Here is a 72089-nt window from a genome sequence, read left to right on the forward strand (position 1 = left end):
GTTTATTTGGTACAGCTGTTTATTATATTTTTAATATTCAAAAAAGCTTCATAAACTTTGGTAGATTATATATTAAGTTATTAACCATAAATGCTAACCTAATAGACATTTTGGCTGTTTAGAAAACTGGTTTTTTATTACAAAACATTTGTGTCCATCCATCATGTGCGTTTCGTGATACTTTCAAGTTGTTTCCCTGTTTTTAAGACATCTAATTTGCAAGTTTCACTCTCTTACGTATCTGCTGACGTAATGTTCTAGAACTACATAGTTCACTTCTATGTTACTGGACGTTTAAAAAGTGGAAAGCTTGTAAAAGCCCCCAAGGACTATATAGTAATTTACCACGTTCACCACGTTTTATTCCATATATAGTTAATTAATTAAAAGGTCGAGATACTGTACAATAATGTCTTAATGTACGATAGGTACGCGAGACGCTTAAAGGCAAAAAAACAAAGACAAAAATACTAAAACGCTCAGCCGAAAACTAATATGCTCAAAAACGAGTTTCGTGAAAAAGTAAAAAAGTGATCGATTAACGATCCAAATATGTTTTTTCGGTGAATCGATGATTAATTGGGTATGTGTTGATTATTCCGAGATGTTAAGATGTGATTTTATGAATCAGTTTTATGAATATAGGTATTCTTGTACGTTAAGTACTATTGTATTGCATCTTTTCTCTATTATTTAAATATATGTGTTGCAAGTGATTCCATTTATTCATTCACATTGAGAAATAAACAATCGTCAATTGTATATTTTTATTATCATTATATTGTTAATTATTATTATTATTATTATTATTATTATATTAATATTATTAGTATTACTACTACTATAATCTACTATGACATGGAGACTTATCATACATAGATTAAAAATGTAGGGAAGAAACTATCAAAAGATATATTTAAGGCATACTTTATTGTTTTATAATTTTTTTTATCTGTATCATAGAGTTATACTATATAAAATAATATATCACAATATACACAATTAGAAAATGAAACAATATTCATGCAAACATTTATAATAACTTTAACCTTACCCAGAAATGCAAAATATAGGTAAATAAAAGAAAGTAAAAAATTTGTTTTAAGTTATTGTTAAAGAAAGGACGAGCCGGTAGGTCCGAGTATTGGACCACTTGCACGATCGATACACATTGATTAGTATTAAATGGTTTGATGAGCTACAACCGAATTGGAAAATCAGTTCAATAATAAGTCTGGTTTTAACGTTTCTATAACTTTTTCTTATAAAAATAATATTTAAAAAGATAAGATTTTTAACTTTGAACCTTTTATATCAATAAGTGACTTTTTCCCATTTTTGGATATCAGTTTAAATACATTAACTACCAAAGAAAATGTTTAGTTACATTTTCGAATAAATAAATTAAATATTATTTGCTTTAAAAAAACTATTTAATAAATTTATGTAATATTATAAAATCACCATTACCATTTTATTATTTTCGTAATTTTATTTATTCCGTCACAAATGTACACTTATATTTGTATTTTATTCATTCGTTTTTTCTTACCTATCAAACAACAACAAATATTACTTATTACAATTTTATAATTCTATAAATTAACCAAACATGAAGAAAATAAACAGGAAGGTCAACTGTCTATTCAGCACATCAAAGTTGACCCAATATATTATTAAATACATATCTTAAAACAGAGAATATTACCCCATGCATTACACACTTGTACACCCCGTATCAAAACTTGTACATTACAATATACCAACCCGGTCCCACACTCTCACTTATAAATATAAAACCACCATTCCTCTTTATACTTCATGTAAAGAGTATACACACATTAAACCCGAGTGATGGAGGAAAAGCTGAGTATAAGTCAGAGTTTAGGCCGCAGCATAAGCCGCGGCCTCAGCCGTGCCGCCGGGAGCTGGCGTATGGAAGACGCGTTTGCTCCCGGCGTTGGGGGAAGCCACGACGGCCGAAGCAGTCGTCACTCGATGGAGGACGAGGAGGCGCTGCGATGGGCCGCGTTGGAAAAACTACCGACGTATAATCGGTTACGTACGACTATATTTAAGTCGTATATACCCGCGGATCAGCAGCAAATGCCTAATGAACAAATGTTGTTGGATGTTAGAGATCTTGATCCTCAAGCTAGACAAAGCTTTATTGATAAGATATTTAAGGTTGCTGAAGAAGATAATGAGATTTTTTTGAGGAAGTTTAGAGATCGGGTTGATAAGTAAGTAATCAGTATTGTAGCACTCGTTAGGAACATTAAAAAATATTTTTTTTCTATATTTTTATGCATGACAACTTTTATTATGGGTGTAACTGGCGTTTACATTACGTAAATATTTGCAAAATATTGATATTTACGCCGTAACGTAAACATTTGTTACGCCTATCTTAAAAGTACAAAAGTTGATGGAGTAAATTATTTTTTTAGATTTAACTTAATTGTAAAATATATGAGAAAAAAAATTAAATTTGAGAAAAAAGAATTAAAACAAAAAAAAAATATTAAGTGGAGTTCTTGCGAGTTTACATATGACGTTAATTTATTTGGGGTCATATAAAAATTTAATATATAATTTTTCAAAATAAGTGTATTTTTTTAAAAAAAAATTAAAGATTTGGAACAATTTTGACTGATTTTGACCAATTCTGATCAAATTTTTGTTCGATTTTGACAGGTTTATATATTTATAAAATTTTATGTATAGTTTTTTAAAAATGTGTAATTTTTTTAAATACTTTAAGATTTGGACCAATTTTGACCGATTTTGATCAAATTTGTCAGGTTTATATATATATATATATATAATTTTTTCAAAATAAGTATAACTTTTAAACACTTCAAAGATTTTGACCAGTTTTGACTGATCTTGACCAAAGTTTGACCGATTTTAGGGGACGATTAGGTGAAATAAAATCGGTATCATGTAATATCCTAATAATCGCGCCTAGTCTTGATTTTTACAACACTGTTTATACCGTAGATTCATCATTAATTGACATTATATAAAATTTTAAACTTCATTATTACTTTTTATATTGCAATTATTGATTGAACTGTTTAGGCTGCAATTATTGATAGAGTTGAGTAAATTATGTTTATGCATAGTTACTAACTAGCATGTTTATTTTAATGTATGATTTAAGGGTTGGAATCTCGCTTCCAACTGTAGAAGTTCGGTTTCAAAATTTGTCGGTTGAAGCGAATTGTCACGTAGGAGATAGAGCACTTCCAACGCTGCCGAACACTGCTAGGAATATTGTCGAAGGGCTGCTAGCTTCCATTGGTATTAGTTTCTCAGAGAAAGCTAAGCTTCGGATTCTTAAAGATACATCCGGTATTATCAGGCCCGGAAGGTATATAAATATATAATAATATAAATATATACACATGCGCGCACACGCACATATTTTAAAATAAATATGTTCTGCTGATAAACTTATTAAATGATGTTTGCAGGATGGCATTACTGTTGGGACCGCCATCTTCGGGTAAGACAACGCTTTTGTTAGCTTTGGCGGGAAGGCTGGACCCGAGCTTAAGAGTTGAAGGTGAGATAACGTACAACGGTCATAAACTTAATGAGTTTGAGCCACGAAGGACTGCGGCTTACATTAGCCAGAACGATATTCATGCTGGAGAAATGACGGTTAAAGAAACGCTAGATTTCTCAGCTCGGTGCCAAGGAGTCGGATCTCGTTTAGGTAACTTAACTTCAGTTTTTTGTTATAAAAAAAAAAACACTTGTTTATTATTAACTATGAATAATGAAACACAGAAATGTTAACCGAGCTTGCAAGAAGAGAAAAAGAAGCCGGGATCTTCCCAGAAGCGGAAGTTGATCTTTTTATGAAGGCGACTGCTATTGAAGGAGATGATAGTAGTTTGATTACTTACTACACTCTCAGAGTAAGTATTACTTAAATACATACTCTTCTTTCGAGTTTCAATATTTTTAGTTGATAATATTTACATGTTTGTTACACTAAACATCAGATATTGGGCCTTGATGTGTGTCGTGACACGTTTGTCGGGGACCAAATGAGAAGAGGTATATCGGGAGGACAAAAGAAGCGTGTAACGACTGGAGAAATGCTTGTGGGCCCCGCAAAAACGTTGTTTATGGATGAAATATCGACGGGTCTTGACAGCTCAACTACTTTTCAGATAGTGAAATGTTTGCAACAAGTAGCACATCTCACTGAGTCCACAGTTTTTATGTCCTTACTACAACCTGCCCCCGAGACGTTTGATCTTTTTGATGACATTGTCTTATTATCCGAGGGCCAGATTGTGTACCAGGGCCCACGAGAGCACGTTGTTGAGTTTTTTGAGAGTTGCGGGTTCAAATGCCCTGAAAGAAAGGGTACTGCTGACTACTTGCAAGAGGTAAAACTAAAATGAAATGTATGGGGTGGCAAATTGGTTGGGTCGAACGGGTCATAGGGAGAAACGGGTCAATTAAAAAAAGGGTTGTTTTAGTTTGGGTCGGAAGAGGTTAGGGTCGGAAAGGGTTTCCGGTTTTTTTCTAATGATACGGAGGAAAAATTTTAGTTTTTTTTTTGTTTTTGATTTATATTTTGAGTTATGATTTTATTATTATTATTATTATAATTTTTTTAGGGGTTTTCTAATAAGATAAAAAATCCCCTAAAAAAATTTAAAAAAATCATAAATCAAACTATAAATAAAATACATAAAAAGTGAAAAAAAATCAAAAATGTTTCATCCGTTGTCCTCGTTTAAAAAAAAGAAAAAAAAACGAGAAATGAACAGAAACCGAAACAAAGAAACAAACCCGAACAGAACCCATCCCGTGCAAAACTCGTGTCGGCTCGAAGCCTGAACCGAACTCGTTCTAATCCAAAACCCGTTTTACTAACTTTTTGAATGTGTTGATAGGTGACATCTAAAAAGGATCAAGAACAATACTGGGCAGATAGAAACAGAGCATACAGATACATCCCAGTTAGCGAATTCAGTCAACGGTTCAAAAGTTTCCATGTAGGAGTAAAGCTGCAACAGGAGTTATCCGTCCCATATGACAAAAGACAAAGCCACAAAGCCGCTTTAGTCTACAAAAAATACTTAGTACCCAAAACCGAACTCCTTAAAGCCTCATGGGACAAAGAAGTGTTACTTATGAAACGAAACGCACCTGTTTTCGTTTTCAAAACCATACAAATCCTGTTTATGTCGTTTATTTGCACGACTTTGTATCTAAGGACCACAATGCACCACAGGAATGAAATAGACGGGGCACTCTATGTCGGTGCACTTTTGAATAGTATGCTTATTAATATGTTTAACGGGCTTGCTGACTTGTCACTCATTGTGATGAGACTTCCCGTTGTTTACAAACAAAGGGATCTTATGTTTCATCCTTCATGGGCTTTCACACTTCCGGCTTTCTTGCTTCGTATACCGATATCCATGATTGAAAGTATTATGTGGACTAGTATGCTCTACTGGGGTGTCGGTCTTGCCCCTGACGCCAGCAGGTATTACAGTTTTGAACTAGAGTAATTATGTTATAAAAAATAATATGGTGTAATAATAATTACACCAGTGTTAACATAATTACTCTGGTTATTTATACACTTCTCACGATAAACATTTTTAGCATATTATGCTAATGGAATATGTATGGTGTGATGTAAAACAGGTTCTTCAAGCATCTTCTGTTGGTGTTTTTGATACAAAACGTTGCAGCGGGACTGTTTAGGCTGATTGCTGGAGTTTGTAAAACAATGAATATTGCAAACACGGGTGGATCGGTTGTGCTTCTGCTTATATTTCTGTTGGGTGGTTTTATTCTACCTAAAACTCAAATTCCAAACTGGTGGGAATGGGCTTATTGGCTATCACCTTTGTCGTATATCTTCAAAGCCATTTGCATCAATGAGTTCCTCGATCCTAGGTGGACCGATCAAAGAGTATGTCATTAGTTTTGAAAATATTTTTAATAATTTTACATAAAAGGAAGAAAGTTTATTAATTTTGTATCTTTTTTATTTCGCAGAGTTCTGATAATTCAACGAGTTTAGGTTTTGCTGTCTTGAAGAACTTGGACATCCCGACTTCAGAAAGCTCGTACTGGATTGGTGCCGGTGCTCTTCTCGGTTTTGTTTTTCTGTTTAATATCCTCTTCACTTTTGCTCTCATGTATTTAGAAGGTAAGTTAGTTAAGACTGTTTATAAGTTTTTAGAGACTTATAGTTTTAATAATTAATAACTAATAACTAACCTTGTTTAATTATTTGTTTACTTACTAAACAGCCCCTGGAAAACCGCAAGCAATCATTTCCAAGGAAGAAGCTGCAGCCATGGATGGTCATGCGACCGAAGGAGTCAGTTCAAGTATGAAATAAATTTTATATACTAAGTTTCATAATAAGTTTAATATACTTGACACATTTCTAACTAATGTTAAATTTTGTAGAAGGGAAAAAGGAATTGCGCCAGATTAGTTCTGCCGTTTCTGATCCCAACGGTGCGTCTAAGAAAGGGATGGTTCTTCCGTTTACTCCACTCGCAATGTCATTCGACGACATGAATTATTATGTCGATATGCCTGGTGTAAGCTTCTTATTCTAAAATGTTATTTGAATAAATTTATATATGATCATAGCCTTATAGGCTAAATCTTATGATTATCTATTGAAATAGGAAATGAGAGAACAAGGTGTGACAGAAACTAGGTTGCAATTACTTCGTGATGTTACGGGTGCTTTTAGACCGGGAGTGTTGACTGCGTTGATGGGAGTCAGTGGGGCGGGAAAAACTACTTTGATGGATGTTTTAGCAGGAAGAAAAACCGGTGGTTATATTGAAGGAGATATTAGAATATCAGGATTCCCGAAAAAACAAGAAACGTTCGCTAGAATTTCAGGGTATTGTGAACAAACCGATATCCATTCTCCTACTATCACTGTTCACGAGTCTTTGATCTACTCAGCTTTCCTTCGTCTCGCCAAAGAAGTCAGCAAGGAAGACAAAATGGTACATACCAATATACCATTAATCTTATTAATATTAATATTAGAGTATATTGCGGTTTTCATCCCTGTGTTTTGTCCAAATCTGCGGTTTTAGTCCAATAGTTTCAAATTTGCGATTTTCATCCCTGTGGTTTCATTTCACTTGCAACTGAACCCGAATTCAGTAACCCCATTAAGTCTGGTCGATAAACCCATCAGGGTGCTCTTCACATGAGGGGCAGTTTGGTCCTTTATTTCTCCAAATACACCCCCCAGCCCCCCACGTGAGGGGCTTGCGAATTATGACTAGGGTTTATTTAGGGAGAAAAAGGACACAACTGCCCCTCACGTAAGGGGCACGCTGATGGGTTTAACGAACAAACTTAACGGGGTTAATGAATTCGGGTTCAATTGCAAGTGAAATGAAACCACAGTGAGTCAGTGATGAAAATCGCAAATTTGAAACTATTAGACTAAAACCGTAGATTTTGACAAACACAGAGACAAAAACCGTAGTTCACTCTACTAATAACTTGAAATATTATTAATCAAGTTAAAACATACTATTAACTTATTAAGTCTCAATACTAATAATAATAATATTTGACTTTATGTTTTTAGCTATTTGTGGATGAAGTAATGGAGCTAGTTGAACTAGACACCATCAAGGATGCAATAGTGGGACTTCCAGGAGTTAGCGGTTTATCAACCGAACAAAGAAAGCGGTTAACAATAGCAGTTGAGCTTGTTGCTAATCCTTCTATCATTTTCATGGACGAACCAACTTCCGGGCTTGATGCAAGAGCTGCAGCCATTGTTATGAGAGCGGTAAGAAACACTGTTGATACCGGAAGAACAGTCGTTTGCACCATTCATCAACCTAGCATTGATATCTTTGAATCCTTTGATGAGTTGTTGTTATTAAAAAGAGGAGGCCAAGTTATTTACTCGGGTCCCCTTGGTCGACATTCTCAACAAATCATCGACTACTTTGAGGTGCATATTCGATATTTTAAAAAATAAAAATTATTTCCATAAATTAAAAAAAAATGAGTTGAAAGTAATGTTTTTTTTAAATATTTTTAGGCGATTAACGGAGTTCCAAAGATTCCTGAAAAATACAATCCCGCAACATGGATGTTGGAAGTGAGCTCAGGAGCTGCAGAGATGCGGCTCGGTATTGATTTTGCTGAACATTTTAGTGCATCATCTTTGCATCAGTAAGCCTGCACTTCACATTTCAACGAATAAACGACTAAAGCTAATGTTACGTCTTTATATAAATATAACTAATAACTAAATATGATAATTATAGGAGGAACAAGGCTTTGGTGAAGGAGTTAAGTGTACCACCTCCCGGAGCCACTGATCTTCACTTTGAAACACAATACGCTCAAACGTCGTGGGGCCAATTCAAATCGTGTATATGGAAGATGTGGTGGAGTTACTGGAGAAATCCCGATTATAACCTTGTTCGTTTCTTCTTCACCTTACTTTGTGCAATCATGGTTGGGACCGTCTTTTGGAAAATTGGCAACAAAAAGTAAGTCTTGCATTCTTGCCTCTAAAAAAATTTATAAAAATAATTTTTTTTATAAACTTAGTTTTCTAAGCATTGATTTAACTATTTCAGGTCGAGCAACAACGATCTGAGCACGGTTATTGGAGCAATGTACGCTGCTGTATTTTTCGTTGGTATTAACAACTCACAAACTGTTCAACCGGTCGTGGCAACAGAAAGAACTGTTTTTTATCGTGAAAGAGCAGCCGGGATGTACTCTTCGTTACCATACGCCATGGCGCAGGTAAATACTTATTATACATTTTCTACAAAGTTTTAGTGAAACTTATTATGAAACATGTTTTAGGTGTTTGTGGAGATACCGTATGTATTACTTCAAACGATATATTACACTGCGATCGTGTACACTATGGTGTCGTTTGAATGGAAAGCGGATAAATTCTTCTGGTCGTTCTTCATCAACTTCTTTTCGTTTCTATACTTCACGTATTATGGAATGATGACGGTTTCCATCACACCGAACGAGCAAGTGGCTGCTATATTCGCTGCTGGTTTTTACCTGTTGTTTAATATCTTCTCGGGCTTTTATATCCCACGACCCGTAAGTACTTCAATCTTGATTACTTCTTGTTGTACTACGTTTATAGAATAGAAAACTAAAGTTTTCTTTTTGTTCTAATCCTGGATATTTTACCTGGATAGAAGGTCATGTATGTTTTTCTTATTTTTAAATAGTTTGACATTGCAAAACATTTTTTAAAAATTGAGAAAAATAAATTTTAAATTGTAAAAAATTGCAAATAATAATAATAACAATAATCTGGAAAATTGCAACAAAAAATACAAAAAAAAAAACTGAAAACGTTGCGAAAAACAAGATATACGGAAAAAAAATTTTAAAAAAATCTTAATTTTTTTTAATAAAAATTGCAAAAAAATAATAATAATCTGGAAAATTGCAACAAAAAAAACCAGAAAATTAAAAAAAAAATATTTGTTTTGCATTTTTCACAATTAATTTTTTTTTCTCAATTTTTACTAATTTTGTCACTTTTAAAAAAATATTTTGCAATCTTAAACTATTTAAAAATAAAAAACCCCTACAAAACCTGTTATCCATGTAAAATATATAAGATTAGAACAAAAAAAGAAACTTTATTGACCTGATTGGACAATTTCAAAACTTGGTTACTATTCTATAAAGTAATCCCTTAATTTTACATTTTTAAATTGACTAACATTGACTTTTTTTTTTTGAAATGTAGAAAATTCCTGGATGGTGGATTTGGTACTACTGGATCTGCCCAATGGCGTGGACAGTGTACGGGTGCATTGTTTCGCAATACCATGACGCGAATCATGAAATCAATGTGCCCGGGATGTCACCTAACCCGACTATGGCGGGTTATATTAAAGACTACTATGGTTTTGAGTTGGATTTCATGGGTCCCGTTGCTGCGGTTCTTGTTGGTTTTTGTGTGTTCTTCGCGTTGCTTTACGCGACTTTCCTTAGGACTTTGAACTTCCAAATGAGATAGAATGTTGTTGATACATTTTTGTGGTTTTGAAAAAATGTTTTGTTTGTCTGTTTTTTTTTTCTTTTGTGTTATTGTTTATAACATTTGTGTTGTAGTGAGCCTGCATTTTAGTTTCATTGTTTATTGTATCTGTTTTGCTTGTTAAGGCACGCTAAATACATAGTTGGAAAATATATGGATTATGAGCTAAATATACACAAATGGTTCACAAATATTATATGGGAAAATAACCAAAATGTCCATTTTACTGGTTAAAAGTAAACAAAATGTTCATTTGACCAGCTTTTCCAGTCAGCCCGCATATACATAATAATCATCACCCGACGAAATATTCAACCAATAAGATTCTGTCATGCGTCAAAAAAAGATCTTAGCGGAAGCCAAAAAGATATCGGTGAAAGTCAAATAATCTTAGCAGAAAACGAGATTAGTTGCGTCGGAAGATGAAAAAAAACTCGTTGGAAACCAAAAACCCCCCGTCGGAAGACGAGATAAATCTCTCCGGACGCCCAAATAAATCTATTCGGAATGCCTTTACAATCCCGAAAAGTCAACGGCTATTTTTCCAAAAAAATTCTTGGTGTCTTCACGGGATATTGACTTGTGGCGTGACCTGGTTGGTCGAAAAATCTAGTCGTGTGATGATTATTAACTAGGCAATAGTCGTGTGATGATTATTAACTAGGCAGATCGCTTGAATAGATAGATGTTTTAAGAAGACCCCGTTCAAATGAACTAAATATTTATTTAGACCGGTCAATAGTCATTTTTATCATTTTCCTATATTTTATTACGGGACAATACCATTAAAAATCAACATACTTTCTGTTTTTTCTCATAAAAGTCCCTCAACATTTTTTTGTACGGTAAAGTCCCTTTATATGTTAAATTTGAACAAAATAGTGACGTAACTTATAAAAACTAATGAAACTTATTTTTTTTCTTATGTGTTTGTTTTTTAAAACTTAAATTCAAAAATTATATAGAGTTTCTCCATGATCGCATACCATCACGATTCATGTTTCTTCATTCATTGCTTCTTGTAAATCCAGACAAATGTTTCTTTCTTTTAAGCCTATTATATAATATATTGTTCCCGGTGGATGGAACTGTTTTCATAAATGAACCAATAATAAATGATGATTACTTTCCACATTGCTATGAAGGATCGATCAGAGATTAAATAAGGGAATCGATCATGATTATGTATTTACCCAATTAAACGTAACGTCATGCTTTTACCATATAATATTTTGTGATTTTACCTAATAATAAATGATAATATTTTTGTGATTTTACCTAACGTCATGATTCTGTACTAACTAAATTTTGTTTTTTACCTAGTTAATATTATTTACCTACCCAACTAACATTATTATTTTCATTTATGCATGCATTATTATCAGCTTTATTATACAGCCTTATTAAAGACCTGGAGAGCCAACATTATTGTTTTCACCTCTCCTGCCAAAGACCTATAGAGCCAAACAAAAATAAATAATGCCTTCACATCCTTACAGCCTTATCAAAGCTTTCAGATTTCACATCTCATTTATTATAGCTTTTGCAAGTTTGCATGCATGCTGCCATGTTCTTCAAGACCCGTGAACCACCATGGCAGGTTTAAATTGAACCAGCTGGAGGAAGAAGATGAAACCAAAAAAAAAAAAAAAATTTTCCTAATCCGCTCCTGCCAATGACGGATTACGTTTTTCACCAAAAGAAAGTTCCTAATTCGCTCCTGCCAATGGCGGATTAGGTTTTTAAAAAAATAAAGTTTTCTCCTAATCCGCTCCTGCCAATGGCGGATTAGGAATATTTTGTTTTCCCCCCTTTTCCTTTACAATATATTTAAAGTACACACGCCCTGCTTGCGGTGCGCACATATAATGTATATATGTGTGAACCCTTGGGTGGGCAAAAGTAAAATTGCACTAATTTTGACGTTATTTTACTAATCACGTGAAAATAACGTTAAAAGTGGCGGAAGGTTAATCAGGCATCATGTGGTGGCGTTGATAGCCGAAAGACAAGGGCACATGCACCAATCAGCCGGTGTCCCGATGATTGAGTGTTATGTGTCTTATGTCCAAGGCTTGATTCAAAACTACTATCGAGCCGGGGGTCTCACCGGAAGCAGCCTCTCTATCCCTATGGGATAGAGGTAAGGCTGTCTACATCTTACCCTCCTCAGACCCTACCATAGCATTGCTATTGGTGGGATATACTGAGTACGATGATGATGATGATGATGATGATATTTAAAGTACACAATCCATATTCTAACTTGTGTAGCTGGTAGCCCAACTGGTTAAGGACATTTGTTATGGATGGGAGGTCGGGGGTTCAAACCCCTCCCAACCCGTTTTTTTGTAACTTTTTTTAATCTATACGTTTAGATCATTTTAGTGTAAATATAGTAATACAACCCGTTTTTTTGTATCTTTTTTTAAATTTATACATTTAAATCATTTTAGTAAATCGTTTTATACGTTTAAATTTTTAAATCATTATAGTAAAACCGACCTACAATATGGGTGTTTCCCGCATTCCAATTGTCTATGTATGTACGTATAAGCACGCATATATGATATAAAAGTATTTTATATAATGTGTTTTACTTTTATGTAATAAAGTAATTTATATACTAAAATGATTGCAATTTATTAAATATAATATGTATTTAAAAAAGCTTCACTTATACGAGTCGTATTCAGACACCCTTAAACATGATAACATGATATAAATTGAAGATTAATATTACAAGTAACCAAGGCAAATGACACGACTTACAACTAATTTTTGATAACATAAAATAAATAGAGGTAGAATATGATGACAATAAAACAAACGCTAAACAAGATCGGGTTCCACGCGCCACTTATATAATTCATGAGCCATCTTACGTCGGTAGTTAGCACATACCTCATAAACGTCATTTTCAATCACTAAGGGGTTCTTTTTAACCAACATTTTCATCATCATACAAACTAGAACCCCCTGAATTAAAAGTGTTACCATTGTCTTGAGGCACGTTTACTTCACTTAAACCGATAACCATTCCTTTTTTCCATAGTTGTCAATAGCGAATAGCGGTAAATAGCGACGGGTCACCTATATGCTACATAGCGAATAGCGGTAAATAGCGACCGCTATTTCATATTTAGCAATAAAGGAGTAGAAAATTTTTAAGCAAATAATTAGGCTTTATTTTCACAAAATAAGCTTTTACGGTGGAACTTGTGGAAGGTGCAGCTGTTTGGTCGATAAACAAGCCTTAAAAATAGGTTTCTACAATTTTGTATATTAAAAAATAAAAAAAACCCTAAATACCGCTATAATCACGCTAAATGACCGATATTTTGTATATAGCGGACAATAGCCGCATTGCTACATAGCGCGCTATAGCGCCCGCTATCACCGCTATTGACAACTATGTTTTTTTCTCGTATGAAATATTCGAGTTTCTCCAGTAACGTCGATCAAGAAACCATGGGAAAAACAATGATAACAACTCCATTTTAGTGCTTTGAAGTTTTTCATTTCTCCACCTTTTATCTGTCCGGTATCGGGTAATTTCCATCGTTTCGCATATCTATACGGACGAGTAACCAATCACCACTAGAATGTAATGAAAACAGAATATACACTTGGTCAACCTCCCAAAATCGTGGATATGGGTCTTTTGTTCTGGCTAGCTCTATGGCAACTATAGAGTCTTCGTTTTTCATTTCGTCATAAAAACACAGGGGCAACACCGTCCAACGGAGTCTTAAATCTGGATTAGTTCTTAATTTTGCGTATCGAACAATCATCAATCTTGTTGTCCACGCTTCGATGTGCTACAAACATATTTATCAAAGATATTAGTTAGTCATTTAATGAAGCATATATCTAAAAGTATATAAAACTTTATATAAAAGTATAAAAAACTTTAGAATTTTACCGTTTCAGAAAGGGAACCATTTGACTCGTACAGTAACAAAGTACCCTATAAACTTCGATTGAGTTTTTTCATGGGTAAAAACTTTGAATAGCAAAATGGGGCGTCTCCGTTAATATAAAACTCAACTACATCACTTGACCAACTTTTTTCGTTGGATTCGAAAGTGCAAAATTATTTTTTCGTGGGAGTTTTCAGGAACATATGAAGAAGTTGCCGAAGTTATTGCACGAGGCCTCGTTAAACGCCTCTAAACATCATCAGTCCATCTTGCCGATTTGAAAACTGGTTGTGAGGAAAAAAATTCTTCATTTTCTTCTTTGTCTGTTCGGTGCGCCATTTGGAAGAAAATTAAGGGTTTGGAAGATGGAGTATATATCAATGGTATGGTTGATGTAAAGATGTTAAATATGAAGTATGTATTTATTGTTGAAAGTGGGTCATGCAAAGATGTATTTTTCTCGTACAAATTAATACCACTTATCTACAAATTTATCTCGTATAGTTTGTGTAACTCGTATTGGACACTTAACCAAACAAACGAAAAAATTAACCACACTAACGAAACTACTAGTTATGTTTTCTACCAACTTAATACTATCTGCCAAAGGCCCAACTAACCAATTTAATGTCCATTGCATGCATTGCTGCAAAAGATTAAAAGCAAACATTGATTGCTTTACATGTGAAATGTTGAAGAAGATTCCTTCAAATAATAAAAGCAAACATTGATTCAAAGTAGATTCCTTCAAAGCTGCAGAAGATTAAAAGTTGTCATTGCCATTGCATGCAAAACATGTATCTCTTCATATGTGAAATGTTGTTCAAACATGGACCAGTGACCTAATATGGGCGATGAAGATGAACGACAAAAGAAATGTTTTCTCTTAATCCGCTACTAGCAATGGCGGATTATGTTTTGGAGGGACCCGCCCCATAGTCGGTTGATGCCCTTCCGAAATTCGACGGACCCTCCCCCTGATCATCATCATTAATAGGGTTTGCCCTAGGTCTTGGTCGACCACGACGGCCCCGAGGACGCGAAGCATGTTGGGGGAGTGTGCTATCGTGTCTCAAATGTGGTTCATTAGTCAGTATATAGGATGGCTGATTAACAGATTGAATTAGTTGAGAAGCCATGTTTTGGATCCTTCCAAAATTTTCAAAGTAACGTGCAGGGCCCATGTTCTGCATTCTAATGGCTTCTTGACTAATGTGGCCTAATCCATCCACCTACAAAACCAAAAATTAATTAAAACCCAAATGCATTACTTATTTATTAAATTTAATTTTACAGTAGTAATTATACTAACCAAGTATCTTGACATTCCACCGTGATCATCGAATCCACTATGTACAAAACCGGGGGCGTGCCTCGGGTCCTTTATGTATAACACAGTATGCCGATGGAACCAGTCATTGTAAGTATGGAGTGTCATAGGCGTGTTGGTCTGCATACCTTGCACCTCATTTTCGCGTCTATGGTTCCAATTTTGGACATACTGGGCATGAACCGAAGACCAGTCTGTGCCCAACCTCCCTTTCCGTGCTGTCTTACGGAGTGTCCAGAGCACTTCACGTGATAAAGGGATAGGGTCAGGGACCTCCTGAAGAAATCCAAACTGTCTCATCACCCGTTCCACCGGATGATACTCAACGACATTCCAATAAATTAGACAACATGATGACCTCCAACTGTATAAGCCTGTTAGACACATTTGCGGGAGTCTATTCATCACGTCCCGATAAGGCATCCAATCAAACTGTTAAAACAAAAATATTGTTAATATTTAGTATTTACAATCTCTATAAAAAAACATTTATGGTTAACGAAAAAAATACTTCAGCCTCTCGTAGATTCTGTAGTGTTGTCCGGTGGGCCTTCAACACGTGTGAAGGAGTCTCCCTGTGACTAATGTCATGCTCCGCCCACCTTCAAAAAGGCAATAATAAGTGTTACAATATTTACGAAAATATAATAATAAATCGAGTATAAAGCTTTACCGTTTCATGTTAAAAATATAAAAAACAAAATTATAAAATAATGTTAGTCATTTGTAATTTATCATGTTTAAGAAGTTTAAAAACAAACAAATGTACCTTACGTTTGTTAAAAAAAACAAACGTGGAAATATTTATATTTTTTTTCAGAAATAAAAGATTAAAACTTTTTCTCTATACCTAGAAATAAAAGATTCTCATGTGACTCTTACCACTGTAGCAACAAAAATGGCCAATGTGTCATACTTCTATAGAAAACACATTCTTGTTTTCCCTCTATAAATCATAAAAATAAAGTGGTTCGTATGGTAATTTATTCCTTTTTACTGCATGTGTATTAATTATACATTTTGGCTCAACTAGATGGCTTATATAGAAGAATTTTCTTATATAGTGAGCGTATAATAGATGTTTATATTATTTTAAAATCAGCACTTTTAAGATCTATAAATTTATAATAATAGATATTTATATTATTTAAAATCTTTTAATTCAACCCAACATTTTAAAATCTTTTAATACAACCCTATATCAATACAATCAAACATTATAAAATCTTTTAATACCTTGCTCCATATGGATGGCTCCAATCGATTTGTTGATTGACAATTGTCGGTCTCATTGTTCGAATTCGGGTCCATGCCCATAATTGTAGCAGTGACATTGGGCCGCCAACTGCCTTTGTTTGGGGTTTGGTTCCTTTGTAGAGTTCTCTATACAAACACGCCAGGGCAGCAGAACCCCAACTCAGTTGCCCACTAACTTGAAAGTCTTTCAAATGAGATAGTAAATGCAATGACGCGTACCCATTATTTGTATCTGCTAACATGTTACTAGAAGCCACTATTAGGCAGACACAACGGGCACGCTGCATACATTCTCTATCAGTAGATTCTTCGGTTATTGGGTAACCTAACATAAACTCTACTATAGATTTGAGTTTTAAAAATTGATTTTTATAATCAGATTCTTTTGTATCAAAACCCAAATAAGTATAGCACATTTCCCTCCGTTGGTTGTAGTCGAACGATTCCTCGTACCCGGCTAACGCCTCGCCCTCAATGGGTAACCCCCATAGAACGTTAACATCCTCCAAGGTGACAGTCGCCTCGCCAAATGGCAGGTGAAACGTGTTCGTTTCGGGACGCCACCTTTCAACCAGAGCTTCTACCAACGCTCGGTCAACTTTCCTATAACCACAACGAACGATGCCGCCAAATCCAAATAAATCAATATACTCCAAAACTCTACCCTCTAGATTTATGATATCTTCCGAGACTCGCTCCCAAAATGTACCATCCCCACGTTTAAAATCCAATGTAGAGCTCTCCCCCTCTAGTGGATTGAGGAACAAATTTCGGGCTCGGTGTTCGGCTCCTAGGTACAAGAGACTTTCATCCCTTGGACCCGGGTTGAGATACAAGTTCGAATTCATTTTCTTGGTTGAATTTGGGTGTGGGTTTGAGGTGTTGGATGTGGTTTGTGAGATTGAGTATATATTTTAGAAGTGTGGGGTTGAGAATGAAAGTGGGGGTGTTATATATACAATATATAGTAGAAGTAAGTTGTGAGTTGTTTTTGTTTTTTATAAATTGTAAATATATAAATTGTAATTCAATGTTTTTGTTTTTGTTTTGTTAAAGTAAATTTTATGAGTTAATAGTCTATATTTTAAAGTGTCCTAATAAAACAAACTATAATTAAGGAAACTTGAATTAACAAACAAGTTAATTAAAAACAAATGAATGAAACACATGACAACTTTATTAAAAACACATTAAAAAACACATAATAACTATAATAAAACATAGATTACTTCCAATGGCAATCATCATTTGACCACTCCGAACCCGATGAGTGCTCTCCAGGATACGGGTCATGGTGGTATTCCGATTCAACTTCTTTTTTCCCCTTCGTTTTCATAAATATTCTTCAACACATCTAGGTCTTCTAACAAATCTGGATTCAACTGGTCAAAAGTTAACTCCAGTGAGGGAGGTTGTGGGAGGGAGTGTACTTTTGCTTCAGGCTGAGGAAGCTCACAATTACACTAAGAAAACATATATTTAGTTACTCAATCAAAAGACATATTTGATCAAGATAATAAATATATAAACACTTACACAATGTAGGATCCACGTATCGCAAGTCATACGGTAGAAAGTAGGAGCATCACATAGGTAACATAACTCCTTGGGAATGACTCTTGTTGGACTGCTAGCATACTCAACGTTAGGATGCATTATAGTCGATGATGAATTACCAGGTAATACACCAACCAGTCTCACTATTTATATACCACTTTGAAAATACCTTATACTAATAATATAATATTAGTACGTTATGAAGCACATTTTAGGGTTTTAAATATAAATCGTAATCCGCCATTGGCAATGACGGATTAGGAGAAAACTTTTTATTTTAAAAACCCTAATCCTCTATTGCTAATAACGGATTAGGAACAAATATTCCTTTTTTTTTGGTTTAACAGGTGATGCGTGATATCTAGGTAGGTCAAAACTTTACATTTGCATTTGCATTTGCATTTGCATGCTTTGAATGGTGGAAAGTTGGTTTAAGCTTTGAATGCAATGTAGTTGGTGGAAAATGGTATATTAAGCTTTGAATGCAATGTAGTTGGTGGACAATGGTAAAATACTTTGAATGCAATCACATGCTTTGACAGGTTTGCATTTGCATGCTTTGAATGGTGGAAAGTTGGTAAAATTGTAAAAATTTTAAAAAAAAGTTTTGAGTGGTGGAAAGTTACTAAAATAAGTTAACGGGGAAATTTAAAAAAAATAAGTGAATAGTGGAAAGTTACTAAAAAAAGTTACAAAAAAACGGGCTAGGAGGGGTCTGAACCCGCAACCTCCCATTCTAGTAGAAAAAATACTTTTTTTTTTGGTTTCATCTTCTTCCTCCAGCTGGTTCAATTTAAACATGTCATGATGGTTCATGGGTCTTGAAGGACTGTGAAATCTGAAAAAGCCATAGCAACATGCATGTGAGGCTAATAATTGTGTGAAGGAAGATGCATGTGAAATCTGCTTTGGGAGCCTTTGGCAGAAGCTAATAATGCATGCACAGATGAAAACATCCACTACTATAATGGTGCAATTAAGTTCTTTTGGGAACAGTTAAAAGACATAATTTTGAGCTATATATATACCTATTTTGTATCAACTCGATGTTTAATCTCTAACAAGTCAAGTCGATATAATATAAAAAGTAGCTAAAACAAAAGAAGGTAGAACATATTGAACTTAGTTGCATTTGTTATTTATAAAACCTCCAAATTATTTTTGTGAAAGTATACTTTTGTCGTCATCTTCAGTAATTGTTTTAAGAAAGTCAAATATACCATGTTGAAAATCTTTTAGAGCTATTTGTGATTCGTACGGGCTCAGAAGTTGTGGCGTAATAGATGAAGACTACCTACTAGAAGTTCAAATATATTAGTCAAACTTTTACTTTTGGTCAACTCAAGTCGTCCCTGATATTGATCAAAACAACTAATGATGTCAACTTTTTTGCAGGCCTAATACAATATTGTGAGCATTTGGGATGATTATTAGGGACTGCGTAAACCGTGGTATTGTAATCAAGGTTGTAAGAGCTTGAAGTGGGCCAAATACAATGATACTAAAGATCTGGATATATGTTGGTTTGCATTTGATAAGGCTAAGTGTAATGGGTGACAAAGAGGGGCGATTTGGGCGAATTTGGGGAGGAACACCCCCCCCCCCCCCCCCCCCCCGCGGGCGATTTTGAGGCGAAATGGAGCGGGGGCGGGAGGTTTTTGTCGCCGGAAGAGGAAAAGAAATATTATTATATTACTTTTTGTGTGTGTGTTATATATACATATATATATATATTACTATTTATAGCCCTTACACCATTACATCCTAAAAACAAATTCTCATCTCTTACTGACTAGGCGCCACACGGCGCAACAACGCTCTAATTTGTAGCTCATCCACTACGCATAACCTAATAGGAAATTTAATAAATGTACCAAAGATGTTGCATATTTTGCATTTTGATTTTCATTTTTAGAGGCATTCAAAAGCCCATGTGGTTGTTTTACTATTTGCATGCACTTACTTATTTATTTTTGTTCACAATTCTATAGAATTTTATCTTGTGAATATGTTGCATTAATTGTATTTCTTAACAGCAAAATAGATTTCGTTGATCTCAACAAGTATTGTTTTCATTTAAAATGCAAGAAAAGATACTTCATGTTATTATGACATTAAACTATCTGATCATGAACAGGTATAAAACTAATTGTAATAGACTAATAGTTCTGCAACTTTTACTTCTAGTGTCACATACATATTATTTTGTTGATGGAAATCACCACTTTTTTTCTTTCATTAAAGAGTTCCATTTGGAAGATTATCTCACGGAATCAGTTCGATACTTCATTTCCTTGTCGACGAACCCGAAGAATACGTTTTCCGGCAACGTCGAGATGTTCAAGTTAAAGCCACGTTGGCTGTTAGTGGACAAGCTAACGCTGAGGGTACCTTAATGATATTGTTTTTTAAGTTACGTCACTATTTTGTTCAAATTCAACATGTAGAGGGACTTTAACGTGTAAAAAATTGTTGAATGACTTGTGAGAAAAAACAGAAAATATATTGGTTTTTAATGGTATTTGCCCTTTTATTACCATCCATTAATACAACATAAAAAAAATTAATAAAAATACATAAATCCAGATAACAACAAAACATCAACAAACATTATCCATAAAAAGATTTATCTGATCCAAAAATTAATAACGTTAGACTCTATCAATGTACCTAATCCTTACAATTACCGAATAACATGACTAGAAAAACTAGTGTCCTCATTATTCTCCCTTACATTAACCTCACTATTTCTTTATTTTAAAATGTACATCCACTTATAAGCTACAAAGGACAAACCATACACCACTCAAAACATTCGCCAGAGAACACTTTTGTCAACATGTCCATCAAAGGGACCACATTTATGGTAATCCCATAAACATTTCTTGTAAACACGGGTGTTCATGGATCGGTTTGGTGCAATTTTAGGCTAAAACCGTGTTGAAAACCGAAATGTCTGTCTTTGAATTTTTGTAAATCTCGGGGTTTTTCTATGGTTCGGTTTGAGTTTTTTTAGTTTTGTTATTTGGGTTTGAAAATTTTGGCCCAAAAAAATATGGCCAAAATTTATGAATTTCGGCCTAAGTTTTTTTTTTTTTTTAATAATTAATTGTTATAATACATTTAAACTAAAATATATGAGTTAAGCTATATATTAAACTATTATAAGTTACTTAAAATTTAAAAGTAATAAATGTAAAACTATAAGTTCGATTCAATTTTTTTTTGTTTTTTTAGTTGCACGCAAACTCAAAACATAACCGAAAATTCGGTTTTTAAAAAAAACATAAAACCAAACAGTCGGTTTTTGTTTTGGTTCAGTTTTTTAAAAAACATAAAACCAAACAGTCGATTTTGTTTTGGTTCGTTTTTTTAAAAATCATAAAACCAAATAGTCGGTTTTAGTTTTGGTTCGGTTATATTTGCTTTTTCAGTTTCATGCACACCCCTACCTCTAAATTATGTTTGAAATCATTAATTTGCAATCCATAATGGTTTAATTTGTTGTAGCAAAACAGCCCTCTTTCGGGTGTTTCAAGAATGGCGCGATCACAGTCGTTGAGAGTGTCGGTTCGCCCATATACGGTAGTAACCATGATCAACCGCAATGGCCGACCCGAAAGAACCGTTGGCGTTTCGGTGGACAGCGCTGTTAAGGAGCTTAATCCTCCGACGGTAGTCGAAGTTGCTGACCCGACGTTAAAAAAGCATTCTACGGATGTTCTTGACGACGATATCTCTGATGACATGTACGATTATTTACTTTTACGGGTTATATAAAAAGATGTACTTCTATATTCTTTAGTTGTCTAGTTAATATTAAAAGGATCACGAATAGGTAGTAACTAACTTTGTTAATATTAAAAGTATCACGAAAACCTAGAGAGTAACTAATCTGAAGTACTTTTACAAGTTATATTAAAAGATCTACTTTTATATTTTTTTTTTGGTTTTCTGGTTAATAATAAAAGGATCACGAAATACCTAGTAAGGCTGTATGTAGCGGGTGCCAACATCGGGCGATTTCCGCGAGAATGGGTGAGAACACCCCCCCCCCTCGCGATTTTAGGGGCAATAGGGGGGTGGGGGTATTATCGCCTGCGTTGTGTGTGTATATATTATTATTATATGTGTGTGTGATATATATATATATATATGAGGCTACAACACCATTACAACTCAAAAACAAAAAACCTACCATTTGCTGACTGGCGTCACATGACGCAAATCGCCTCATTTTATAGTCCCTCCACTACACATAGCCTAATTTTGTTAATATTATAAGTATCACGAAACATAGAAAGTAACTAATTTGAAATACTTTTACAAGTTATATAAAAAGACGTACTTTTATATTTTTTTTGTCTGGTTAATAATAAAAGGATCACGAAATTCCTACCTAACTTTGTTAATATTAAAAGTATCACGGAAACGTAGAAAGTAACTAATTTGAAGTACTTTTAAACGTTATATAAAAATATGTACTTTATATTATTCTGTTGTCTGGTTAATAATAAAAGGATCAAGAAATACATAGTAACTAACTTTGTTATTGTTAATGCAGTGATTATTCACGGTTGCGGGACCCACGTCACAACAAAGGTCTAGCGTTTACGAAACAAGAAAGAGATGCATATTACATACGAGGTCTTCTTCCGCCCGTTGTTGTTAAACAAGATCTTCAGGTAATATTTAAAACATTTAGGGTGTTTGGTTAGTAGAATTTATGAACAGTTAATCGTGTAGATAAACGGTCAAGAAGACGATGAATGATATTCGACAATACGAAGTACCTCTCCATAAGTATCAAGCCATGATGGCTCTTCAAGTAACCATTCAAATATTACATTTTTATATAGGGGTGTTAAATATGTTTATATCAGACACGTGAATCAGAACATGGCACGAAATTTTAAGGGTTGACTTGAATTTTTCTTTTTTTATATTCATTCTAAAAAATAAAAAATTAATATCTTAAACTTGCATTTTTATGATAAAAATACAAATTTATTAAAAACAATTACATTTGATATAAAATCTTATGCAAATTTCAACTTCTAAAAAAAATACCCAACCAAATTATTTGCTACACAAAAAACTAAAATAAAATGAATGGGTTAAACGGGTCAACCTGTAAACCTTCGGGGTTGACCCAAAGTTTCTTATATTTTTATTATTTGACAAATTAATACCATAAACTTACATTTACAATAAATAAACAAATTTATTAAAAACAAGTACATTTAATAATAAAATCTTATGCAAATTTCAACTTAAAAAAAATACCCAACCAAATTAATTTGCTACACAAAAAACTAAAATAAAAATAAACGAGTTAAACGGGTCAACCCGTGAACCTTCTGGGGTGACCCGAACCCGACCCATTTAGCTAAACGGGTTCGCAGATTCAGCCACAAACTAATCTATACCCATTTATGCCAAATCCAAACATGTGAATTTCGTGTTAGGTTCATGTTGTGTTAGAAACTGACACCCCTAATTATTATTATATATAGACTTTTCAGTTTTTTTTTAAACTTATTTTTGTGTGCATATATATAGGAGAGAAATGAGAGGTTGTTTTATAAGCTACTTATTGAGAATGTTGAGGAGCTTCTTCCAATAGTTTACACTCCAACTGTTGGTGAAGCATGCCAAAAATATGGTAGCATATTTAAGCAACCACAAGGTTTATTTATCACCATAGAAGATAAGTAAGTTTATAACTTTATATATATACTACTTACTAATGGTTACTATGTTTGTAACATTACTTTCATAAATTACTAACATTTTTCATAGGGGTAGAATTCATGAAATTTTAAATAACTGGCCGGAGAAAAATATTCAAGTTATCGTTGTCACAGACGGTGAACGAATATTAGGACTCGGAGACCTTGGTTGCCAGGTTCACAGTTTCACACCAAGCTTTTTTATTTTTGTAAATAAAATAAAATCATTAATCTTGTTAATTATGTATTAACTTTTCATATAGGGAATGGGGATCCCGGTGGGAAAGTTATCGCTTTATACCGCTCTTGGAGGGATTCGTCCTTCGGCTGTAAGTATTTTTGCATGATCACAAGAATATGATTTGGCGAGTACGTTATTAACATAAATGATGTAAGCATTGTGTAGTGCTTGCCTATAACCATAGATGTTGGTACAAACAATGAGAAACTGTTAAATGATGAATTCTACATTGGTTTGAGGCAAAAACGAGCGATCGGACAGGTTAGTTTTTATTATTATTATTATTATTATTATTATTATTATTATTATTATTATTATTATTATTATTATTAGTAGTGGTAGTAGCAGTGGTGGCAGTAGCAGTGGTGGCAGTAGCACTGGTAGCAGTAGCAGTGGTAGTAGTAGTAGTCATGGTAGTCGTGGTAGCGGTGGTAGCGGTAGTAGTAGTCGCGGTGGTAGTAGCCGCGGTGGTAGTAGCAACGGTAACAGCAGCAGCGGTAACAGCAGCAATAACAGCAGTAGTCAGCAGTAGTAACAGCAGTAGTAGTAGTCAGCAGTAGCAGTAGTATCGTCTTCTTTTCGTTAGTAGTTATTGAAATAAATTGTATTAATATTTGACAGGAATATGCTGAACTTATGAATGAGTTTATGTCTGCTGTGAAGCAAAACTATGGGGAGAAAGTGCTTATTCAGGTATTTAAGTATATATTAATTATTTTATGACGAATATACGATTAATATAAATTATTAATTTCCATTGTGCAGTTTGAGGATTTTGCTAACCATAATGCATTTGATCTTCTTGCAAAGTATAGTCCAACACACCTTGTTTTCAATGATGACATACAGGTATATCATGCAATATTAACATTCGAAGAATTTAACGATACATTCTTCGTTTATAAGTTATAAACTTGTTATTTTTTTTAGGGGACGGCATCAGTGGTACTTGCAGGGCTTATTTAGTTGGTGGATCATTAGCTGATCATAGATTTCTTTTCCTTGGAGCTGGTGAGGTATGATAAAATAAAAAATAAATATATATAATATTCTCATTCCGTTTCATTTTTACGTCTCGTTTTTGTTATTATTATTATTATTATTGTTATTTTCATTTTTTAGGCTGGCACGGGCATTGCTGAACTCGTAGCTCTTGAGATATCAAAACAGGTAAACATCTAAAATAAAAGGTTCTGAAAAATGAAATGACATATATTAATTATCATGCAGATGAATGAGGCTCGCAAGAAGGTCTGGCTAGTGGATTCCAAGGGTCTAATAGTTAAATCGCGGTTTAACTCTTTTCAACATTTCAAGAAACCGTGGGCCCACGAACATGAGCCCGTTACAAGTCTCCTAGATGCTGTCACGGTGTCATTTTAATTTTTCTTGTTATATGTTTTGATATATACACATATAAATATGTTGTGGTTTCAGGCAATCAGACCTACCGTGTTGATTGGATCTTCAGGGGTAGGACAGACATTTACTAAAGAAGTTATCGAAACCATGTCATCTTTTAACGAGGTAATAAAATTTATTTAATACTTGTATTTATGTATTTCCAATAAGTATAATGGACACGTCGTTTGCAGAAACCGGTTATTCTCGCTCTTTCAAACCCGACTTCAAAATCCGAATGTACTGCTGAACAAGCTTATACTTGGAGTCAGGTTTGACTTTCATTGACTTCTTATTATTACAAATATTTATTTATTTTTCTAGTGTAACCTTTTTTTGTATATTTTGTGCATTGCAGGGTCGAGCCATATTCGCTAGCGGCAGCCCGTTTGGCCTGGCCAAATACAATGAAAAAGTCTACGTATCCGGACAGGTGTTGACTTTTTATTTATTTCTAAATTTCTAATGAAAGATGATGGTGAAATAGTGAAATGTGAATTATGTTGACTTTTGATGCAGTCAAACAATGCATACATTTTCCCAGGATTAGGTCTAGGATTAATAATTTCGGGTGCGGTTCGGGTACATGATGACATGCTTTTAGCAGCCTGTAAGTTTGTATTATAAATATATAAAAAAAGTTACATATTTTATTGTGACATTAATGTTTAATATATATTATTTACTAAACAGCTGAAGCTCTAGCTACACAAGTTACACCGGAGCATATTGCGAAAGGACTAATATACCCTCCGTTTAATAATATTCGAAAGATTTCCGCGCATATTGCTGCAAAGGTGGCAGCCAAAGCATATGAACTTGGTAAGATCACACGACTCGTTCAGTGTTTAATAGTGTTATTATTTTGTCACCTACAAATTTTTAATTTTATTTTTATTTTTTCGGGTTGTGTAGGTTTGGCTAGTCGGGTTCCTCGACCCGAAAACCTGGTGGCTTATGCTGAGAGTTGCATGTACAGTCCTAACTATCAGAAATATTGTTAGCAAAGATTGACATTGTTTTTGCTCATTTTGGTTGATAAAGTTAGAAGGGGGGGGGGGGGGGGGGAGGTATTTTGGTCATTTTTATAATTTAATCTTGTAACACTCATGGGCTATGGGTTGTTAGTTTGTCACATTTAACAAAATGACTGTAAATCTTCTTATTAAATAACCATTTTTTTACCTTTCCACTTAAAAGTGTATTTTTAAACATCATGTTTATGATATGAAACACAAATTATTTGGTAAAAGGTATAAAAATAAATATTGTTCAAAACAAATTGGAAAAGACACGTGTACTGGCGAGTTATTTTTGCCACCTATGTAGATCAATAATACGACATGCTACTAGTAGCACTAGGGAGGAGTAATTTGTGCCTAATAGTTTTAATGGGGGCAGTTTTCGTCTAGAGGCTAGAGTGTTAACGTTTATGCATAGAGTACTTTTTGCGTCTAATTATGCCATGATGTGTCATTGTTTCGATGGTCCATATCGCTGATATAATTATACTCCACTAGTAGAAGTGTTTTTTTTATTGGTTTAAAATGTAAATGTTTATAATTGGAGAATATTTAGCTAATGCCCATTTTTGTAAAATTGATTTTTGTCATGTTCATTAGGTAACTCTCTTTATAAAAAGTTTTTTAAATTTTAATACTATTTTAGTGTTACTCTCTAATATATCTTGGGCTTTGCTAAGATTGGGCCTAATTTAGTTGAAAGAAAATAAAAACTATAACATGTAACAGCCCACAACTCAATAATGGTGTAACCCGTGGCCCAACGCATTATTTAACAATTATGTTGGTCCCTTTTATTCATCTTATCTAACTAAAGTCTGGTTTTCGTTAATGTGGTTTGCTCAAATTTGCTATTTCAGTTCAAAAGTTTAACATTTCCTGTTTTCGTCGCTGATGTTTCATTTTCATTGCAATTTTCATCCTTGTGATTTGTTAAACTCTGCTATTCCGGTCCAAAATATGTTAACAAGATGGATGCAAATTGCAACTAAAATGAAACTCTAGATATAAAAATAACAAATTTTAAACTGAAATATACGAGGATGGACACCACAGTCTACACTTTATGTCTACAAACCAATTGTCGGCGTAATTATATGGTTGTAACTCTTGAATAAATTATGTAAGTATGATGGTGTATGGACGCAAGGGAATATCGACTAGATTATAATTTATAAGCAAACTTCCGGCAAAAAATAAAAAAGAATCATACGAACATTTTAAATTACAGATAATTAAATATGTTTTATATAAGTACATACACACGTCTAAAGCCGGCTTTATTGATATTTCAAATACTAATTAATTTGCAAAATGTATTAACCAATACATACTACCTACATTACATATAATAATATTAATAATACAAGTATTTAACAACGTTTATACACAAATATCTTATCTTATCAAACATTATGATAATAAAAAATATAACTTTATATGGTCAAAAGTTAAGTTGTCTAGATGTGTAATGCGTTTTTCTTAAGATAACATAAAATAAAAATAATATTGTTGGTTTGGATGCAAATAGTTTTAACTTATAAACCTCATACAACCAAAAACATATCCAAACAAGATTTGATTGTCACGGTCAGATGAAAATAATCAAGAAAAATATAAATAGACGATTTTAAAACGGGTTAAATGCATCAAACAAAGACATATACATATACAGATCATTTGTATAGATGTTTGGGTTACACAAGTTCTTTTACATAAATGTATATTATATATGAAACTAACACAAGAACTTAAAGACGTGTCACAAATAGTATTAAAAAAAAAACCTTTAACCATGCATTAAAGGTGACCTACGCTTGTTTAATTATTGGAGTTTTTCTAATGAGGTTTATAAGTTTCTCTTATTTGTGGTCCTCGTCTCGTAATTGTAATTTTCGTATGAAATGGATAACGTAGCTTAAAAACCGTTACTTATCATGTAATCTTGATCTTGCCCCGATTAGGCTTTTCTAACCAGGTGCGTGTTTATTATTCAAGCTTGCTTTTCAAAAAAATAAATATTCAACCCACATTTTATTCTCTATCTTTAAAGTTTAAAAGTTTTTTTTTCTTTAATCTCCATCAAAATCAAAATCTCTTGCCCTATCTCCATAATGTTAACTCTTTATACATAGTGTTCAGTATTCATCTATGTGTTTCCAAAATTAAAAGATCTTACGTCACGAATTTTTGTTTGTACCTCATATATTACGGTTTGCATCTCAAGCATGGAAAAAAAATATAAAGATGGAGATAAAGAGCAGGGCTAAAGGGTTCAAACAAAATTAAACGAGTTTTTCTAAGTCTATGTTGTTGTTTCCCTCATATAGAGCTTCGATATGAACATTTCTACCTTATGTACAGCTTTAAAGCAGATAAACTTAGATCCGAACACAACGATACATTGTATGATGATTGTATAAATGTCCCCTGGTTTATCCTTGAACATAACACCTAGAGACTAAGTAACATTACTTATATACCATATATTCCCCGTTCTCTTCTCTATGTATGGTTAAATGATAAAATCATCATTTCTTATATTTATGTTTCATCTTTTAAAAAATTGTGACATTCTTTTCCCTATCCTTGTCATTATTATTATTATTATTATTTATTTATTTATATAATATAACTAATATGAGTGTATATGTTATCATTTTATTGATGGTATGAATTTGGGGTGATGAATAAATGAATAATAGCAGGAGAGGGGAGTTTAAGGAGATAAATGTGGATATGAATAAAGACCTAACAGAGGGGACCTCAAGAATAGTATATTCACATCAATCAGTAGACATGTTATCATAGTATATTCATAGTTACAACTTACAATACACACCCAAAAGTAATGTCCATTAATAGACATGTTACTTGAGTTTAAAAGGTTACTCTCATTTTACCTTAAGGATTATTGCTACAACAAAGATAAGACCATTGATAGTGAATAGACTGGTTAGGCTAAAAGGCTTCAAGGGTTCAGATTAGCCTAACGCAGGTCGTGGTGTCCCTCTACGTTTGAAAAACGTAGAAGGAGGTTCACTAGTTAGTTGTTTGTTGTTATAGCTCACCAATGATCAAGAACCGTGATGTTTGGAATCGGTTTTGGAATGATGTTCTTGGTGAAGCTATGAAGATATTGAAGTAAGAAAGAAATAAGCTAGGAGCATATTTCTCAAGGAAGAAGAGAAGATTAGGGAGATGGTGTTATCTGCCCAAATCTGGTGTGTTTGTGTTTATGGCTAAGCATCCTTTATATAAGTGAGGAGATGTAAGCCTTTTAGTTCAGATGTAACTAACTAGTTAGCCTCTTGTTTGCATAGAGAGTTGACCATTGTTGGGCGGGAAGTTTTGGACCGATGGTCCATAGATAAAATAATAATACTTTATCTGAATGTGTCCTTTGCTCAGAGGGGACAAGGATGTGAATAGTGATGTGACATTGTACTGTAGCACGTGGGTGCTTATTTACATAAGTTTGGGCGGGATTTGAAGCGTTTAACCTTTTAACCCTTTTAGCGATAATATGTTCCAGCCATTTTATTATTTTCTTGGGCTACCCCCGTCATCAGCCCCCCAAGTCAGAGGTGTTTGAGAGATAAGCTCAAGGGGTTCTGACTTTTTCACATATTTTGTTTATTGCTTAAAGGCTTCGAGGCTTGTAACTGCCATATTGCAGTTCCCAATAACTGCTTTTTCATTAATAGTTATTGTTGAGATAACTATTCACTTTCTTCTAGATTTCTTTTAACAATTTCCACCATAAACACTTTCAAGTTTCATTCAATCCATCTCCAGGTTAGTCTCAATCCATCCTTTTTCTTTCAAAATTATGGTTGCCAAAAAGGACCTTTCGATCAGTTTTTCCCGATTAACCCAAGAAGAGGTTGAATCGTTCTGTATTGAATGGGGAATAGGGTTGAAGTACAAACCGATTGCTCAGCCGGTCGACTCTTCCATTGATCGTTGTCCGGCGGGTTTTATTGCTTTATATTGCCGTCATTTTGAATTTTCTAACCTACAACACCCTTTTTTGGTTTTTGTTCTTAATGTTTTGGAGTATTATCGTATATCATTCGGCCAAATCCATCCGTTAGGGCTTGCTATGGTTTTACACTTTGAAGTTTTGTGTAGAGCCTTAGGTTATGACCCTTCGTTGTTGAGTTTTCGCCGTTTCTTTCGTTTGGCAAAGAACGGTGATTGGTATACGTTTGAACACACTAAGGTTGAAAAGTGTTTGGTTTCTTCAGCGGTTACAACCCTCGGTTCTTGGAAGGACCGTTTTTTCTTTATTTCCGATTCTATCCTTCCGTTTAAACCTATTTGGAGACAACCCGAAGCCGCTTTAAACGAGCCTGAACCGGCCGAATCAGAGTTGAACGATTTGCTTCTGAAACGTATTAGGGAATGTCCTTCACGTCTTCGCCCTTTTCCCGAACATCTTCTTGTGTTATTAGGAATTAGCAAACTTTGGGATAAGCCTAATCGGGATCCCGTGCTTATGGGGGATAATAAGGGTATGCGCTTGTTTATCCCGTACTTGGTTTATCTTGTTGATATATTTGCTAATGGATTTGTTTTGTTTTTGCAGTCATGTCTGCTTTGGATTTCCTAAAGAGTGATGCTGCTTCCGACGTTGCTTTTACTGATGCTGCAGTCGTTATTGGGGAGGATTCGGTTGTTCGGGGTAAGGAGGGTCGTTTTGAGGGTGCTGAGTATGCTGGGGTTGAAAACGTTAAAGGGTTCACCAAAAGTGTTGTTCCAAAGACTTCCACTCGTCGTTCCACACGACGTTTGCTGAAGTCTGTTGCTACCTCATCTTCTCATGAACCAGTTGAGGTAAGCGATGATATTCAAGCTTCTGAAGACCAGGGTCCGATTATGGAGGTTGAGAAGGAACAGGGGTTGGTGATTTCTAAGAAGAAGAAATCAGCTGGCAAGAAGGTTGAGATGCCAGGCGTTCAAGGGTTGGACGGAAATGCGATTTATGTGCCGGAATGGAGTGTCAAGATTGGGGATAGTTTCAAGGATCCTGAAGTTTGTGCCGATGCTTTAGCCTATTTTGCTCCTCTGGGGGTTCGTGATACTATCTTCAAGATGGAAGGTGACTCCTTGTTGTCCCAGTTGATTTTGAACTATTCCAACGTTTCTGCCCTTTTGGCAGAAGGTGTCACCCGTTTTAGGAAAGGGATGGAGGAATATGTGGAGTTTATGATCACGAAGGAGAAGATGAGGGCCTCTATAACGACCATGAAGAAGGAAGTTGAAGTTTATTCTGATAAGGAGAAAGTGCTTGTGAAAAAGATTGAAGAGTTGTCTCGTGGCCATGAGATTGAGATGGTCGGGTTAAAGAAAGCTATGGAAGCTGATAGGGCTAGGTTGGATGCTGATCGTGAAGCCTTTGAGGTGCAGAGGGGAGCCTTCGAGATGGAGAAGGAAGGCTTGAAGGCTTCGGTTACCCAGACTTCTGAAGATAACAAGTGGTTGATCGAGCATGGGTTTAAGCAGGTTGTATCCTACTTGCTTCATTCTAAAGAGTTTAACTCGGTGCTGGGTGATGTTTACAAGAAGCTGCTAGGCCATGGAAAGCATTTGGGTTTTATTGCAGGATTTCATCATCATGAAACCGGTCAGCCTATGGAGCAGTCTTCCTTGTTCAACCCTGAAGCCTACAAGCTTTTCACCGGTTCAGTTCATGCGATGGAAAGGCTTACTTACCCTTATGTGGGTGAAGTTTCATCATGCTAAGGTAAGCCTCTTTCAGTTTTGCAGGGCTGGAAACCAACCGGCCTTGATGAGAAGGTTGCTAAGGAGGTGCTTGAGTCCTGGTCGAAAAACGTTCCCGCTCCGGTGATAGTGAGGAGACCTTATCTGGGGGAAACGACGGGTCTCATGTGGCAAGCCTTGAAGGCTCGGCTGTTGCTGATGTTGTTTCACAGGTCAAGAAGTCAAAGAAGGCTAAGGGTGGTAAGGCTAGTACCTCAAAGCCTGTTGCTGATGTTTACACACTTTATTCGTAGCTTTCTTAGCACAATGTTATGTAATCTTGAACAATGTAGGTTTGGCATGGAACTCTTAAAGTTTTTGCCTTGTGGTTGTGTTTGACCTTTATGGCCCTTGAACATTTTCTTGGGAATCCTTGTGATTTCCTTGTTTTAGCCTTATTTGGCTTATTATGTATGGATGCTATGGCCTTAGAATGGCCTTGTTTATGAACTTATGATGTTCTATGTGTGTGTTGATTGCTTGTCTTGTTAGTTTAATGTGATTTTAGCTAACTTTCCTTAAGAAGTTTTAGTGCTGCAGTCACTTTTAGCTTCAAGGCTTCATTAGGTAAAAAGCACATGTTTGCTATTCTTTATATCACTACTTAGTGTATGTTTTTTGTTTTCGTAAACTTTTGGAGTTTAAGGAACGAATTGGTGTAGGCTGTTCGGACCTGTCTATGAGATTAGTTTTAGTTTAAAAATTTTCTAAGTCTCATGGAGTTGGATTGATATAGGTACTCACCCCTTATATAGGTCCATTTAACCCTTGAACCTATTGAGCGATGTGGCCTGGGAGCTCATCCCCTTACATGGCCCTTGCCATGGAGTTTCTTACTAGGTTCTCAACCTGATTATAGGATAGTAAAGACAAGTTATGACAAAAAGTTTATCATTCATTCAAGAGGTTGTTGTTCACAAAAAGGAGACTTATACATCTCTTGAAATACATTCTTAGGTTTTGACTAGGCATAGAACCTTTTAAGGGTTTTGCCATTCTAGTGTCTTGAAGCTTTTTGCCTTCTGAGTCGGTCAGCTTGTAGGATCCACCCTTGTGAGCTTCGAGGATTGTGTATGGTCCTTCCCACTTTGGGCCGAGCTTTCCTTGATTCTCTTTCTTGCTGGCCTCATTGTTTCGGAGTACAAGGTCTCCAGGCGTGAAGCGTTCATGCTTTACTCTTGCATTGTAATAAGCTTCCATTTTTTGTGTGTACTTAGCCTCTTGTATCGCGGCTTGATCACGAATTTCTTCGAGGAGTTGTAAATTCAACATGGTCTCATTGTTGTTTGATTCGAGGTCCATGTTGAGTGTTCTTTGAGTCACAACTCCGACTTCGGCCGGGATTACAGCTTCCGATCCGAACACTAGGCTGTAAGGCGTTCGTTTGTGACTTGTTTTTTCGGTTGTTCTCATTGCCCAGAGAACGTTTGGGAGTTCTTCAAGCCAATTGTTGTCATGCCTTCCCAGCCTTGATTTGATTCCCTCAACGATTGTTCTGTTTGTTCTTTCAACTTGGCCGTTGGATTGTGGGTATGCGACTGAGCTGAACACTTGAGTGATTCTGAATTTATTGCACCATGTGCTAAAAGGCTTCTCAGCAAATTGTTTCCCATTATCCGTGACCAACACTCCTGGCAGCCCATAAAAGCAAATGATGGTTTCCCATACGAAGTCGATGACTTGTTTGCCCGTTATTTTTGCAAGTGGTTTGACTTCAGGCCACTTGGTAAAGTAGTCAACAGCTACTAACAAAAATTTTACCCCACATTTGGCCGGTGGGAATGGACCAACAATATCCATCCCCCACTTGTGAAAGGGCCAAGCCGAGGAGATGGGGAGTAGATCGTGTTTAGGGCTTTTGGGAACCAGTGCGTGAATTTGACAAGCTTCACATTTCTTGAGTTGTTCCGTTGCATCTCGGTGCATGGTGGGCCAGAAGTATCCGAGGTTTATCAATTTTGCGACCACCGTTCTTGGCCCAAAATGAGCTCCACATATCCCCTCGTGAACCTCTTTGATTAGATATTGACTTTGTTTAGGGCATACACATCTCAGTAGTGGTGCAAGGTAAGCCTTTTTATAAAGCGTTTCTCCTTGCAACACATACTGTCTTGATTTGATTCGAACCCTTTCAGCCTTAGTCTGTTCCAAAGGTAACTCACTATTCTTGAGGAACCTTTCTATGCGAGTCATACAATTGGGACCTTCTTCAGTGATTACATCTTGAACCTCCAGTTATTGAATTGAAGGAGTTTTCTGCACTTCCACCAGTACTTTCTTGGTGAAGTGTGCAAAAATGAGGGATGCTAGCTTGCTTAGGGCATCAGCTCTCTTGTTTTGTGATCTTGGGACTTTCTTGATAGTGCATTCTTGAAATGTGGTCATTAACCCTTTTGCCTTTTCACGGTACTTCTTCATGTTGGGCTCTTTTGCAATATAGCTATCATTAACTTGACTTGAAACAAGCAACGAGTCTGTGAAGACTTGTAGCTTTTGGATCTTCATCTCTTTGGACCAGCGATCAATGCTTTGTATTCAGCTTCGTTGTTGGTGGTCTGAAATTCAAGTCGAAGAGCATATGTAAATTCTAACCCTTCAGGGTTGATTAAAACGAGCCCAGCTCCTAACCCTTCGATGCTGGAAGCCCCATCGGTAAAAAGCTTCTAGGCTTCAGGGTCAGAAGGTTCAGTGGCAGTTGTGTGTATTTCAGGAATGACTTGCTTCGGGATTTCCACAATGAAGTCCGCCAAGACTTGGGCTTTTATAGCTTTTGTTGGGACATAGGTGATGTTATGTTCACCTAGTTCCACAGCCCACTTGGCCAATCGGCCTGAATTTTCAGGTTTTTCATGCACACTTTTGATAGGTTGGTCGGTGACTACTTGTATAGGGTGTGCTTGAAAGTACCTTCGAAGCCTTCTGGCCATTTGAATTAACGCCAGAGCAAGTTTTTCCAAAGGAGGATATTTGATCTCTGCCAGTTTTAGCGTTTTACTAAAGAAATAAACGGGTACCTGAACTTTGTCTCTTTCAATGGTTAGAACCGCGCTTAATGCTTCTTCAGCGACTGAGAGATAGACAGAGATCAGTTCTCCTATTTCAAGGGCTGTAATAGCTGGAAGTGAAGCCAAATGTTGCTTCATTTAGTTGAAGGCTTCCTCCGTCCACCTAAAATCTTTCTTGTTGGTGCAACCCTTTAGCGTTTTAAAAAAGGGTAGGGACTTCTCAGCAAGCTTGGAGGTAAAACGCTTCAGGGCTGCAAGCCTTCCATTCAGACTTTCCACTTCTTTTTTGCTTTGTGGAGATTTGGTTTCGAGAACAGCCTTTACTTTGTTGGGATTAGCTTTTATGCTTTGTTTTCCCACATTGTGTCCCAAAAACTTGCCTTCTTCGAACCCGAATGAGCACTTTCCCGGGTTGAGCTTCATGTTGATCTTTCTCAAGCTTTGGAAGGTTTTTTGTATGTCTTCAAGCATTTGATGCTCGGTTTTGCTCTTGATTACTAGATCATCGACATAAGCTTTCAAGTTTCTGCTGATTTGGCTAGCAAATGCTTTGTCGATCAAACGTTGGTAGGTTGCACTGGCGTTTCGTAGGCCAAAGGGCATCTTTTGGTAACAGAAGATACCCTTGTCCGTGTGGAAAGCGGTTTTTTTCTTCATCTTCCTCTTTCATGAGAATCTGATGGTAACCCTTGTAAGCGTCAAGGAAACACTTAAAAGGATGACCGGTTAAAGAGTCGACCTTGAGGTCCATCTCGGGTAAGGGATAGCAATCCTTTGGACATGCTTTGTTTAAGTCTCTGAAGTCGATGCACATCCTCCAAGACTTGTCGGGCTTTCGAACCATGACTGGATTAGCCACCCAAGATTGATACTTGACCTCACGTAGGATCCCAGCTTGTACAAGCTTTTCAACTTCTTGGCATGCTGCCAAGCTTCTTTCAGGAGCCAGGCTCCGTTTCTTTTGGACAACAGGCTTGACGTCAGGTGGTATTTTTAGCTCATGCTCTGCAATGCTTCGAGGGATGCCGGTCATGTCTTCCGGGCACCAAGCAAAGACATCGTTGTAACATACCAACAGTTTCAAGGTGTGAGAGAGTTTCTTTAGAAAGGCTTGTGTTTACCCGTACCTTTTGTTTAGGGTACTTTGGGTTTATGATCAAGCCTTGTTCTTAGTTTTCACTTTTTGAACTCTCCCCTTCAACCGTGTAAATCTCTTGGGAAGGTTGAAGGGTTGCGATTCCCCTGTCAGTTGGGAACTTCACAGCACCTTGACCAACTGAGACAACCATGTTGAACGCACACTGTCCCGACCTTCCTATGATCACATCATAGTTGGAAGGTATGTTGATAACCACAAAAGTGAGTGGTTTGGTTTTCTTCATCCTGCCTTCACTAAAATAGACATCAAGGGTTAGTTGGCCTAGAGGCTTCAAGCGTACATCGGCGATACCTTTTATAGAAGACCCGGAGGGTTGAAGCTTTGAGCGTTCTTCTTTGCTTAGTTGATTGAAGAACCTTTCATACATGATCTCTGTGGCCGCCCCTGTGTCGATGTAGGCTTTGCTTGTTTTGAGTGTTCCCACGTTTGATTCTACCACCAAAGGGTTTGAGAGTAAGTTACCTTGAGGTGGTGGGAAGCAGACACATTGAAGCTCCCAAGCCTCCAAGCGTTGTCGTTTTCAGGAAACACCATCGTCTATATTCACCTCTTTACTTTTTCTATCAGTCATCTTGTCTTTGACCCCTTTCACCAAATGAGCCAACTCTCCAGACTTAACGGCTTCCTCAATTCTTCTCTTGAGTTGAAAGCAATCGTTGGTGTGGTGACCTTTTTCTTCATGAAAATCACAGAACTGGGTTGAGTTTTCGTTTTTCTTGCTCTTGGGCAAGGGTCGAGGAGGTCGGAAATTGTGTTTCACCTTTTCTGTGGCAAGGATCTCCTGAGGGGTTTTGGTTAAGACTGTGAAGTTCACAGTCTTTTCTCTGCTTGGAGGGTTCCGACCTTCAGGCCTTCGTTGATCTGAACTCTTTGGGTATTTATCGTAAGAGTTGTAGTTCCCTTTCTTTCGGTTGGGGCTGTTGCCTCGCCAACTAGGAGCTCTTTTCTTTGTTCTTTGAAATCGACCGCCTCTTCGCCTCGGATATGAGCTTCAGCTCGCTCAAGAGCTTCTTCAAGGGTTTTAGGTAGGCACTTGTTAAAGTCCCTTGTGAGGTATTTGGAGGTGATGGCGTTCATGAAGCCTGCAACCCTCATTTTTTCGTCAGCCCCCACATATTGTAACCCTTCTTTTTTGTACCTTTCGATAAAGTCTCGAAGGCTTTCATCATCTTTCTGCTTTATCTGGAAAATGACCGTGGCATCCTTGACATACCTCCTTTGTTATGAAAAGTGGGCCAAGAACCCTTTGCTCAGATCATCGAAGCTTCGAACGCTTTGAGCAGGAAGGTCATTGAACCATATCCTGGCTGATCCGACTAATGTTTTCATGAACATCAAGCAACATTCAGCGTGGGACCATTTTTCAATTCTGGCCGCCCCAGTGAAGACCTGGAGGTGGTCTTCGGGATCCTCAGTCCCATCATATGTTTTTATATGGGGTGGCATCTTGATCTTTGTTTGAGAGTCATAGTCGGCAATTTGTTGAGAGAAACAAGAAAGGTTGTCGGGTTTGTAAGGCTTCGCAAGGTCTTCATCTACCCTTGTATTATGACTCGTCGTTCCCTGGTGAGTACCCAATGCTTGGTTGATGAGCTGGGTCCAAGGGAGGTGTGCCATCATTTGGTCTATCATCTGAGGCATGAGGTTGAAGCCTTGAAGGCTTTCAGGGGTTGCTGCTATTTGGTTTGTTCCCATGGGAGTGCTCATTGCAGCACTTCGAGCCAAGGGTAAGACCGACATGGCCTGCTCCCATGTAGTGGCTGTAGGGGGAACACTTGAAGCTGGTGACTGCCATATTTGGTCGAGAGTGGTTTCGTGTCCAAGGGGTTGTGAAGTGAACAAAGGGAAAGCCGTTGGGCTTGGTCTCCCATAGGTGTAGGGAGATGGGTTAAAGGGTTGACAGGTTACACTTGGACCAACCTCTAAATGAGAAGCAGCAGGTTGTGAGCTGGTTAAAAGGGAAGGTGGACGTCCGAGTGACAGTGAGGGTTCATCGTCGTCGTACTCCGGCCTTAATCTTATCCCTTTTTCTCTTTCTTGGCTCACGTGGCGGTTAAGATGTCTTAGTTGCAAGAAATGCCGTGACACACCTTCCATCGTCAAGTCGACACGTTCCGGGGTGTTCGTGACTCCTGCATGAAGAGAAGGAACCCCAAATCATGAAGGAGTCGGAGTTCAAAAAGGTGAAAACTCGAGGAACAAAGGTTCCGTCGAGGTTCCTCCCGGAGTGGAGAAAATCGAGGCTGTCGCCGGAGTTTCTTGACCGGCGCTTGGTGTTGGTGTTCTTGACACTTGATTAACTTCTTCGGGAGATTCACCTTCTGTCATGGTGATGGAGCTACACTACTGGTCTTTATGATAAAGTAAGCGGCGTAGCCCCACGGTGGGCGCCAACTTGTTGCTACAACAAAGATAAGACCATTGATAGTGAATAGACTGGTTATTCTAAAAGGCTTCAAGGGTTCATATTAGCCTAACGCAGGTCGTGGTGTCCCTCTACGTTTGCAAAACGTAGAAGGAGGTTCACTAGTTAGTTGTTTGTTGTTATAGCTCACTAATGATCAAGAACCGTGATGTTTGGAATCGGTTTTGGAATGATGTTCTTGGTGAAGCTATGAAGATATTGAAGTAAGAAAGAAATAAGCTAGGAGCATATTTCTCAAGGAAGAAGAGAAGATTAGGGAGATGGTGTTATCTGCCCAAATATGGTGTGTTTGTGTTTATGGCTAAGCATCCTTTATATAAGTGAGGAGATGTAAGCCTTTTAGTTCAGATGTAACTAGCTAGTTAGCCTCTTGTTTGCATAGAGAGTTGACCATTGTTAGGCGGGAAGTTTTGGACCGATGGTCCATAGATAAAATAATAATACTTTATCTGAATGTGTCCTTTGCTCAGAGGGGACAAGGATGTGAATAGTGATGTGACATTGTACTGTAGCACGTGGGTGCTTATTTACATAAGTTTGGGCGGGATTTGAAGCGTTTAACCTTTTAACCCTTTTAGCGATAATATGTTCCAGCTATTTTATTATTTCCTTGGGCTACCCCCGTCATCAAGGATATTATTCTTTCTTATTAATCTTATCAAAATGAAAACAAAACTAGTGTAATATTTATATGTTTTCCTATTTTGTATATGTTTTCTTGTTTAAGAATGTATGCAACCCTAAGTACAAATGTATTTCGGGAAAAAGATTAATATAAGTAAGTTAAAAGAAAATCCAAAGAAGCCATGATCGTTATATGTGTTCAAAAGATGTAAATTTATTGAGAACGACTACATAATGTCGTTTTTGTTTATTAATCAGTAAACCAAAAGAAGCCTAAAGTCGAGTTGATAAATATTTGAACATTGATAATATGATGACATAAAATAATGATTTTTGAACTCGTCACTGAATACCAATGGCTAATACCGCTTTTATTTGATATATATATATATATATATTTGCCATTTTAAAAATAAATAAATATAAATTAAGAAAAAAAAACCCTAACCCATCGGACCCTCAATATGCTTACAATCAATCTGCTTCCATCTTTATGTTTGATTGAAAGTACCAATAATAACATTACTATTTATAAGTTTATAATTACGTTGAGGACAAATAAATTCCTGTAAAGGTCAATATCATATGGATGTCCGATCTTATCCTACAACCTATTAATACATCTTATTATACATAAAATAAAAATAAAATAAAAAGAAATAAGTCACATGTTTAAATTTTGGACAGAAGGCACCGCATTTGTGGACTGTAGCATCCCGTATCTCGTATCACTAATATTGTACGCTTTACTCTTGATGGATGGCTAATCCAAGAACAAACGGATTTGTTTTTTGTTGCTTTGGTGGAGACTTCTCATGAGGCCACTCATCCTAGTACTACTACTACCTAAGCATGCTTAACCATGGGGCTCTTTTCTCTCGTTCACTAGCATTAAGCCAAATACACGTTGGTGATTTAAGAGGTATGCACATGACTTATGAACCGATGATCTCTTATGTCCATAGTCGATGTAAGATTTGCCAATGGTGTGCAATTGGTCCATATTAATCCTTGTATCGTTGCATGGACGATGATGGCGGCAAGGGAAGAAAACGAAGAGGCACCGGCCAAACAAGTGAAGTAGTGAACGATGGACAACAAATAGCACATCACGCAATGCAATCATAGATGCCATGCTGTAGCGAACGATTTGTACATTTTATGAATAGTAGACAACAACAACAATCGTACCTAGTAAAAATCCCACCAATAACAAGTTGTTAGTAGGGTCTAAGGAGTGTGGGATATAAACAAACAACGCCTCTATCTCAAAAAATGATGAGTAAGCCGTATACAATTGTGAGTAAACCATAAATTGCAAATTAGTATAGTATGTATCACTTGTATAATCAATTTGCTCGAAATATATTTAAATAATTTTTTTCATTACGCTTGTCAATATTTTCTACTCATATCATAACTTAATTTTTTAGTTTTTAGACAACAATTATCATACCAAGCTAAACCGATACTGAACCAAATGACCGTGGTATCCGAATCCCACTAGTTATTTAAACAGTGATAAATATATAGCTATAAATTTAAGTATTTTAAAAATAAAAAAATGTGGCCGTCTTTCTAGTATTAAATATTAAGAAAATAACAATAAACTAAACTATACATCAAAATGTTATATTAATAAAAACCGGTAAGAGGATAATATGAAGAGAAACAAGGAGCCGTAAGTCATGTCAACGTGGATGATGACGACCGGCTCATCCATATCCAAGCAATGAGCTTATCCGCTTCACCAACGTGTACATATGTCTTGGTCACTCAACAACAAATATTCCACACTTTAAATGTTTTTTTATTTCAATTTGTTTTACTACTATAATATTAAATTGAGTAAATTCAGAATACTAAAATATGTTTAAATAAAAACAGAAATACAAAATTGTTACAATTTGTAAATTTGTCAAGTTCATGAGACCGATTTTTATTCAACTTTTTTTAGATAAAGACAAGTTCTAAAATATATAAGGAAATATGTAGTCGTTTAAGCGGTCTAACGACCCCAACGCTGATATAGAAGGACTTTCTAGTGGTGTTTTATGCGTTCTTGTTGGGCAAACAACGGTGTTAGACGGGGATCTTTCTAAAATTAAACCATATTTGTTTGTTTTGGCCAATGAGTGTCATCAACATTACTTTCTTTTTCTTAAATTATATTTATTTAATTTAAAATTAGTTTAATTACAGTGGACGAGTAAAACAGGTACACGCCTTAGTGGAAAAAGCCTTGCTACGCGACGGTGATATGCCATGACGTTTTTCACTTTTAAGTTGATCCATCACATATGCTTTAACAACCAACTCCACTTTTGAAGAATAACAATTATGATAAATCAAAATAAGGCAACAAGTTATTTATGTGTTTTTACCTAAAAATGGAATGATAAGAAAAAGGCAATTTTGGGATAAAATCTCTAGTGATAAAAAGATAAAACCGATAATTATGCCGAATCATCGATGACATTGTCACATGATTCAGCTTGTCAAGACCTTTCTTTTCACTAGTTACAACTTTAGAAATCTTTTAGAAATTTTTTTACATGTTACCATGATACCATCTAAAATAGATTTGGGAAATAAATAGATTTATAACTTTGTAGAAAGAATAGAATAGTGGGAAAATAATGATAATGCTTACTTGGTTAAGATTCATCCATATCTATATAGGTAGTTCTGATAATCTCATGTGCTATTGCTGTTTCAACGTACCACCAATTGATTGCCACGTGCATGCACTTTTCTTGTATCTTATAACAACCCATATTTATATGCTCCCCAACCATGGTTACAATCCTATCTTTGATCTCTCTTTCTCAAACACTCATTTATCTTTATTCTCATACCTAATGCAAATGGATCATCATAGATGGGTTGCCATGAAACATACAAGTGAACATCATAGATGGGTTGCCATGAAACATACAAATGAATATGATCAACAACATGACCTATGTTCATCTATTGAAGAGGCTTCAACAATATCAAATGTTTCATCATCTTCATCACCATCATGTTCTTCTTCATCTTCTTCTTTTGATGACACAACAACAGATGATGCTTCTTCAGCCAATTCTAGTAGATCTTCTCTTTATGATCTTTCTGACCTTATGTCTCACCTACCCATCAAGTGAGTAGTAGTTTTGTTGATCTAACACAAAAAGATTCTAAATTTCATTAGTTTTTAGGTTAAAGATTCCAAATTTCATTAGTTTTTGGATTAAAGATTCCAAATTTCATTAGTTTTTAGATTAAAGATTCCATATTTCATTACTTTATTGATTAAAGATCTCAAATTTCATTAGTTTTTAGATTAAAGATCCAAATCCTAAAATGGGTCTTTTTTAAAGAGAGAAAATTTCATTACTTTTTAGATTAAAGACCCTAAATTTCATTAGTTTTTAGATTAAAGATTCCAAATTTAACTAGTTTTTAGATTAAAGATTACAAATTTCATTACTTTTTTAGATTAAAGATCCAAATACTAAAAAGGGTTTTCTTATTTTTACTACTTTGAGAATAGGTCTTTGATTACAAAATTTCAAAATTTCATTACTTTATAGATTAAAGGTTCCAACTTTCATTATTTTTTAGATTAAAGATTCCAATACTAACATTTTTTTTGGTTAATTATAGAAGAGGGCTTTCAAAGTTCTATCATGGAAAATCAGACTCATTTACATCTCTAGCAAGAGTCACAAGCATAGAAGATATTCCCAAAAAAGAAAATAAATCACACAAGAAGATCAAGAAAAGTTATAGATCTCACACACTTCCAAAACCAATAATCTCAAAGAAAAGTTCAAGAAAGAAAAAGTTTGGGAATAGTATCAAAAAGGAAATCAATGAGTAATCTTATGTTATGGTTACAGTTGTATAAAGTTTTGGTGTAAATATAAGCCTTTTTTTGCTCTTGAGTTATGTTCTTAATAATACATAAATGAAGTTGTTACACAAAGAGTTAAAAGAGGATCATCAATTGATGTTCGGTTTCATAGTTTTTTCTAAAAAGAGGTTCTAAGGCTGATTCATAAGTTTGTGTATGTCTTTTCCAAATTAAAACATATGAATAACATCAGTTGGGGATTCTTTTTATTTGCATAAGAAGATTCTATTGATATAATTAACTTAACCGAACCGTTGCTGACATTTCGGTTAAGCCATAACCGACTAATCAAAATTTATGATTTGGTTTTGGTTATCGTTGTGTGTCAAAACCGATTAACCAAAAATAGATTGATTAAACGACTCCAATACCTAACATTTTGGTTTCCGTTGATGCTTAAAACATAACCAAACTAGCTAGTACACACGTGCATCGTAAACTATGTTTGCTGTCCCAATTATGGATAACATGCATGGCTAAACATTTTCGACGTAATCGAGTTGAGGGTTTCATCACCACATACTAAGGCTTTGATTTGCCGAGCAAACCTACTGGGTCGGGTGGGTTCGGGTTACATAAAGAAATAATAAGCTTCACAAAGAAATTAAAAAAAGGACACACACAACCCCATCTCCAAATAAAATGAGTCGTTTTAGAGAAAAGAAAAAAGACCCCACCTTTCCTACAATTAAAATGAGTCGTTTTGGCAAAGAAAAATGTTAATGGAGCTTTTATAAAAAAAATGTGAATGGAATGTTTACATATGCAACTATTTTCCACCCGTTTCCGCGAGAGAACTTGAACCTTTATTTTACGTATACATACTTGGCTATTTACTCCAGTTGATCATTTTCTAATCAACTAATAAAATAAAATGTAATCTCACCCGATATTAACGTTTTAGAAGCACCATATATAACTGGATCAAATATATCGAATACGACACCTCCCACCTATCCTACACATTCGATCAAGGTTGTCACTGCGAAGCTATAGTAAAGGTGCACGGGGTATTACCGTCTAGCCGTTGGTACTCCGCATCTTCACGGAGAATTCAATTTCACCGGGTCCATGTCGGAGACAGCGGGGCAGTCGTTACACCATTCGTGCAGGTCGCTACTTATGTGACAAGGAATTTCGCTACCTTAGGACAGTTAGAGTTACTGCCGCCGTTTACCGGGGCTTCCATTCAAAGCTTATAACACTTCTCCTTCCGACTTTCCAGCACCGGGCAGGTGTCAGACTCTATACATCGTGTTACCACTTAGCAGGACATAATTACTTCAATAATAATTGGGTTAAAGGGCAAAATTCCAAAACTAAGGAGCCCGATTAAGTTACTTAAGGATCCAAATTCGAATAAAGACACACCTAATCACCCTCCAACATTCCAAATAATCAAAAACGCGTATCAAGGTCGAACTATAAGCACAAACGACCAAACAACACAAACGTCAAGAACATGTTCATGGGTGTTTGGATGTGTTTAACTCTTATGTGAACACCCTCGGTGTTGAGTGAACATTCAACATCATGAATGAACACTCTTGCTATGAAGTGAACATTCATGTTTGTGGGTGAACAATGTCAACTCGTGGGTCAACTGCTGCAGTGAGTCTGCAATGAGTTCTTAGTGTGGTTGCGTACGGACCTAAATGGTGATGCTAATATATGATCAGGCGTCACCCTTGAGGTTAATTGTATGGACCTAAATGGTGATGCCAGTATAGAACCAAAACAGAGACTTTAAGCATAAACATAATGTTCACCTTAAGGTTTCATATAAGAACCAAAAAGTGGGAACCAAGTCTTCATTAAGGATCCTCGCTTAAGGTTTCATTTAAGAACCAAAAAGTGGGAACCAGCAGTTGCAAAACATAGACTTTAGCATAAACATAATAGTAATACTTTTAGTAACCAGCAGTTGCAAAAAAACAATTACAATAGTCTAATCCAGGAACCAGTCTTCAACATCAGGAATGACATAAGAGAAGTAACCATCGCTACCAGAGTTATCCTCAGAATTAACTGGAACTACATCTTCAACCGTGTAGCCATCCTCCAAAAGATTGTTTAAACGACCTTGTAACATAGTCTCTAAACCAATAATATCACAAGTTCTGTAACCGTTACTACATCTAACCTGGCAAAGTTCTTGGATAAAACGAACATCTTCAGAGATTATGAGTTCACTCAGATTGAACGATTCTTCGACTTCATTGTCCCATAGAATGTAAATCTTTCTGGACTTTTCATCAAAAGTCCATTCAGTTGCTTTCGGTGGTGCTGATGGATGCATTTTTTTCTCCAAACGATGTACAACTTCTAATGTCTGATTACATCAGTTGTTCATCGGCACACCAAGTGCCAAGATTTATCTCTGAATGTGTTCAGACAAACAAAGTATGCCCTTTAAAGTCTTGACCATAATCCTTCTTCGGTCATCAAATTTGATGATATAACGGTTGATCGTACCATCAAACCTCCAAGAGATAATAGATGCCCTTGTTTTAAGACAAGTAAGACTTTATAAAACTGAGATTCACTTTGTTAAATGGTCCATGACATCCCAATCCTCCATCGCTATTTGTAGAGTAATTTGTGATAACATTAAATGATCATTTAATTGTCATAATTGTAAAATTAAATTTTTAGTATGTTAAAAGACTTAATGGCATTAATATCAACATTAACTCTTTAAAAGTGAATTCAAATCAACTATTTATCCTAATATCTATGATACGCTTTCATTCTAATATTAAGACCAAATGTTAGCCCAATGAAAATTTTAATCCTAATATTCTATGCATATGCCTAATACTTTTTCATATTTTTTTTTCATTTTTATTGGTTGGACACTACAATGATGCTTTTATTGACCTTCAGTACAAAATATGTTTCGTATTCTTTATTTGTATATCACTAAAAGGTTGATATGATCTCTCATTTTTCCTATAGTTTGTACATATCACGGTGAATGCACCTATATCGCCTTTCAAAATTTGGGCTAAACCGGTGTATCGACATTTTTTTAAGCGGTATACAATTAACCCATTTATGCACCCCACTTGGGTGAGAGGGCGCACGATTTCCACACGACCATTATGTGCTCTACTAAATCCGACCATCTCATAATGTGAAAAGGAGACAAATAGGGCACCGCGATAATCAAATTTCTAATTATGATAGTATTTTTCAATTATGTAGATTTATATTGCAATCGCTATATTGTATGAGTTATTTGAAGCATATTATTATAATTTAATAGATGCCCTATTTTCAAGTGTTCATTCATTGATATTATATGTTTTAATGCACACTTATATAACAGTGCATCTAATTTTCTATTTTGTTTATGATTTACTCAGATGCACTCCTTGGCTCCACTTGATAATAAAAAGAAAAAAGTTTTGCACGAAATTATTTTAACAACTTGGTGCATTCCACCGATCTTCTCGAAGTGATAGAGATGATCAAGTATTTAGTTTTTATTTGAATTGAAAAATAGGTTCTCTTTCAAATCTATCTTGAAAAAGTTGGTGAAACTTTTCGTTTTAAGCTTGTTGTGTTGTTTTGGCCTCTAGCATATTGCTAGTTGTGTTTTTTCAATGAAAGTTGCCGTTCAAAATATAAAACAAACAAACTAATCAAATATTATGTTACAACATTGAAAGACTTGAACCAAGAAATTCACATTTTCTTTCACGATTTATTGTTGGAAATGAGCCAAAGAAACAGATAATTGTCTGAATGTTTTTGTACTTTATTTGGATTACTATAACGTACAAATCATGAAAAGAAAATAAAATTGTAAATTTTACATTGTGTGGGGTTTAAATAGACAAGTGTTCAAAAGATATGTCTTTCAATGCTACCTTTAGTACTTTTTTCTCCTGTCATTTTCTTATTCATTTTATTTAATATAAAATTAAGAATCAAAGTAAAAGACCTTGATTTTAAACAACTACGTAAGAACCTAATTAATTACCAATTTCATGTTTTAAAAATACAATAAAAATTAATGGTTAAGATGTTAACAATATTCAATCCAACTTTGTGTTTAATTACAATCAAATGATTACCTACACAAATCCTACACCCAGGAGTGATCACAAATTGTTTGCATTGCCTCATCATTGTTTTTCGTTTAAGATTTACTCAGATGCACTCAATGGTTCCACTTGATAATAAAAAGAGAGAACTTTTGCACGGAATTATTAATGACATATTGGTGCATTCCACCGAAGTGATAGAGATGATCAAGTATTTAGTTTCTCTTTGAATTGAAAAATAGGTTCTCCTTCAAATTTGTCTTGAAAACGTTGGTGTAACATTTTGTTTTAAGCTTGTTGTGTTGTTTTCAGTCTTTGGCCTTTAACATCTTACTAGTTTGTTTTTTAATGAAAGTTATCATTCACGTTTCCTTTCACGTTTTATCTGCATGCCTTTGTACTTTATTTGGATTATTATGAGGTACACTATGGCTAATAAAACGAAAAAAGAATGTAAATTTAATATAGTGTAGGGTTAAAATAGACAAGTGTGAAAAAGAAATGTCCTTCAATATAACCTTTAGTACTTTTTCTTCACAATCTTCTTTATCAAATTTTCCCTTATAAAGTTAGAGGATCGAACTAAAAGACCTCAATTTTAAACAAACAATTTTTGTTCCAATCTCTAACACCATATAACTTATAGATCTGTTGCACCAACTTAAGAGCAATGGCCTTTGATGTATTCATATTTACTAAACATTATAATGATGTATTACTAAGCTTCAAAAGCATCTTTGATGCACTTCTCTTCCTTCATTGGTTTAAACAGGTTAGTTAATCTCTTGCAACCGATACCATTTTTAACAAATGTAATTACAGCTTTATGGTATCTAGAAATTCACAGTGAAATTAATTTGTAGTAACGGTGCACAAAGAGCACAATCCAAACAAGTTTAAATACTCTCAAAACCTGTTTGAATTTCTCTTTATGCACCGACTCGTCTGAATTTCCCGAATACCCTTTTTGCAGTACCCAATTCTGGCCACTCAATGACCTGTTATCCTGATTATCATCTTTGTTAAGCCCGAACACTGTTCTAATTATATAAACCCTGCTGATAACCGCCTTGACGGTAATTCCCTTGATGTCGGTTCTGGCTCGAACCCTGAAAATTCGGGTTTGACTGGGTAGCTACATTCTCGTATCAAATGGATTTATTCTGCAAACCGTATTTTGCTAAAGGGAAAAAAATGGAAGATAGGCTAAGGATGTTAAGTCTGATTACCAAAAAATAAAATGAATTCAAACGTGTTTTCATTAACTTGGTATATCATACATATATAGATACAAAGGAGGAGTTTTAGAAGCTAACTTAGCTGTTACAAAAGAAAGGAAATAAATACATAGTAAGTGCAACTTTGACCAATAATATACACAATAATTATACAAAATAATATACAACTAATACTCATGGGCCCAGTTTTAGCCTTTAGGCTGTTCTAAGGAATTTTTTTTTTAATATTGCAATGAATTTTATTAGGGGTGCAAACGAGCCAAGCTGCTCGTGAGCTACTCGGGCTCGGCTCGTTAAAAAACTCGAACGAGCCGAGCTTAATCGAGCTTGAGCCAAAAAGTAAGCTCGTTTATTAAACGAGCCCGAGCTTGACCTTCACTTATCGAGCTCCAACCGGCTCGCGAGCCTAAACGAGCCTGCCATTTATATAATTTTTTAAAATATATATTTAATAATTATTAATTAATATATATAACGTATATTAATTTTATTATTATTTTTTTAAATAATTGCAGGGAAAACAGAAAATTGATGAACGTGTATTTCTCTAATGTTGTCAATATGATCAAGTCGGACGGGGTAGTCAAGTTATCAAACAAGGTGCAGGGCAAATATGTTATGCTGAAAATCCGAGAGCTTGCAAATGAAAACGGGCTTGTGGCTATAAAAGAGCACAAGTTCAGACTGAAAGATTACCCGCCTTACGTGAATAAAAGGGGTCACGGACCAAAGGCGGACGAGACGTACCCGCTTGACCCTTCATCTTTGTTCTTCTTTGTAAAGCGTCCGGTTAGGTAGTTAACTGTATAGGATTCAAACGACACCACGACCAAAGGCTGTAGCTTTGAAATCAATCAATCACTTTAACAAAGATAAGAAATCAAATCAGACCAGAGATTTAAAAAGCAAACACCAATATAAACACACACACACACACACCCTTTTCAGATCAGATCTAATTCAAACAACATCAATCATCGCGTTTCTTTAACTAAATAAAACCCAAATCTTCCTTTTTATTTAATTAACCAATGAATAGCCTTACCAGAGTGTATCATCATCGCATCATGAATTGAGATTTGAGAAACAACCTGAAAGAAAGAAAGAAGAGCAAGGGTTTGATAAATTTAGCGGCTGGTGGAAGGAAGGAAGGAACCGAACTCAAACTCAATAGATTGAGTCCCTGACCTAATAAAACACTTTATCAAAGTAAAAGTACATAGTTATCATCTTCATTCATACTTTTATTTATTCATTTACTTTTATTAATAAATTTCTACATTATATTATTATCTATCTATGTATGTATGTATGTATGTATGCATAATTAGTCGTGAAAGCACCGTTCCCGTTCCTGTTCCCCTCGGTGATATATTTTTTTTTAAAACAAAAGCAAATCAATTATATTTTATCATCACTTTTACGTTCAAACAATTTTTGTTTATAATTTCATTCAAATTGTATTCTTTCTCAAATCTCACAACCCTAAAAATTCTATGTATGTATATATAATTATTATTATCAAATATTGTATTCTTTCTCAACTCTACCCTCTCATCACCGCCTCAACGTTCTTGGCATCTACCACACAAGACTTTTGGTCGAGATGCCCGGACAAGCTACGTATAAGGGGGTTTATAAACCTCGAGGCGTGGAATGTTTAAAAAAAGCATTCCTAATTTGTAAGAGATAAGTCTGCTCCTGCTCCTGTTATTTTAATGTTTTTTATATAGTGCAGTGAGATAAAACTCGTCCGTTTCAAGGATCCAACTAGTGAACGTCACTTACTCGCCTAGTCTCCCATCATCACTTGGTGCCGCCAACACTAAATGTTAGGGGCACGAATCATGCTTGGGTAACGTGGAACACAAAGTCTCTCTTTTTGTCACTCCACCACCAGCTCATTTGCTAATTCTATCTGAGCTCGTCCCTAATTTTATCCGTTTAAGTTAAAATATAATCAAAAGTTCTTATTCCTACGAAAATGGGTCTTTGCAAAGATTAGAGTTGTCTTTACATACGAAAATGGGCGTTGCGTCAGGGCAGGTCGGTAAAACCGGAAAATGGTAAACACACAAGCGTTGTCGGTCACATGTGTTGAGACGGTAAGTCGACGCAACTTTGGTCGGTTTCGGTTACGTGTGTTCCAAAATAAAAAATAATAATAATAAAATTTGAGGTGAACCAATGAGGTGGTGTCGGCCGTTAAAACTCAGGCGTTGGTAAAACCCGACCGTTGTCGATCCCGGGCTTTGAGGCGGTGAGCCTACGCAAATTCAGTTGGTTTCCGTCATGTTCGTTATGGTACTGGAACTAAAAAAACAAAACAAAATCGGTATTCAGCCGTTTTTCTTTACGTTTGTTGCGGTACTGTAACTATAATAAAACACGGTGAGTCTACTTGAATTCAGTCGGTTTCGTTACGTTCGTTACGGTACCAGAAACAAAACAAAACAAAAAACAAAATCGATATTCGGTTGGTTTTCATTACAACTGCTGAACCGAAACCAAAACAAACAAAAATGACCAATAAGTTCTTGTGTTAGTTTCATATATAATATACATTTATGTAAAAGAACTTGTGTAACCCAAACATCTATACAAATGATTTAACCCGTTTTAAAATCGTCTATATTTTTCTTAATTTTTTTTTCATCTGACCATGACAATCAGTTGTGTATTTGTCTTATATTCTATTACGTATATATATTTGGTTATAAACTTATATGATGTTTAAAATTTAAAATTATATATTTGCATCCAAACTAACAACCTTATTTTGTGTTTATCTTAAGAAAAACGCATTACACATCTAGACAACTAAACTTTTGACCATATACAGTTTTATTTTTATTTTATTAATGTTTGATAAGATAAGATATTTGTGTATAAACGTTGATAAATACTTGTATTAATATTATTATATGTAATGTAGGTATTATGTATTGGTTAATATATTTTGTGAATTAATTAGTATTTGAAATATCAATAAGGCCGGTTTTAGACTTGTGTAACTATATATTTTATACAAATTATATTAAACTATTTGTATTTTAAAATGTTTGTTTGATTCTTTTTTTATTTTGTTGCCAAAAGATTGCTTATAAATTTTATAATCTAGTTGATATTCATTTGCTTCCGAACTTCATCTTACTTATGCAATTTCTTCAAGAGTTACATCAATATCTATGGCCGTTTAAAAAGCTCGTTGCTTGCTCGATAAAAGTTCGAATAAAATTAGCCATAAAAAAAAACTTGATTTGAAATAACCTAAGCTAAGTTGGCTCATTTTTGTAAGCGAGTCAATCTCATCCCAAGCTTGGGTCAGCTCGTTGGCTTGATCATAGGCTCGTTTAACTTCAAAATCAAGTTTGGGCCTAGCTAAGCTGCCTCATTTAATTTCAAGCTCGAGATCAAAACCACACTAGCTCGACTCGTGAACAGCCCTATCTATATCAAATTATCATTGGCCGACAAATTGGTTCGTAGAATATAATTAAGATGCATACAAGACCAACATATTTGTTAAATAATACGTTGGGCCGTGGTCTTATATATATGTATGTTTATTTTATTTTCTTTCAAGATTCGGCCCATGAAAGCCCAATATATATATGAAAACAACTCTAAAATACTACTATTGAAAAGCGTTTTTTTATAAAGAGAATTACCGAATAAACATGTTAAAAATCAGTTTTACCCAGTGTTTTAAAAACCAGTACAAACCGGCCGGTTGAACTGGTTAAACCGGATTTCACACAGTAGGCCGTTATTTTGAGTCTGGTTGTAATACCCGCAAGTTTAAGTTTTACAAAATATGATATATGAATGTTTATATGATAATAATAATATGGAACCTGGATGAGTTCAAACTCATTATTAAGCACACATGTTTATTATGTTTCAATTCCAATCCTAATCTAGTCATCGACCTATTTCAAATTCAAACGAATTCAATTTCGAACTACCAAACCGGATTTCATGTTCTTATCTCTTGTTTAAATATCATACATCATCACCCTAAATCTCATTCCTCCTATAGTATTCACCACTACGTAGTTTCTTTCCGAGTTAATTGCCGCCGCCGTTGCTATTGGTTGCTGCCGGAGACGACGATCACCAGCCCGCACGCGTTCTTGAGTTACGACGCTGGCGTCTAAGTCCTCTGATTCGTTTCGCTAAACCACTGAAGTGAGTTTTAATAACCTGTTTTGTGTTTATGTTATAAACGTACACCACTTTGTTAATTTGGTTTCAGCGACTAATACTCACTAATCTGAAGCTTTGTTTTACAAAGGAGAAGTAAGGTCACGCTCTCCACGTCTGGTAATCCGCCGCTGCATCACCTTGTGACTCCACCGCCTCCTCGCCGCTTTTTGTCACGATCGTAGTTAACCACCACTGTTGCACTTCTCCGCCCTGGCCATCATTCTGAACTAGCCGCCATCCCGCATTCGTGTGCCGTCGCTCATCTCGATCATACTCTGATTGTTGGTTCGACTATTAAGGTACCAAATAGAAACCTCCGTCTGATTTAATTTTAAAGATATAAATTTTGGTATCGTTTCGATTTGTTCCGGCGACCGTGGTTTGTTTAATTTTGGTTCCGCAAAGAAAAGTCTACTCGTATTTGGGTATTGAGTGTGTGCGGTCATGGTGAGTGTATGTGTGTGTTTGCAGGTGTGTAAGTGAATGTGTGTGCATGGTGTATGTAGGGTTGTGTGGGTGGTGGTGGTTGTGTGTGTATGGAGTTTGTGTCTAAGTGTGTTTTGATTGTTTATTTTATGTTCCTACATGTATGAACAGATTAAATAATTGTCACATGGTTTATTTTGTCAAATAATGTGAATAATATTTTATAAACTTAATAATTTTTTTTTAACATCTTTTTAACTAAAATCGTATACATTTGTATTGGTAAAACCGTGTCTTAGTAAACTTGATTCTTTTGTTAATATTGATACAATAATTAAAATAGGGTCTTTTAATGAACTTCAAATTATAAATGTTTGTTTACACTTACGTCAACATACTTCATAACTGGTACATATTGTATATTAGTGTTAGAGGAATTAATTGGTGAAACTTTCCACCGTCGAGTATGTTATAGTAAAGTTTTAAAAAAAACGCCTCCGTCGCCGGAGCTAAAGGTACCAGCGAAACTAAATTAAGTTTTGTAAATATAATTCAAACTATAAATAAAATGTAGGTGTTAGTACAACTTAACGTGGCTCGACGTTGCGTGCTTACTTATTGACTACTGAGGTACGGATTCTGTTTTTCTTCACTCATAGTATTGGTTCTAGTCCATTTTATATTCGATGTCCGTCACTTCGTAGTGTGGATTTTTGTTATCTAGTTCGGTTTATTCGTATGATATAGTTATATTAATTTATAGCATGCAATAGGTTATATATATTTTGAATTCATTATTGCATGTTCCTGTTTAAATATCTTTTAGTTATACGACTTTAGTTCAGTACTCTGTTACCCGAGCATTTCTGACTTGTCGTTGGGGCGTCAACGACATGACACTTATCGTGACAGTGCGTAATCAAAGTTCACGGCGTCTCTGACAGTACTCATGTAGTACCTTGGCCACTTAGAGGCGTATAGATCGATCTTAGCTCCGACTCCTGACTCCTGACTCCCGACTTCTGTTTGAGATGGAACAATGTGTGCACGCCACCCACACCGTCTCCTTGGTGCATGGACTAGCTAGCTGTGTACCCCTCTGTTTAGGCTCTGGGTGCTTCCGTAATACACGACCTATTTATTTTAACGTCATCGTCGTGTATTTTAGTAATTATATTTTGTTTCGCTATATTCTGGTCCGTTTTGATATGTGTATACGCATTTGGTTAAATTTGAGTATATTCATATTACGTCCCGATCGTGTATCGGATTATGTTTCGCATCTAATTATAGTTCGGTCTAAAACGTGGGTTTATATCCGCAATAGTTTCAGTTTTATTTCAGTATGTGTTTTGTCTTATGTATGCCTTTACCTGTACTATTGTTCTCTCCGTTACTGGGCAAGTTTTGGCTCAACCGTAATTTTCTTGTTTGTGTCTGTCTTATTTGCTAACAGGTAATTCGGGAAATCGGGGAGATCAGTGATGAGAGTAAAATGAAGCTCAAGAATAAGGACTTGATTTAATTTTCTTTTATTTAAGCATTTAATAAATTTTACTTAGAATTTCTTTCTGTTTTTTTTAACTCTTTTGGTTGCCATGGGATTCTTTTCATTTCATTTAAATGAATTTTGTTTGGTCTATGATATCTGTAATAGTGACACGTCAGCCTGCTCCGGGTTGGGGTGTTACACTAGTATTTTTGACCGGTTTGCTAAAATATCGTACCGGCAGTTTTTGTCTAAAATACCGGATTTTAAAACATTGGTTTTACCAAAATGGTCATTAGCTAAATTATTTTTAAAATCATAAACATTGACTTTTTAAACCAATAATAAAAGACTTTTTATTATCAGATGCACTCCTTGGCTCCACTTTATAATAAAAAGATAAAAGTTTTGCACGAAATTATTTTAACGGCTTGTTGGTGCATTCCACCGATCTTCTCGAAGTGATAGAGATGATCAAGTATTTAGTTTTTCTTTGAATTGAAAAATAGGTTCTCTTTCAAAACTATCTTGAAAAAGTTGGTAAAACTTTTCGTTTTAAGTTTGTTGTGTTGTTTGGCCTCTAGCATATTGCTAGTTGTGTTTTTTCAATGAAAGTTGCCGTTCAAAAGATCAAACAAACAAACTAATCAAATATTATGTTACAACATTGAAAGACTTGAACCAAGAAATTCACATTTTCTTTCACGATTTATTGTTGGAAATGAGCCAAAGAAACAGACAATTATTTGAATGTTTTGTACTTTATTTGGATTACTATAAGGTACAAACTAGGGTATATACCCGTGTGGTGGAATAAATTGTCACTAAACATAATCAACTTAAACATCAATTTAAACAAACATAATGTTTATTTAACTATTAAAACATAATATATTTATATTGTCACTAAACACATCACCATACCAACCAAAAAGTAATAAATTTACATTGTCTTAATATTAAAACTTTCAAATTACCGGAAGTTAATTTGAACATAACAAACATAATAAATTTAAACAACAAATTCAAGCAACACAATGCTTCTTCAAACTTTCGGACCAAAACGTTAACCATTTACATTGTTTAGATCTTAAAAGTTAAAAGTTACAATAAGTTAATGTACATCGAACAACCAAAAAACATCAACAAAAGACATAAACATGTACTTTCATATTAAACCACCATCAACTTCTTTAAACATTCTACCAAAACAAACTCATTTTGCTTCATAACCTAAAAATATAATAAAACATTAGCATCCAAATTAAATATATTTAATAATGAGTAACATTTGAACATTAATAAAGTTGTTTTTATTAAAACAAATTAACATACAACAACAAACAAAGTAAAACGACAACATAAAACATCTTTCTAACTTAAACCATTAAACTAAAAAGATATATCAATAAAAATCTTTTTTGGCCGTAATTTTATACATAACAAATTTGATACTCATTTAAAACAACCCGTTTTGAAATATTTTCAAAATAGTTACAAAATATAAAAAAAAAATTGGAATTAGTTAACTTCAAAAAATTATGATTTTTTTTTTGAGTTTTGACCAATCTTGCAACAAACTTTTATGACATTAATACTTTGTTAAACTTGCAAACATATAAACGATTTACAAGACATTAATATTTTATTAAACTTGCAAAACATAAAAAGGATTTACAACAAATGAATTTTCAAATAACTTTGAAAAGATTAAAAAAATTTGTGTTGACTTTGAAAATATTTAAAGGTGAAAAAATATGATACAAAAATATATATACCATATATACATGTATTTTAATAAAAAAATATATTAAAAACATGGAAATTAATTGTTATATTTAAATGAGAATATTATTAAAGACATTACTAACGAACGTATATGAATATCCTGTACAAACAGAAAATGTAATAAACACGTATTTAAGATATTGACATTTTATGTTGAGTATATATTAGGAAAATGAATTAAATTAGAATATATTAAATGGTCGGTCAACAATATTAAAGAAAGTTATTAACTTTAAAAATTTTAGAAAACACCGACCCACATTATAGTCAATTCCAAAAATAAATAAATAAATTATACTCAACTTACTTATTTGAAATTCGAATTATTAATTTGAATACACATAAAAAGTAATAATTATAAATAATGACTTTAAACTTTATTATATGATTTGATTAAATTAGAATATAATAAATTGTTATTTAAGTTATAAATCTATTTACCAAAATTGTTAAACGAAATTTATTATAGTCAAATATCCTAAATACAAAAAATATTACAAAAATCATGGCATAATGTAATCTTAAAATTATTACTTTTTTAGTCGATCCACAATTAATATTATTTTATTACAGTCAAAGAAATATGCATTCAATTTTGTTAAAAACCCATTATCATTAATTATGATATTTATGTCTAATTATAAATTGGTCAAACATATAAGATAGGAAAATTGGGGAGATTGGAAACTAATAAACAATAAATATTGACAATGAAAACAAAAAATTTTCCATAACCAACTGTAATATATTATTTTAGAATTCAAATTCAAATAATATTTCGAATTTTTATAGTGCATTAATTGTTACGGTTTCCATAACCAAATGATGACACCCATTAGCATTAATTGTGACATTTATGCCTCATATACATTGGTCAAACAAAAAAGATGGAAATGTGTAAATGTTAGAAAATATAATGTATCTTACAATATAATAAAATAATAATGTTTAAGTAAAATATATTGAAATATAAAAATGGTAAGGAGTAATTGTTATTATTTCTGTCAAAATAAGATATAACAACTAATTAGAAAAGGTAATAAATTAATAATAACAAAATTACTAAAATTATAATAATTATTATAAATTATAGAGATTATCATTAATAAATAGAAAAATATAAGATACAAAAATATATTTTTTTAATACATCGGTTGTTATTAAAATATATTAAATGGACAAAACCAACAACTATATATGATTGATTATATAAAAATCAAATAAATTACATGAATTGTGAAAAAAATACATAAATACTTGAATAATAACAAAAAGATACATCAATATTAAACAAAAAATAAGATATCTTATCAACAAATCTTCAACCCATGAAATTAGCTATATCAAGTTGGGAACATAACCTGAAATGAGAAAATTAAATATTAATATTCGTTTTACAAATAATAAATTTTAATTGTGGTAATGTTACATGTTATGAAATATTTACCCATTAATTCATAAAATTCAACTTTAATTTAAATTTGGAAATTTATAAATTTTAATTTACATCGTTTTAGAAATAATAAATTTTAGTGATGGTAATTTTAGACATTATGAATGTGTGTTTAATCAGCCATTTAAAAAGTTCAACTTAAAGTTAAATTGAACTTTAATGTTTGACCAAACAATTTAAAAATGTTTGACCAACTTAAACGTTTGACCAACAATTAAATAAAAAAATCAACTTTAATTTAAATTTGGAAATTTAAACTTTTTAAATCAAATCGTTTGGAAATTTAAATTTTTTAAATCAAATCGTTTAACTTACCAACTTAAACGTTTGACCAGCAATTAAATAAAAAAATCAACTTTAATTTAATTTTGGAAATTTAAACTTTTTAAATCAAATCGTTTGGAAATTTAAAATATTTAAATCAAATCGTTTAACTTACCAACTTAAACGTTTGACCAACAATTAAATAAAAAAATCAACTTTAATTTAAATTTGAAAATTTAAACTTTTTAAATCAAATCGTTTTAGAAAATAATAAATTGTAATGATGGTAAGTTTAGACGTTTTGGAATATTGACTTACCATTTACAAATTTCAAATTTAACTTAAATTTGGAATTTAAAATTCGAAATTGTAATCGTTTTAGAAATAAAAAAAAGTTATCGCGGTAATGCTACATGTTATGGAATGTTAAACCACTGATTTACAATTTATTATTGGCCTTACCGGAAAAAGAATAATGATAATGTCCATGGATGAAACTTTTTATTTAGAACCTAGAAAAACAACATGTAAAAGAAAAATATAGGAAAAATATAAAACTTCAAATAAATATAAAACAACCATTGTTATAGGTATAACACATGAACCGAAAAACTTACCGGAAAAACGTAAAAACTTAGAAATATTAGGTTAATCGCCGTTTTTGATTTAGAACCTAAACTGATTTCTAAAAATCAGTTAACAATGAAAATAAAGATAAAAATGTTAGATCTACAATAACCGGAAGTAAATATGATGTTACCGGAAAAAGATATAACCTTGCTGAAAAATCATATAACATTGTTGGCCATTAAAGTATAATATATAACCTTACCGGAAAACGATTAATCTCGATCTACATTACCGGAATATAGAATATGGTGGATGGTGGAGTTAGAGAGAGAGAGAGAGATTAAATACAAACAAAAACGGAAAACAAAAATCTTACCGGAAAACCGTAATAACTTCAAATTATCAATTCAATTTTGGATTTTGATATACAACCTAAAGAGATTATTACAAAATCATATAACAATTAAAATAAATATAAAACCAAATCGAAAAACCTTACCGGAAAAAGATATTACCTTGCCGGAAAATCAAATAACATTGTTGACCATTACCGGAAAACGATTAATCTCGATCTACATTACCGGAATATAGAAGATGGTGGAGTTAGTAATTAAGCAGAGAGAGAGAGAGAAATTAAAATGATTAAAATAATGGTGAAAAATTCTAAGGTTTAAATAGTGTGTGAGATGACACATGGCAGCATATTAGAGAGTCTTAGAATGGAAATGAGATGACATGGAGGCCTAGGTGGACACCCTAGTAGAAGGACATGTGGCAAAATTGTATTGATTTAATAGATTAGTAAAATAAAGAAAAGAATATAAAATTGTAAATTTAACATTGTCCTTCAATTTAAACTTTAGTACCTTTTCTCCACAATCTTCTTATCAATTTTACCTTTATAAAATTGGAGGATCAAACTAAAAGATCTCAATTTTAAACAAACAATTTTTGTTCCAATCTCCAACCCTACTTCTTGTTTCAACTGATGGTAAACCATTTCTGCCGCCATCTTCCACCATCTTCTTTTTACACTCAAACTCCATTAAGTAACATCATATAACTTACAGATTTGTTGCACCAACTTAAGAGCAATGGCTTTTGATGTATTCATATTTACTATTCCAAAACATTATTATGATGTATTACTAAGCTTCAAAAGCATCTTTGATGCACTTCTCTCTCTTTCTTGATTTAAACAGGTTAGTTAATCTCTTGCAACCGACACCATTTTTAACAAATGTAATTACAACTTTATGGTATCTAGAAATTCACAGTGAAATTAATTTGTAGTAACGGTGCACAAAAAGCACAATCCAAACAAGTTTAAACACTCTCCAAATCAAACCGAATTTTAAATTGGTTTGAGTAAAATATTTGAACCCAATTCAAACCACTGGTTTGAAACTGACTCGAACTGATCTGAACCGCCTCAAGCCGGTTTCGACCCAGAACAGGTTTCGTGGTTTGTTAAATGCCTAAACATATATTAGTTTTACAATGATTAGAAAAACAACATAAACTTTTAACAAATGTAATCCCAGCTTTATTTAACGTCAACTTTCCTCTATAATATATACATATATTTAACGTCTTAAATATTTTCATCCGTTTCGTTAAAACTAACACGGTACCTATCCTAGTAAAAGAGTTAATAAGTTGAGGTAAAAATAAGAAACCCAAAACCCCATTGTTATCAGCTTATCGGAACCCAACATCTAACCCCTGCAACACCGTCAACCGGCCATCTGCATTAACACCGGTGCACCCCCTCTCTATTCCTTAGTTACTGTTGTCAGTCGCTTCGCTTGGTAAGTTTCTTTCTTGTTCGTACACAACACAACACATATGGGTTTGTATTTAATATAATATTATTCTTCATTGATTTGAATTTGCCCCAATGCTGCTATGTTTCTGAAAAGAGTTCAAAGTAACACAGACGCCATAACTTTGTTTTCAGTAGGATCGGTTTTGCCATTAAAAGGGTGGCTGCGCAGCTTGTTGCCCGCTTACCTGTCTTTATATTGTAACTGGATCCTTTTTATTAAATTAAACATTTTTATTATTTATTAAAAAAATAATAAAAAAAATTCTATGAACTAAGCCATAATACGCATTCAAATTGCGAGTCGGTTTCAATTTTGTTAACGAGAAGAGCCAGCCAACCAGTGGCGAAGCTTGGACAAAGATGTCGAGGGGGCGGATGAATACTCATTAAAAAAACCGTAAACGGACGGGGCTGGGATCAAATTTTCGGTTGAAAAGGGGCAAATTTACACTACGTATAAAAATGTCGAACGAAAACGGGTAAATTTACACTACTGCGTAAAAAACGGAGGGGGCCGGGGCTACCCCTGGATCCAACTATGCTTCGCCAATGCAGCCAACAAATGCTATCTCATGTATCTTCTATACAAATTTTACTAAAAGGGTATGGTAGTAAACTAAGTAGCACGGGAACGGGTACGGGACCTGGAAACGGGGACGTTACGGGTACCGGAAATGACAAAAATCAAAAATCCAAGATACGGGTACGACAATAAAAAATATAAAAAATAGAAATATATTAAAAACATTTCAAAATAGATGTATATTTTTTATAAATTGAATGCGTTAATTTGAAACCTAGGGTTACAAATGAAATATAATAACCTATAGTGACTAGATTGGAAAAAAAAAACTTTTTATGTAAAAGTGTAAAGTTTTAGGAATTATATACAAACAAGTGAAAGATAAAAGGGTTAATGTTAACAAAACTAAAAACCTAAAAAATATTATCAGCCCGCTCTTCTTCACCAAGTAAGCCTCCATCTTCTTCTTCCTTCTTCTGTCTACATCTCCGGCGCCGGAATCTCCGTCGGAATTTACTACAGGTTCGTTGTCAAGTACTCTGTAGCAGCATATGATGCTAATGGAAACGTCTCCGAAACGATTTTGGATCCGTCCCCGTTAACCGGATGTTTAGTCCTACTTATTTGAAGTTCATTTTTATTTTATTGATGTGTGTATGCATGTTTAGGTGTATATATCATTTTCTAAGGTTATATACTAACAACATTCTCCGTTCAAACTTATGAGTTTGTGTACGCAGGTTCTTGTTTTAGCACAGTGATGGCCTCAAGATTCCAGGCAGCGGCACTTGTATCTTCACCTATGTGCTCAAATGCAGTTGCATGGTCTGAAGAAAACTTGGTTGCAGTCGCCTCTGGACAATGTGTTACTATCATCGTAATTTTGCCATTTACCTTTGGCAGAATCCCGCCAAACTATTTGGACCTAAAGGTTTAATCGCAATTCCTGATAGCCAGCCTTTTCCGATTGGTGTTATAAACAAAGAAGGTGAATTTTTATTACTAATAAAATTATTGTCATTTTTGAACCTTATATGAGGATGTCGAATGTTGACAGATTTGGCTGCTGGTTGTATGTTGCCTACGTGTTTGTCTCATGACGTGCATGCTGTTATACGCTCAATATCTTGGTCTCCACTTGGATTGGCTCCTAATGCAGGGTATGATCGAATCCATTAGCAGTGTAAAAGTGACTTATATCTTAAAAGGTTTAATTTTTTTAAAGTTATTTCTGTATAGGTGTTTGCTTGCTGTTTGCACCACTAAAGGGGTAGTTAAGGTCTACCGATCTCCATTTTCTGAATATTCTTCAGCGTGGGTAGAGGTGCGCACTCACCTAAGTTGTTATTAGGGGTGGCAAATGTGACCCGCTGGGTTGAATGGGTTGTATTAAAATGTATATAATGGGTCAGAATAGGTCAAACTAAAAAAAGAAAATGATTGAAACGGGTCAAAACGGGTTGAAATTTCTCAAGTTTTTTTTAACTGGAACGAGAAAAACGGAGGAAACTTTTTTGTACTTTTACTTTTTTTTTTATATATTTCGAGTTATGATTTTTTAATTATTTTTTTGAATTTTTAATGAGGGGTTTTTGAAATGGGTCAATGGGTTTTTGAAAGCTCAACCCATTTTTAAAAAATTCAAAAAAAAAATAATTAAAAAATCATAACTCGAAATATAAATCAAAAACTAAAAAAGTAAAAGTACTAAAAATATTGATATATCCTCTCATCGGTGTTCTACCGAACTGAACTAATAATAGTTTATCATTTAGAAAGAATGGCGAAAGAGGCCTCCTTGCATTGCCCAACTAGAGCGAAAAGCCTTATTGCGTTGCGGCCCTAAGTAGCTATGGGGTGTTGATGTACTTGGAACCTAGACCGGTTACCTGAGTATGGTAGAGGACCGAACCCACGTATGTGGCAAAATACGGGGATGACTTGTGGCTAGGGGTGAAAGGCCAACCAAGATCGGATATAGCTGGTTTTCCGCGAAATCTATTTCAGTAGAGCGTATGATGTCGATGGCCCGAGGTAGAGCACTCAATGGGCTAGGGTGGCCCCATTTCGCCTTACCAACCCCAAGGAAACTCCGAATACAGGCCTAGATCGTTTGTACAGACAGACTTTTTGGGTGCTAAGATCCAAAGTCGAGAGGGAAACAGCCCAGATCGTATGCTAAGGTCCCTAAGCAATCACTTAGTGGAAAAGGAAGTGATCGAGCGATGACAACCAGGAGGTGGGTTTGGAAGCAGCCATCCTTTGAAGAAAGCGTAATAGCTCACTGGTCTAGCTCCATGGCACCGAAAATGTATCAGGGCTCAAGTGATTCACCGAAGCGACGAGACCTTGAAAGCAGCTTTTTCAAGTGTCAGTAGCGGAACGTTCTGTCAATCGGGGAAGGTTTTTGGTGACAAGACCTGGAGATATCAGAAGTGAGAATGCTGACATAAGTAACGATAAATCCTGTGAAAAACACGATCGCCTGCCAGTGGAAGGTTTTCTGCGTTAAAGTATTGAAAAATGTGTTTTCTTTTGTTTATATAGGTTATGGATATATCTGAAATGCTACTTACTTATTTTGCAAAAGTCAGATACAAGAGGCCAACATTCCTTCTCAAGAAAATGTAAGTTGACTAATAATATATGTAATAACTTGGTATCTTATGTGTTGTAATGATGTTTGGTCAATAATCTAGCCAGGCTGGTTTAGAGCAAGAGGACAGTGACTATGAGCCAATAACACCTGTAAAAATCAAAAGCAAAGACAGAAGACAAAGTAAAGTTCGCTTAATAAGCGCAGAGCAGTATGCTTCTCGTAGTGCACTGCTTTCATCACTTGTAGTTTGTTGGTCCCCGATGCTAGATAGTAAGTCGGGAAGGAGATGTTGTATACTTGCTGCAGGTGCCAAAAGTGGAATGGTTTCGTTTTGGAGAGTCCATGAACCGCAATGCTACTCCATCACACAAGGAAACGATCCTCCTGTTGCATCACTTATAGGTGTTATCGAGGCCCACAGTTCTTGGATCACAGCAATCAGTTTCTCAAAGTTTGTTTGTGATGGATCGCCTCAGCCTCTGTTAGCTACAGGGTCCTCTGATGGCAGGTGAATTGATATTTACTGTTATATGTTCAGTAGCCAAAATTTACATATTATTATGTTTTTGGTGATTTCAGTGTGAAACTGTGGCGGGTATACCCTGATGACCTGCTAAAGTCCACTGAAGACGAGCATGTTTCGTTTTCTCTGTTGAAGGAGGTTAGTATTTTGTGCTAGTAGAATTCCATTTTTTTAGTAGTTTTATTGGTGTAAATTTTTTTAATGTAAATAGCCTATAAATGTTGTGTCGGGGCCTTCGTCTGTACTTTCACTTCTCGTCCCAGACTCTTCTCCACACAAGATACTATTGGCGGTTGGCAAAGGTTCTGGATCTGTCGAAATATTGACTTATGATACGTCGATCGAAACGCTTGATGTATCTGATTCACATTATGCACATGACCAAATTGTAAGCTTCCACAGCTTTCTTCTAATAATAGCGATTAATATGCATAAAGTTTATAAAATTCTTCTGTTGGTGACGATTGATGAATCAGGTTACAGGTTTGGCTTGGGCTTATGACGGAAAATGTTTGTACAGCTGTAACCAGGTACTCATAGTCTGTATTTCATCTTCCATTGATAACTTTGTTCATAGTAAAACTTATGTGCCTTTTTTTTTCTTCTTTTTATTTTTATTCACTTGTGCCAGGATGATTCTTTGCGTAGTTGGATCAAAAAAGGAAATTCGCTTCATGAAGTACCTTTACCTTCAAATATTCTCGGTGTTAAGATGTCCAACGATGTATGATATCATCGACTCACTTCTTTATTTGTTGCATTTTTTGTTGTCTCAAAATAACTTTTTTTGCAGGTCCCTAATGTGTCAGATGCCTGTTTTGGCATAGCAATATCCCCTGCCAATCTTGCGATTGCTGTGGTACGATTCATTCTTTTGTAAATCTGTTAAATAAGTTCAGTTACTTCTAGATATATTCTTAAACTGGATTTTTTCTCCCGAGTTTTGCAGGTTCGAGTATTTGATGCTAATCTGTTAAATCCAATGTATCAGGCAAGGTAAGTATGCATTTTCCAAAAATAAAGTAATAAAAAACGCTTCTTGGTTTTGATCGTTTGCAGTAATTTTTAATGCAGGCAACAGAAGGCTGTTGTTGAGTTCTTCTGGGTCGGCGGACAAAAGCTTCAAGATGCCGTGGATGAAAATTTCCCTGGTTTTCCTAACATGGATTTAGTTAACTGGGGACATAACATACTATGGTCTTTAAATCAGTACACACGTCATCTTGATAAGCCTTTAGTTATATGGGACATTATATCAGCACTATCCACTTTCTCAAAATCCGAAGCTAACTACGTAAAGCAATTACTGGTCACGTGGCTGATGTCGAGTCTCGGGTTTGAGTGTGGTCCTTCTTTTGGAAATGTTTTGCCACATGTTTATGCATGTCTCTCGGACTTGACTTCACGCCAGTTGCATCTACTTAATGTTATTACTAGGCATGTTGTACTTAAAGAAGTCAAGTTTAATGTTGAAGAACATGCATCTGAGAAGGAGGAGCCGGGACTATGGATTAAGCTTCTTGAAGTGTGTGAAAAACATATTCGAGAAAGGCTTGTCGGGTGTACGTTTTCTGCTACACTTAACGGTGGTTGGGAGCATGCTGGATTGGCACAAATGAGACTGTGGGTCGTGAAAAATGACAATATGGTTAAAGATTATGTGAAACGTCTTGCTTCTAAAGTTAAAAAGATCGAGAAAAGAAATCTAGCAGAAACAGAGGAGCGTTGCAGCTGCTGTTCAGCAGGGGTGCAATTTGAGGATACAGAAGTTGCATTTTGTGAGAGAGACGAGAAGCATAAACTGACTAGATGTGCGGTTTCTATGGTTGTGTGCCCGCTTTCTCCATTGTGGTTCTGCGTGTCTTGCAACAGACGGGTCTCAAATTTGGCCCCCCGAGACGCTTTTTACATTGGTCAGATACCCTCCTCCATCTGTGCACAAGAACGGTGAGATAACATTGTCGAAACCATTGTGTCCGTTTTGTGGGATACTGCTGCAAAGGTTGCAGCCCGAGTTTCTACTGTCAACGCTACCCGTATAGATTCAAGGAGTTTTCCACTTCGTCTTTGTGTATATAGCCGACTACATTTGGCAGCGAATGAAACTAATTATATTTGTTTTGCAAGTGCTTTAGCTTAGTGTTTTCTAACTTCTGTGTCATTATCGTTTTGGTTGATTTGGACCTGGTTCATGATATTACAGTATTTATGTTAATCACATTTGCTGAAGAATGAAGATTAATTATTAGATTATTATATTAATAATCCGTTGTGACCCTTTTGTTTTTTAAATAGGTTGATTTGGGTAAAAATTAATTGTATATGGTGTTATTTGGGCCACCTAAACTTAGTTAATTGGTCAATTATTTGGTTCTATTTGAATTAGTCAAACGGATTAAAAAAGTTAACTATTTATTATAAACATGTTAAGTTAGAAAAAATCCAAATCTCACAACGTGCAAATATTTAGTCGTTCAAAAAAAAGATCTAAATTAAATTGATTAGCGCCTCACATTATCATTGTTTCTCTGATTTTCTCCACCTCCTACTTGTTGCCGCCGACACAACCGGCAGCGCTACTGCATTCAGCACTCATCGCCACTGTAACCGTCTAACTTGCTGTGTTTGGTTTTACGCGCTCTTGTATTTTAATAAATTTTATAAAAAAATATATATTCATTAGTTAAATATTTTTATTGATTCAGTGTTTGGTTTACTTACTATGCAAGTCTGCAACAACTACTGTCATTAACATTCCATGGCCACCGTTCGGCAAATAATTTCAACCCAACTCCGTTTCTGTTAATACACAAACCAAATAGACACTTATTATACCCGTTTTAACCCAACATATTTAAAATCGCAACTGTTTTAATCTGTCACCCGAACCCACCTGACCCCCCGGTTTGCTAAGCATAAACAGGTCAAAAGATCAATTCATCAATCAACCTACTGTTTAAAATGCAAAACCACCTTCTTAAATCAACTAGTTTCAAAGATGCAAACTGTTACTGTAACCAAAAACCAAAATAAAAATCAACCGCCTTTTTATTTATTATTATATATATACCCGCGACGTACATATATATTAACAGACCTAACGTCACCCCCTTTGACAATTTAGCACCCTAAATCTTTACAAATAAGTGACAAAACTGTCGCTGTGTTTGTTTGTCACCATGTTCCAAAGCTGCAGCCCACATGTTCTTGAGTGATGATGTTTAGGCGTTGCTGCATGACCTCCAACGACGGGAAACACATGCGGTAGAAGCAGGTGTGCGAAGATGGCAGATGGTCAAAGCTGTTCTCGCCCGACTTGTAAATGTAAAGCCTTGAAGCCAAACCACCAAAACCCTCCACCGGTAGATACTTGACCGATGTCCAAACGAACAGCAGAACCTTTCTTTGCTCTGCTGTCATTTCACCGACAATCTGCATCGCTTATAACTTATTAACTGCAAATCCAGCACAAATATTTTTAAAGAAAACGAGCAAGTGACTTACCTTCCAGAACCATTGTTTTTGAGGATCTGTGTCTACATAGCCATTGTATTCTGTATGCGCCTTCCAGTCATCAACAGAGATCGGACTTTCGCTTCCATGCAACATCCCATCAAGATCTTGAAGTTCTAAGCTCTTGCGGATTTCTTCGTTTGTAACGATATCTGCAAATCCTCTAGCAAAATGTGTTACCTGCTCGTCACAAACCGATGCTTGATCAGAAGATCAACATACTCCTTCCGGTTACTGCTATTCACACTAATGTTTCTGCCATCGGGTAGAAGCTCTAAAACTTTGATGGATCCCAGTTCTTCAGCCTCCCAAACAAATGTTAAGCCAAGGGCGTCATCGTCCACTGCACTAGCATTCATGTCCAATATCTGTTTGCAGCTACTGTACAGGTATGGATCTGCATCCTTTATATCTTCCAAACACACATCCCACCCGCCCAATTGCCCGATCGAATACTGTGCCAACTTGCATTTTATGCATCAAGGCTAGGGCTATTATTCTCCCAGCAAATTTAAAATACTTGAGGTGCATTGGGTCCACCTTAGATGCTGCAACATCAAACATAACCAATAATTAATGGAGTTGGAGAATAAGATACTACACTGACATGATGAGGTGTTTCTGATCATCGGGATTCTCAAGCCATGTTGTAACTAGGGTTGCAGTTTACGGTTAAAAATGACAGCCCTGGTTATAATTACGTTGGGATAATCGGGTTTCAGAAACTTTAAACTATAACCGATAACCGATCTAAAAATTCATTCAGTACATCAGGTTTGAGTTACAGTGTTATCGAGTTTCTGAACGAGTAAACTTAAAGAAAACTCCAATGCTAAAAATCTTGATTTAATATTATATGTTTATAAAATCATGTTACACGTATGTTTACCCGTGGTGTTCTAAGTTTAGTCATATATATGTATAAAATCAAGTGACTCATGTTTCGTAAAGCTTATCATTAGCAAAACTAGAGGACTGTTAGAAATAAATGCAAAATGGGTCATAGAAAGCCAAATAATTTTACACCTAATTTGGGTTTCTTGGGTTAACGCAAAATACAAAAAAAACCAACCCGTTAACCAAACCATTTAACTGAAGGTCGGGTTCAAGTTTCAGACTAATCAAGTACTTGTTCAGGTTCAGGCAACAGTTAAAAATTCAGCCCTAGTTGTAACAAATAATTATAAGCACAATAGGCAATATGTTGGACATCTAAATTCCTCCAAATCATCTCCTCACACAGAAAACTCAGCTAACACTACATTTTAAGTTCACCTGAGCCGGTGCACAAAAAGCGCAATCCAAACCAATTTTATACCCTCCCTAAACCGAACAAAATTTGAAACTGGTTTGAGTGAAACAGATTTGAACCCAATTCAAACCACCGGTTTGAAATTGAAACTGACCCGAACCGGTCAAAAACGCTTAAAGCCGGTTTCGACCCAAAACAGGTTTCGAGTTGGTTACTTACTGGTTTTGATCTAACAGAGATCACTGATTTTAAAATAAAATTAACTGCACATAATTATTCATGTATATTAATATTATTTTTTTTAAATATTTGCAGGGAAACAGAAAACTGATAAACCTGTATTTCTCCAATGCCGCCAAAATGATAAAGTCGGACGGGGTTGTTAAGCTATCGAAGTATTGAACAAGGTACAAGGTAAATACGATTTGCTGAAAATCAGAGAACTTGCAAATCAAAACTGGTTGGTGGCTACAAAAGAACACCAGTTCAGACTGAAGGATTACCCGCCATACGTCAACAAAAGGGGTCACAGACCGAAGGCGGACGAGACGTACTGCAGGAAAACAGAAAACTGATAAACCTGTATTTCTCCAATGCCGCCAAAATGATTGTCGGACGGGGTTGTTAAGCTATCGAAGTATCGAACAAGGAACAAGGTAAATACAATTTGCTGATATCAGAGAACTTGCAAATCAAAAGGGGCTGGTGGCTACAAAAGAACACAAGTTTAGACTGAAGGGTTACCCGCCATACGTCAACAAAAGGGTCACGGACCGAAGGCGGATGAGACGTACTGCAAGGAAAACAAAAAACTGATAAACCTGTATTTCTCCAATGCAGCCAAAATGATAAAGTCGGATGGGGTTGTTAAGCTATCGAAGTATTGAACAAGGTACAAGGTAAATACGATTTGCTGAAAATCAGAGAATTTGCAAATCAAAACGGGTTGGTGGCTACAAAAAAACACACGTTCAAACTGAAGGATTACCCACCATACGTCAACAAAAGGGGTCACGGAACGAAGGCGGACGAGACGTACCCACTTGACCCTTCGTCGTTGTTCTTTATTGTAAAGCGTCCGGTCAAGTAGTTAATTGTTTGGATAGCCCCTAAGATTGCCAATACTTTGAAAGATTTGAATATGTTTGCAAGATATTGTGGTGGCAGTTATTTCATACTTTGATCAGAAATTTACAAAACGAACTATTGAAAAACAGTTAATATTGTTTAAATGCTAGCTGGCCTGATGTTATATTCAAAGTAGTTAATTACAACTACTGTTTAAAAGGGTGGTCCAGCCAAAAATGCTAAAAAATTAACTATCTATAATTAAAAACAACCAACAAAAACACTCGTGTTTGTAAAGCATTTCCAATGATAATAATTACAAATGCTTCAATATATATTATGAAAAACAATGCGCAACCTCTCCACTCAACAAAATATGCGATTTTGCTTCAATTAATTGCTCATATTCATCAACTATACCAATAACTAGGCTTGATGAACAATACTTGATGAATTGTAAGAACTTTAGGAACTCAATATGGACCACACAATCAATTAAATGGGTATTGAATATGTGGCTGAGAATAAATCTGATTACACAAGTTTAAATGTTAGTTATACATGTGTAATAACTATTAAGTCGATTCGGTGTGTAAAAAAATACTGTAGTTTGTTTTACATTATTCATACTTACGTATTACATGTGTGTAAAAAAAAAAATTGTTACGTTGAGTTCTTTCGAGTTCTTAAAAACTCAAAGTATATAAGGTGGTTTAAGAAATTCAAACTAATTAATGATGGATCGGTGTTAAGAATAGAAAAAGCGGCAATCGAGCCTATCAAGGAAGTTGGGGAATTAGAACTGTATTATTAATATTATATGTTGTATGTTTTGGGTATTCGGAAGAACGCATTGTCTATTATTGTGAATTGTGGTTTAAACTTATCGTCGAGAGTCTGATAAGTTGATCTTATCTAGACTTGGAACCTTGGTGTATTTGAATATTTGTCTAATGGTGTGTTTAAGTTAAATGTTTATATTAACTTGTTAATAAATATGTGTGTGCATCTTCACCTGGTAGATCTAGTTTTTAATTTGTGGCATGATAGGTTATTTAAGTATGAAAGAGGTGTCTAAAAAAGAATAGACAATGCGCTCTTCCGAGTACCCAAAACATACAACACATAATATTATACACCAAGGTTCCAAGTCTAGATAATATCAACTTATCAGACTCGACGATAAGTTTAAACCACAATTCACAATAATATGACACGCTAATTATTTAAGTATGAAAGAGGTGTCTAAAAAAGAAGTTTTATATTAGTTTCTGATATACTTTAGAATATAAGATTTAGAAGGATACATTGATGCACGTTGTATAACTAAGTGGACATTAGGGGTGTGCACGAAACCGAAAAGACTGAATCGAAACCGAAAAACCCAAAAAAACCGAACCGCACCACGCACACCCCTGTTCGGTTTTAAGTAATTAAAGATTGAATTTGCATCACTTGGCAATAGAATGCGAGTTTCTAGCATTTGCAACAATTGATAAAAGGTAAACTGGTATTATGAAATTTTATTGTGGCCAAAACCGATATCACGAAAATCTATCATGTATCATATGTGTTGACTAAGGGTTATAGTCAGGTGTATAGTGTTTTAGGTTGTTTGTGTAACACAAAAGTAGACATATAATTTGATGCACAAACTATATATATTATTTCAAACAAGCAGTAACAAAACAAAGTCATTACACAATTCCAAAAACAGTTACAAGATCATCAATCGATGTTCGATATTATATAATACTTATTCCTAGACAAACGTTGCGAAGCTGATTCATGGAGACATGACAGATGAGCGCGTCTTTAGCCTGCTTGATCGCCTCACTGACACCGGAGATGGTGCAGCCACTTCTGCAGTTTT

At 34.9% G+C, this 72089-nt stretch overlaps 3 protein-coding genes and 1 pseudogene across 4 annotated transcripts; 3 read left to right on the forward strand and 1 right to left on the reverse strand.

Annotated features, from left to right (window-relative positions):
• Positions 1-1842: 1842 nt before the first annotated feature.
• Positions 1843-10221, forward strand: LOC143612930 (ABC transporter G family member 35-like). The gene is made up of 17 exons (XM_077086786.1): positions 1843-2243; positions 3167-3376; positions 3480-3724; positions 3799-3929; positions 4017-4409; positions 4923-5521; positions 5686-5956; positions 6043-6196; positions 6300-6380; positions 6463-6599; positions 6690-7022; positions 7622-7996; positions 8087-8220; positions 8316-8543; positions 8634-8805; positions 8869-9123; positions 9788-10221. Exons 1-17 carry the CDS (start codon positions 1855-1857, stop codon positions 10058-10060), a joined length of 4380 nt encoding a protein of 1459 aa, XP_076942901.1. The 5' UTR covers positions 1843-1854; the 3' UTR covers positions 10061-10221.
• A 4896-nt stretch (positions 10222-15117) lies between these two features.
• Positions 15118-17491, reverse strand: LOC143612935 (serine/threonine-protein phosphatase 7 long form homolog). Of its 2 annotated transcripts, XR_013150027.1 has the most exons (3): positions 16571-17491; positions 15317-15936; positions 15118-15236 (listed from the first exon to the last, which is right to left on the reverse strand). XR_013150027.1 is itself a non-coding variant. In XM_077086788.1 (2 exons), exons 1-2 carry the CDS (start codon positions 17437-17439, stop codon positions 15810-15812), a joined length of 996 nt encoding a protein of 331 aa, XP_076942903.1. In that variant the 5' UTR covers positions 17440-17491; the 3' UTR covers positions 15118-15809. The 2 variants fall into 2 exon arrangements, 1 of the variants encoding a protein (XP_076942903.1); XM_077086788.1 differs by having other exon boundaries at positions 15118-15936.
• A 3490-nt stretch (positions 17492-20981) lies between these two features.
• LOC143612936 (NADP-dependent malic enzyme, chloroplastic-like) lies at positions 20982-26526 on the forward strand (annotated as a pseudogene).
• A 35454-nt stretch (positions 26527-61980) lies between these two features.
• On the forward strand, positions 61981-66334 carry LOC143612937 (uncharacterized). The gene is made up of 13 exons (XM_077086789.1): positions 61981-62126; positions 62165-62249; positions 62319-62421; positions 62501-62585; positions 63809-63888; positions 63961-64368; positions 64440-64521; positions 64595-64771; positions 64860-64913; positions 65015-65107; positions 65177-65242; positions 65333-65379; positions 65458-66334. Exons 1-13 carry the CDS (start codon positions 62022-62024, stop codon positions 66332-66334), a joined length of 2262 nt encoding a protein of 753 aa, XP_076942904.1. The 5' UTR covers positions 61981-62021.
• The last annotated feature ends 5755 nt before the right edge of the window (positions 66335-72089 follow it).

This window comes from Bidens hawaiensis, unplaced genomic scaffold (genome assembly GCF_021521415.1).
Source record: "Bidens hawaiensis isolate Kalapana, Puna unplaced genomic scaffold, B.hawaiensis_p1.1 tig00036186_1, whole genome shotgun sequence".
Classification (NCBI taxonomy): Eukaryota; Viridiplantae; Streptophyta; class Magnoliopsida; order Asterales; family Asteraceae; genus Bidens; species Bidens hawaiensis.

Excerpts from the sequence above, each read along its gene's own strand:
- LOC143612930 (XM_077086786.1), top strand. The coding sequence starts at position 1,855 with ATGGAGGAAAAGCTGAGTATAAGTCAGAGTTTAGGCCGCAGCATAAGC. Across the intron at positions 4,410-4,922 it reads CTGCTGACTACTTGCAAGAG|GTGACATCTAAAAAGGATCA; the intron begins GTAAAACTAAAA and ends ATGTGTTGATAG. Across the intron at positions 5,522-5,685 it reads CTTGCCCCTGACGCCAGCAG|GTTCTTCAAGCATCTTCTGT; the intron begins GTATTACAGTTT and ends GATGTAAAACAG.
- LOC143612935 (XM_077086788.1), bottom strand. The coding sequence starts at position 17,439 with ATGAATTCGAACTTGTATCTCAACCCGGGTCCAAGGGATGAAAGTCTC. Across the intron at positions 15,937-16,570 it reads AGCCATCCATATGGAGCAAG|GTGGGCGGAGCATGACATTA; the intron begins GTATTAAAAGAT and ends GCCTTTTTGAAG.
- LOC143612937 (XM_077086789.1), top strand. The coding sequence starts at position 62,022 with ATGGCCTCAAGATTCCAGGCAGCGGCACTTGTATCTTCACCTATGTGC. Across the intron at positions 62,422-62,500 it reads GGATTGGCTCCTAATGCAGG|GTGTTTGCTTGCTGTTTGCA; the intron begins GTATGATCGAAT and ends ATTTCTGTATAG. Across the intron at positions 64,522-64,594 it reads CGTTTTCTCTGTTGAAGGAG|CCTATAAATGTTGTGTCGGG; the intron begins GTTAGTATTTTG and ends TAATGTAAATAG.